General features: G+C 33.7%; 6 protein-coding genes, 1 long non-coding RNA gene and 1 pseudogene across 18 annotated transcripts; 7 read left to right on the top strand and 1 right to left on the bottom strand.

The window, feature by feature from the left end:
• Positions 1–18,197: 18,197 nt before the first annotated feature.
• On the top strand, positions 18,198–20,025 carry LOC107921118 (alpha-amylase). Its single transcript, XM_016850987.2, has 4 exons — positions 18,198–18,488; positions 18,573–18,705; positions 18,792–19,576; positions 19,658–20,025. Exons 1-4 carry the CDS (start codon positions 18,411–18,413, stop codon positions 19,907–19,909), a joined length of 1,248 nt encoding a protein of 415 aa, XP_016706476.2. The 5' UTR covers positions 18,198–18,410; the 3' UTR covers positions 19,910–20,025.
• Positions 20,026–20,963: 938 nt separating this feature from the next.
• On the top strand, positions 20,964–26,008 carry LOC107922427 (pentatricopeptide repeat-containing protein At2g04860). 4 transcript variants are annotated; one of them, XM_016852460.2, is made up of 3 exons: positions 20,964–24,678; positions 25,368–25,467; positions 25,550–26,008. In XM_016852460.2, exon 1 carries the CDS (start codon positions 21,117–21,119, stop codon positions 23,205–23,207), a length of 2,091 nt encoding a protein of 696 aa, XP_016707949.2. In that variant the 5' UTR covers positions 20,964–21,116; the 3' UTR covers positions 23,208–24,678; positions 25,368–25,467; positions 25,550–26,008. The 4 variants fall into 4 exon arrangements, with proteins under 4 accessions (XP_016707949.2, XP_016707947.2, XP_016707948.2 ...); XM_016852458.2 differs by having other exon boundaries at positions 25,321–25,467; XM_016852459.2 differs by having other exon boundaries at positions 25,312–25,467.
• Positions 23,358–25,853, top strand: LOC121213566 (protein CYPRO4-like). The gene is made up of 7 exons (XM_041086357.1): positions 23,358–23,472; positions 23,771–23,970; positions 24,053–24,254; positions 24,301–24,503; positions 24,589–24,678; positions 25,550–25,627; positions 25,734–25,853. Exons 1-7 carry the CDS (start codon positions 23,358–23,360, stop codon positions 25,851–25,853), a joined length of 1,008 nt encoding a protein of 335 aa, XP_040942291.1.
• A 136-nt stretch (positions 26,009–26,144) lies between the features above and the next one.
• Positions 26,145–27,722, top strand: LOC121203567 (photosystem I chlorophyll a/b-binding protein 5, chloroplastic). Its single transcript, XM_041087288.1, has 6 exons — positions 26,145–26,537; positions 26,634–26,766; positions 26,835–26,947; positions 27,047–27,151; positions 27,256–27,344; positions 27,428–27,722. The coding sequence occupies exons 1-6, from the start codon at positions 26,323–26,325 to the stop codon at positions 27,568–27,570; spliced, it is 798 nt and encodes a 265-aa protein (XP_040943222.1). The 5' UTR covers positions 26,145–26,322; the 3' UTR covers positions 27,571–27,722.
• Positions 27,723–27,874: 152 nt separating this feature from the next.
• On the bottom strand, positions 27,875–32,117 carry LOC107922426 (protein WEAK CHLOROPLAST MOVEMENT UNDER BLUE LIGHT 1). 2 transcript variants are annotated; one of them, XM_041087287.1, is made up of 5 exons: positions 31,977–32,117; positions 31,674–31,721; positions 31,395–31,474; positions 30,170–30,967; positions 27,875–30,051 (listed from the first exon to the last, which is right to left on the bottom strand). In XM_041087287.1, the coding sequence occupies exons 4-5, from the start codon at positions 30,860–30,862 to the stop codon at positions 28,270–28,272; spliced, it is 2,475 nt and encodes an 824-aa protein (XP_040943221.1). In that variant the 5' UTR covers positions 30,863–30,967; positions 31,395–31,474; positions 31,674–31,721; positions 31,977–32,117; the 3' UTR covers positions 27,875–28,269. The 2 variants fall into 2 exon arrangements, with proteins under 2 accessions (XP_040943221.1, XP_016707946.2); XM_016852457.2 differs by lacking the exon at positions 31,395–31,474.
• A 6,679-nt stretch (positions 32,118–38,796) lies between these two features.
• Positions 38,797–44,131, top strand: LOC107921143 (uncharacterized). 5 transcript variants are annotated; one of them, XM_041087281.1, is made up of 7 exons: positions 38,797–39,131; positions 39,266–39,314; positions 40,002–40,148; positions 40,739–40,877; positions 41,493–41,593; positions 42,062–42,150; positions 43,820–44,131. In XM_041087281.1, exons 1-7 carry the CDS (start codon positions 39,118–39,120, stop codon positions 44,100–44,102), a joined length of 822 nt encoding a protein of 273 aa, XP_040943215.1. In that variant the 5' UTR covers positions 38,797–39,117; the 3' UTR covers positions 44,103–44,131. The 5 variants fall into 5 exon arrangements, with proteins under 5 accessions (XP_040943215.1, XP_040943216.1, XP_040943217.1 ...); XM_041087282.1 differs by having other exon boundaries at positions 38,842–39,131; positions 41,493–41,569; XM_041087283.1 differs by lacking the exon at positions 43,820–44,131 and adding an exon at positions 42,228–42,761 and having other exon boundaries at positions 38,845–39,131.
• A 7,579-nt stretch (positions 44,132–51,710) lies between these two features.
• Positions 51,711–53,109, top strand: LOC121213921 (uncharacterized). Of its 4 annotated transcripts, none has more exons than XR_005909442.1 (3): positions 51,711–51,887; positions 52,194–52,338; positions 52,600–53,109. It is a non-coding gene; the product is annotated as an uncharacterized lncRNA (long non-coding RNA). The 4 variants fall into 4 exon arrangements; XR_005909441.1 differs by having other exon boundaries at positions 51,715–51,887; positions 52,194–52,750; positions 52,902–53,109; XR_005909440.1 differs by having other exon boundaries at positions 52,194–53,109.
• A 17,040-nt stretch (positions 53,110–70,149) lies between these two features.
• On the top strand, positions 70,150–70,899 carry LOC107921680 (mitochondrial outer membrane protein porin of 36 kDa-like; annotated as a pseudogene).
• Positions 70,900–71,607: the final 708 nt, after the last annotated feature.

Below are 71,607 nucleotides of genomic sequence, written 5' to 3'. Positions count from 1 at the left end.
CAAGTAATTATCCCATATTTAATCATATCTTATAAAAATGTTAAAACATAAGTAAAAACAAGGTATTAATCACATACAAACTTACCTCGGTCAAAATATAGTAATTTTGCAATTCAGTCCATAATCTTTTCTTTTCCCCGATCAGGGTAGATTCCACGTCTTTCTTGATCTATAATAGCAAATTTAGCTTATTTAATAATCACATTCATCAAAACAGTCTCTCAATTGAACTTTAAAAAATTACGATTTTGCCCCTAAACTTTTGCATATTTACTCTTTTTCCCCAAAGCTCAGAAATTAAAATTCATCTCTTATTATTATGTTTTATGACATGCTGAACATTTTTCCCTTCTATGGCAACATCAAATTCCCACTCTAACACTTATTTATGAACATTAGGTATTTTTACCGATTATGTCGTTTTACTCGTTTTCACTTAAAATCGCTTAGCAAAAGTTGTTTAACATAATTTCTAGCTTCATATTCTACCATAAAACATAAAAATAAACACATTTCACCTATTAGTATTTTTCCAAATATAAACCCTAGGTTAAATTATTGCTAGAATAAGCTTAATCAAGTTATTGAGACTCAAAAAACGTAAAGAACGTTAAAAACGAGGCTTGGAATCACTTACTATGGAGCTTGGAAGCTTGAAAACCCTAAATATGGCTTTCCCCCTTGTGAAATTTGGCCAAAGCTTGAAGATGGACAAAAATTGGCTTTTAATTTTGTTTTTAATTCATTTTAATAACTAAATGACCAAAATGCCCTTAATAAAAAACTTTGGAAACATGCCTAACCATGTCCATTTTTGTCCACTAACTTAACCAATGCTCTAATTACCATATAAGGGCATCCAATTTAAAATTTCATAACAATTGGACACCTCTAACATGTAGAACTCAACTTTTGCACTTTTTACAAGTTAGTCCTTTTTCCTAAATTGAGTGCCCAAACGTCAAAATTTTCGAATTTTTTTTACAAAATCATTTAATGAAATCGCAGACCACGAAAATATAATAAAAATAAATTTTATCACGTCGAATTTGTGGTCTCGAAACCACTGTTTCAACTAGGCCCAAAATTGAGATGTTACACTAAGGGCCGAATGAGGCCTAAGGGAGAGCTAACGTACTTTGTGAATGTGTAAGAGACCATCATAAGGTGTTTAGGATGGTATTGGATGATATTTCACAACACTAAAGGACTGATGTCACAACAGAAAGAACAGAATGAAAGTCGCGACACAGACTGAGGGTGTCGTGAAATAGCCTTGAAGATGGCTACAAAGGAGCATACTGGTTGCTATGTCACGACACAGATCTTGGTTTGTCACAACATCGACTCTAGGATGAAAATTAGACATGAAGAATGGGCATTTTGGTCTGCACAATTAAACTTAAAGCTCGGGGAAGTCAGCCAACCTAGGGTTAAGGACAACGACCACCTGAAGGCTATAAAAAGGCTCTTTTGGCACATGTTAAATAAACTTTTTTTATTAACCTAGTTTCTTCCTTTATATTTAGTTTCGTTTTATTTCTTAGGTTTCTAAAGTTTAGTTTATTTGTTTGTTATTTTCTTTCAAGAGATCTCAATTATAGAATCATTCAACTCTGTGGATTTACGCTTAATATCAATACAATCAGGCTCTTTCATTTACCTATCTTCTCGATTTAATTAGCATGCTTTCTCTTTACATCAATTGTATATTGTTTATGAACACCATGAGGAACTAATTCTTCTATGGGGATTGGTGAGTAGAGGTATGATTTGTTAACTATTTTGTAAGGTTACTCAATGGATCAACTGTTTAGGAAAGGGAGAACGTGAAACAAACCCTAGGCCTGACAACCCTAGGAAGTCATCAAGGTGAGAATTAACCCAAAATTGGTATTGACCATTCGTGAACACCTTAACCCTAAACCAATCTAGACTGTGAGGTTAGAAGATAAGTAGTTCTTGCTGGCTCGTTATGTTAGTGGAAGATCGGAAGATCCTGCTAGGGTAGCAACTAGTTGATTGACGAGGAACCTAAAGTGACAGTTGATGGAGATTACCAAAGCAATCTAATTACCCATAATCAGATTTGATTTATTATTTCTTTTTAATCTCTTGAATTTTATCTTTTTATGCTATTTTATTTTCATTATTATAAAAACCCAGATTTTTTTATTTTATATCCTTCGTACTATAACTAAATTTAAAAATACTATTTAGATACTTTAGTGTTTAGGTTAGAATTGATCTAGCACTCGCCTCCTTTGGGTATAATCCTCGGAGTACTCACCCACTATGTTGTAAAACTATATTACAACTAGACTCGTATACTTGCGGATACCGCCTCGTAATTTTATATTTTATTGCAGTATTCACACTCTGGTCTTTTGTACATGTGGAGGCGGTTAGCAGTCTAGAACGGGGGTGGTTGTGGGGTAGTCCATGGTCACAGCACCAAGCCATTCCTCTCACCATAATGAGTCATGACCAGCTGGAATAACTCCATGCCCTTCGTAATATACTCAAGATGGGCTCGCATGATTGGGTCGTGACCCATCGAAACTATTGAAGTCACATTCTTTTTGTGCACCCTCATGTAAATAATTGTGGCTCCTTCACCGATTCTGGAATCCCATAGTCTTGAGTGTATTTCTGGTTTCCTGCCACTCGTTCATTTTGGTCTTCCATTCGATTTGAGTGCTTGTTGCAGAAATGCTCAAAGATGACATCCTTCAAGATGTCTTTTGGTGGGTAGGTCAATTCTTCAACTTCAATCTCAATACTTGCTTGTCTACACATTTTCATAATTAAGTGTGGATACGGAAGTCCTCGAGTATGCCCCTCGGCATATTGCCTCATGTTGTGGATGATCTAGTCCCCCACATTGATCTTTCGATCCTACAAAATAGAATACAATAAAAGAGAACGATCACAAGTCACTTTCATGACGTGTTGTATAGGAAAAAATTTGCTAATACTAAATACATCCATATTTTAGCCTCCAAAATCATTATAAGTTGTTTAAATCTTATTGTTTCTTTAGTTACGGAGTTTCAAACCCAAGTTCCCCAACCCTTAGTTAAAAAATCGATGATCTCATCATAATACACCTCCATAGTTAAAAAATCGTTGATTTCGTCATGTATGGATTCAGGAAATACATCCACTTGACCGCCACTAGACGTGCGAATGTCTTGACTGGAAATACTACAGTAAAAGGTTATAAAATAAACAGCAATGTCCATAAGTATACGAGTCAAATTGTAATATAATTTGTTTACAATGAAACACTTGGTAAGTATTCCGAAGATCGTACCCAAGGGATTGCATATTGGAGAAAATCATTATTAAATTTATTATAGAAAATAAATACTAATTTGGTCGAGCAATGAATTAGTAGGGAAAATCCAAAACAATAGAAAAATTAATTAATTAAACCTAAACTAAAACTATCCCTAAGTTAACTATCAGTTTTTTCTATTCATTGTTTCAATTATGCGAGCCCCCTTTAGCCTAGAATCAATTGGAACCCTAATTATTAATTAAGTCAACAATTACACTTAATTAAGTATTTACCACCCTTAGCCAGGAATACCCTTTTGGTCTCATGTTCACTAAGAATTACCACCTAAGATACCCTCTCGGTCTCACTGCTTGGGACAAGTTCTACTCAACAGGACACCCTCTCAGTCTCACGTACCTAGATATTCTACTAGGGGTGTCACTTCCAAGTATACTAAGTCTACTTCCAAGTATAGTAAGTCTCTTTAATAAACACTGAATTTTAGGTTATTATTTACTCTATTTATTAATTAACGAAACAACCAAATCATGTGCAATAAATATTAAGCACAAAATATATTCAAATATTCATACAAGCATTCAATTGATCGAAATATAAATACAAGAATAAGGATAAGAGAATGCTCATGAATTAATCGATGAAATAGCGCGATTCCAAAACATCCTACTCTTCTGATAGTTTAACTTCGAAATAGGATCCTTTGATTAAGTGAACATAATAAAAACTAAACTAAGAACTAAAGAAAACTGTGTAAATTGGCCCATTAGCTCAATGAGTCCATTAGTCATACCCTAGGCCAAATTTGGCTTAATGGGTCATTGAAACACCTAAAAATGTGTAGAAATGCTTATTTTACCAAAAATTAAACATTAAAAACTAAAATTTTAAGCTAATAAAAATAACACTAAATTATGCCGAAAACAAAGCTCATTAAATGCTAGAAAGATCCTGATTTGCCACCATGAATTGTGGCAGATCAACATCTTTATCCCTTGCGATTTACATTAATTATCCTGGTAACTCTAGCTTTATTGGAGTGATTCGGGCTACCAAGGCTTCAAGTATATGGGCTTCTCCCTATGTTCCACGAGTCGAGCCAGTTCAAGCGGGTCAAATGACTCTCATTTAATTATTTGACCTCCACGGGACATTCTGTGCGCACTGGTCACAAGCTTTGATCCGCGACCCGTGACATTTTCCCCCACCCACTGTTGTTATACCCTCGTGGTATCCTCAAAATAACACTGGTTTGACTCGTCCTAAAAAGGTCTCAATGCCTCAATTCCCAACTAATCTCTCTATTGGGTAGTTTCTCTCCTCGAAACATTTGCCTCGGCTTATGTCTCGATCGTCGCCTAACTCGAACTGTATTTCTCTTGTACATATTAATTGTAAGAGGCCACTACTCTTGCCCCTATTGTGACTTGCCTCGACTCGGATCCTCTTGATCCTCATAAATAGGCGTCAACATTCTCACTTGAACACTGAATTTGTTGGATCTGATGCCCTAAGTGCAGTATTTTGTCTAAATAAACTTGTTATTTTTTCGAATAGATTGGTTAATAAAACAAATTGATGAATTACATTAATATACTTTGTATAATTTTCCTCATATGGTTTTTGCACGCGACGAAAATTAGAAGCAAACGTTGCTCATTGGTTGTCTAATGTTTAAATTAATACTAAGTGGTATTACATGGTCGGATCATAATATGAAAAGAGCAAACCAATTTAAAGTCTAATATGTCGTCTATTAAGTCCAATTAGGGAGATGTTTTACCTTGGGCATTAGAGCAGATGACTCCCAGAAGATAGAGACATAGATGTGACTGACTGGATTGACAATACATCGAACTGGACCCAATAGGATTAGATCCTAAATCTGTTTATGGATTTATTCACTTATGACATTCATAGTGTGACATACCTAAATCCTGAGTGGATGGCAGACTATGTATGTGTGACTTGTATACTTCGATGTAAGTAAAAGCCTGAGTTCAAATAGATAATGAACCAAAAATTGGTGCATTGAGTATATGACTTCTACAGTAGGTAATGTCATTCATAACAGTGAAATTCATAGCTCGAGACATGGGTAAATGATATTCTTTCATTGGTATTACATGGTTGATGAAAAGTAAACGTGGCCATGTGTCGTTCGTCTTTGTGATGAATGACTTGATTACTATTTGATAGTAATTGCTTTTCATGAAAGAAGATGAAATTATCATGAGATAAAATAGGATCATATTGAGAGAACGAATATTATCCCAAAGAGATTAAGGATATCTTATGAGGGTAACACACTTATGAAAAGGTCATTGGATGAGCTCTAATCGAGTTGCTTTCGTAATGGTATGTCATTTCGGAGAGCTCAGTCACGATACTATAGTGGAATGACTTCATGACTAAATGAGTTTATAACTAATAGGAAAAAGCTGGAAGTTAATTATAAATCATTTGAGCCTCAATTGCATATGTCAAATTAGTCCCTCGGCTAGCTCATTGAAACTAGAAATGAATTGCATGTTAAATCAAATGGACAGAAATGAATAGAAATGGTCAAAATGGAGAAATGGGAAACATTTCGAAATTATTATGGTTTTCCCCAAAATGAAAATAAAAATGGAGAAATGAAATCATTTGAAAATGAATGTGGTGGTGAATCAGTCGCTCAATGGTGCTTGGAAATTGTACCTAAGGTGTGTTTTCTTGAACACTTGTAATCGGGGGTGCATATAATATAAATTTTTGTGTTTTGTAGTAGATTTTAGTAGGGTTTTTTGACCACAAGCGCATGTGCCACGTACGAGTGGTCCACACGGCAATGTGCCACTTTAGAAATTAGATTAAGTTTCTTGTCACATGGGCTGGCCACACAGCCGTGTGACCTCTATTAGGGATTTTTGTCGACCGCACATGGCCTAGAGAGGTTTCACACAACCTGAGACACAATTGTGTCTCTCCTACGTCTTTTTGTGAAATTTTGCCACACGGGAACAAAGAGTTACACAAACCGCCCACACGGCCTTGTATCTCATAACATGGCTGTGTTCTTCGCCACACGGTCGTGTACCCTTGTTACACAGTCTGAGCCTTCCCACACGGCTGTGTAGTCCTATTTTTTTAGTTTTTCCACACGATCGTGTGGTCTTATTTTTGTAGTTTTTCTTTTATTTTTGCAAATTTTTTCATTTTAGTCCCTGGGAGATTTCTTGCTTATTTAAGCCTTTGTAGGAGTATTTAGGACACTATTTTTGTTCGAGGGAGGTCTATAAAGGGAGTAACACTGCTTGAATTTATTTATGTATATGTAATCATAAGATTTAATTTTGTTAGTCGTATAAGGGCTTATATGATGTGGTATGTTAAACTTTGAATATGAAATGTCTAGATGTGATAATTGGAAATTCCATATATTTTTATTTCGTTACTTTGTAACTGAATATGAATAGGCCTGATTCTGATTCTACTAAACTAAACTTGTTGCAAATGTACTTATTGATTGTGGAATATAAAGATGAGTATGTTCGGTTTTTTATATCCATATGCATGATACTACTTGCATTTGTATTTGGGGTAGGGATTTAATTTTGAAGAGAATGAAGTTTGATTTGGCAATTAAACTGAATTGATATTATATAGCGGTAAAACTGTAATTATGTTAGCAGCGTGACTGCATAACAATCATGTGGTACACGACCACTTCAAGGTGTGCTTCGGTTGGATGGGTCCACTATAACCCAACATTGGTGTGTAGAGGTGGGAAAGGGTCTAGTATACCTTATTGGTGTGTGATAGAGAATGGAGTTGGTGTGTAGTAGTTGGATAGATGTGTCTTTCTCCATATTGCATTTGAATATGATATTTTCCCATCTGATTAATGTTAAAGTACTATGATGCTTTACTCTGATATGATATCTGATTGTGATTTGAATTTTGCTTTTGTAAGTTTGAGTGGTTGTATGTTACTGCATTTGTTTGCTTCTGTTTGACTTTGCTTAATTACATTTGTTCTAAACTCACACTAGGCTTTGTAGCTCACACCTTTAATTTTTCCCTTTTCATTTAATTCGTGAGGTTAGCTCTCGAACTCAGCGAATTGAAGGTCTCGGAGTTTCTCAATTTTTGGTTTGGTTAAATAAGTTTGATTTAATTTATTTGTAATTAGATTGTAAATTAGTTTATATGAACAATGGCATGGGTTTTTATTTTGGACTCGTAAAGTTATGGGTTTTTGGTTTTTGAACTAAATTTTTGATTTCATGCATAAGTTTTAGCCAGCTGAACTGCTACTTTTCTTTAATAATCACTGGGTTTTCAAGTAGTAAATTTTGGATTTCTGAATAAAGTAAGATGTCAATTTTTTCACTGCAAAACTGGTTTTGAAATTTCAATTTACAAAACTCCTAAACGATTTGATTGCAAAATGATACAAGTGCTAATTGGGTTTTAAACTAATTTAAGCGATGATTAAACCAAAGTTTGGTTAACAAAAGATAAATTTAACACTGGATTTCATTAAACGTAGGGAAAAGTGGTTTTCAAAATGAAATTAAGAAATTTGATCGGTATTTTATTATGAGCCATTTCTGTGGCCAATGTGACCTCCAGAATCTAGTCGAAACTTTTGGGTCAAGTTTTGGGGAGTTAGACCTCATGTTAATGAGGGGGGATAGCAAACCCTAGTATTATTAACTAGGTTTGTCAACCCCTATACTCCTAGATAGACTAGGAGTTAGTTTTTCTAGTTGAAATAAACTTCTGGAATTCAACAAGGGTTCTACCTCCTCTCCCTACAAATAGATGGCACCAGTAGGGCTATTTACACAATTTTAAGATATTGTTACTCTACTCTAAAATAGAGAGAATTTATTCTCAACTATTAAATCTAATTTTCGGAATAATAATTCTACCAATTTCTATTTGAGAAGAGATTTTTTGTTTTCACACTTAAACAAAGAAAACTATTTCTAGTTTAGTGTTTTAATTCGAATTCTTCGAGCCCACACTCAAAGCAGTTCGTGGTACGAGAATAGAGGAGAATTTTGTTTGGTTGAAAACCAAGAACGAAAAGGATCCGTCTATTCGAAAAATACATATGCAAATTCAGTTTAGGGTTTACTGCTATAAATATCACAAATCGGCTCGATTGTCAAAATTTTAATTTTCTATTGTGCAAGAAAACCGTTTTTGAACCATATTTTTTTCCAACAGGGTTAACCTTGAGTATTGCTACTAACTCTGGTCTGTAAACCCCTCGGCTTACCCGTTTCAGAACTCTGAAAGGGCCCTTGTGTCTTTGCTAAGCCAATGGTAAGTCAAAATTCAAAACACTGGGAAAGTGTGTGAGATGTACCTCACCCGTTGCATTTACTTGCTCTAATTTCCTAGTTTGCATTACTACTTTTCTACCATATTTTGATGCACAACCCACCTCTCTCATAGGTGTAGCCCCACTGATAACTCAACAGGCAGTATATCAGTTTGTTGCCTCTCTAGCATTTTTAAAGGGGCTTCCTTAGCACTCCAATCCACCAAGTCAATGTTCTTACCACACAGAGCAGCCTTGACTAGTTGGATTGCTGACAATACCTTGGTTCCACCTCTTGTGTCTTAACTCACAAACATAATGCATTGCTAGTTTTGAGTATTTAAGATATATAAACAATCGACAAAAGGAACCAACAAAGCATTAATCTTTTCAAGGAAATTCAAGTTAAGAATAAAATCGTAATCATCCAAGTGAATTACCTCAAAGTATTTCTTGCCTTTCCACTAATCGGTCTATAACTCAACTCTTTTTGCTACTCCCACAATTGGTACTTCATCAGAATTTAAGGTCTTGATATTCTTGGTCATTTTGCTAACTTAGAGACCAAGTTTACCCATGGCTTTCTCTGATATGAATAAGTCTGATGCCCTTATATCAACAAGAGAACTCCTTTTTTGACCTGCGATGTTGATGTCCACATACATCAAACCTTTCTGCTTGTGATTCCTCTTTGCCTTAATAGAATTGAATATCATCGACCCAACCTCTAAAGCCTCACTCTCAACATGCTCTGCTTCATTCTCTTTACTAATTGCAGACATCTTAGATCGCTCTAGATAGTCTCACATCTTATGCGAACCACTATATAAGAAGCACTTCAATAGCTTCTTCTCGTTCTCTTTGACTCTATTGGCTTCGACAGAATACACAACTAAACCAAGTCTCATCGTTGCATTGTCTAGTACATCATCCTTTTTGATGGCATAAAATATATACTTTTTTGGGTAGTCCCTCACCATATGCGAACCATTACGAAGGAAGCATTTCACTGGCCCCTTCATTTTGTTGTTAGGCTTCCACTTCCCATTAGGTGGTTTCCCATTGCCACAATTCTTAACGTTGCCACCGTTCTCATTTCCATCTTCTTCATGGTTTCTCCCACCATTGTCTGTCTCTTTGGGCTTGGAAGACTTGAACTTGTCTTTCTTCAGACCAAGCTCGATAAAGGACTCTGCTTCAGTCATGGCTATAGTAATCTCAATGATACCTTGTTGACGCAACTCTTGCTTCACCCAAGGCTTTAACCGAACTTCGAACCATAAGAATGCTTGTTTCTCACTTAGGTCAGAGATTTGAAGTATCAACTCACTAAAATCTTGAACATACTCCTGAATAATGCCTTGTCGTGTAATCTGGTGCAACTTAGCTCGAGCCTCCTTCTCAGCATACTGTGGGTAAAATTACTTCTTGAACGCCTTTTGAAACTCCTCCCAAGTTTTGATTGCAGCCCACCTTGTTTCTCATTTGTGGACCTATGACCCTAACACAAGAGAGCGACATCAGTAAAATAGATATCAACAATGTTTACCTTAGTGGCATCATCCTCAATGGCCATCGCACGGAAGTATTATTCCATCCCTAGAGAAAATTGTCCACATCTCTTGTGGACCTCGTCCCCTTAAACTCTTTTTCTTGGGTTCATCCATTATAGGTTATTTAGGAGCCAAAACCAACTTGCCATTACCCAGAGCAACTTTACAAATAGTGAGCTGTCTCTTGAGATCCACAACTTGTTCCTTCAAAGTCGTTACCATGGGAGCATATTATTCTCTATTAGTTTCTCATTTTGATCATCTATAGAGGCATTGAGGGTTTTTCTCATCACATCCCAACTGGAAATGAGAGCATCTGCCACATAGTCTCTGAGCTACACTCTCATTAAGTCTAACTCATCGATGCGTCCCTCAACTACCTCGAGCGTTTCCCTCACACCACCCATGTATTCCTCGAGATAAATGACTCGACTTCCCAAAGGTGATAGCATATCCTTCAATCTACTATTTCTTTTGGACCACCTACAGTTCTCCACCAAGACATTTTACTTTTCTCCTCCTTTCGTCATCTTAATTGGCACCTTCGAACACGTCTGATACCAACTGTCACGGGGCTAGAAATTTAGTCTAGAAAATCGTGCGGCCTTAGGCAATTTCTTGGGTTCAAATCCACCTAATCTAACCTAACACTCGAAAAAGGAAAATTATTGATAGAAATTCTCTAAGGCACTGAAAGAAAGAAAAAACAAAATCAAAAGAGAAAAAAAGTCACTAATGAACAAAAAGTCACAGAAATAGCACACACGAAGTGTTTGAGTAAATTCTGTCTTAAATATTCTATTACTTTAAAGGTTCACAATCGAATGATTACAAATGAGAAGAAAAGCCTCTATTCATAGTTGAGCTCTCCCAAATTCAATGGTACAGATTGAGTTACATTGACTATCAAGATTTGTACTTATCTACAAGATGTGAGTCTTAAGGGGTTTAAACTTTATGCATCTTTATCCATCTTTATCCATTAGGATTTACATTAATTACCCTAGTAACTTTAGTTTTACTAAAGTGTTTCACTAGGCCACCAAGGCTTCAAGTAGATGGGCTTCTTCATATATTCCATGAGTCGAGCCAATTCAAGCGGGTCAAATGAACCTCATTTAATTTGTTACCTCTATGGGACGTCTTGTGCGCAATGGTCATAGGCTTTGATTCGTAGCCCGTGACACAAGCATGTATTGTTCCATTTATTCTACAACTCTTAGGACTTTTGCATATGTATCATATATTGATCCTTAGTTTGTATATAACATGAAACATAAAAACAAAGCTTCGATAAAATGGGAAAACGAAAAAAATACCTCTGCAAATATTCAACAAAAACACATGCGCGCAAAAAAAACTAATAAGCTTGTTACCTTTGCCTGGTCAACAGTTTTGATATCACTATAAAGGGACTTAGCATTCTGCAACCACTGTGGCAATGCTGGCCGAATTAACTCTAATTTAAAATCAAAGGAATGTTGCTCAAGTTCCTTGGCCGCTAAAATTTTAGCAAGATCTTGTTTATAATTCTACATGCAGTGCAAGCAACAACCTATTTCCTGAGCAAAATCAAAATTCTCAAAAGGTTGCCTAGGTTGAGCAGTTGTAGTTGTAAAACCCTTCAATGTAGATAGTGACTCAACAAAGCTGCCAAGTATCCTGTTACTCCCAAGCCTAAAATATAAAAAGCATAATACAAGTTAATCAATGACACTGAACAACTACAAAATTATAGCCCCAAGCCTATAGTTCAAATTGTAACATCTAAGTTCAAACTTACCAAAGAAACCAAATAAAGAACAAGTGACACAAAGTCTAATTGAAAAAACCATTTTTGCATTAAGAAAGTCTTAAAGTTGATTGGAAAAGAAATTTTAAAATTTTAAAATTAGAATCAAGTTTTTTTTTCTAGAATAAAATCTATTAGAGCAAATAAACCATAGATGGTTCTATTAGCAGAAATTTCTTGATACCCATTACTATTCCAGATTCAATCAAATCTACTGGCATTTTATCCATGTTAAAATGAATTTAACTTTTCCCAACATAATCTAACATATTTTTTAAAAAACTAAAAATATAGAAAAAAAATTAAAATCAAAATTTGTCATTTTGTAAATGTTGAGGGCTAAATTTATTGAATGTGTTAGAAACTGAACTAAAATGACAATTTTTATAAACATTAAGGACTAAATTTATTGAATTTTTTATATTTAGGATCAATTAGATAGAATGTGTAAATATTAAAGGCTAAATTTGTTATTAGACTAATAAAAAACCCACATCAACACTTCTGTCAAATTTCAAATGATTGTTAACATTTGGTGACAAAAAAATTGATTTCAAATAGTTTAATAACCAAAATAGAAAAAAAAAATTAAAAGTTCAGTGACCAAAATAGAACGTGGGCAATAGTTTGGTGATCATTTCTATACTTGACCCCTTTTTCACTCACATGATGGGTGTGTCATAATCTAGTATAGATAGATGCATTATCTTATTAGAAAATACATTTAATTATATATATTACTAGTTTTAAATATTTGTAAATTAATTATTTACATTACAATAAATTTATTTAAAATTCAAATTTTACATTGTAATCCAAACTCATTTGCTAAAATTCAATGTTAAGTCTAGAGATATGGAGTTCCTTATCTTGAGATATGCCTCATTTTAATTTAGAAAAAAATTTCTTCGATATTAACATGTCTCGAGACTATATAGATCACATCTTAAGACAAGGTTCCTCATGTCTCGAGACTAGGTCTCGAGACAAACCTCTCTATTTCTTTTTATTTTAGCTTCAATGTTTGGATGTTTAGAGAGAACGAGCTCTTGCCTCAAAATTTGAAACAACACAAAACTAATTTAGCTTCAATGAATCCTTGTCTCGAGATAAAGGCCACTTTACCTCAAGACCTAAATGGGGCTGTCTCTAGACTAGCATGACAAGTCTCGAGACATGAAGCATTTAAAAGAACAATAAGGTAAATTTTGTTCTAATGGTCTCAAGACATGTTATTACTATCTCAAGACTCAATGGTAAAATGGCCCTAAAAACACATTTTCAAGTATCCAAACCATACCGAATTTTTACCCTAAATATATTTAAACTTTACACAATTGCAAAACCATCAATTTGGCACATGCAAACACAATCAAACATTATCAAATCATAACAATCAAACATCATCAATGCCCAACCAACTAATTCACATAACCAAACTCATATAAACTAACATAACTATATATTAATCAAAGGATGAAACTCAACTTTATAAACCTTATAGGTCAAGTACAAAATATGCCAAAATATTAACTTAAGCAACGAGCCCAAAATAATATAGGTACATCATGTAACCAAAACATATATATGCATACAACATAGGAAACAAGTTGATTTCCAAGCTGAGTTGTAACGTTAGATGCTCAAAGACTTCTAATCTACAATAACTCTCGTCCAAGACCTATGCATGAAAATAAATATAATCATACGTTGAATATTGTACATTCAGTGGTGCTAATATAATTCAAATTCAATACAATAAGATTAAAGTAAATCAAATGTGCACAACAAACAACAAGTTTCACTATTTTACTCTTTTCTTTTTCATCACAAAATCAATAATCATACTTTTCCCCAAATCTACTCATTTCATATTTATTTCAACCTTTCATGATTTCATATCATAATGTATTTAATTTTCAACATGTCATTTATCATCATTCTCGTCACTTACTCATTTCGGCCCCTATTAATCGACGATAGACATTAAGATGGATACTTAGATCTGTACACAAGTAAATCCACAACTCTCTGGGAATTGGGACTACTCAACCTATATGTCAATATATGTCAAGGATCCTCTAGGAATTGGGAGCACCTATGACCCTTTGTGAATTGAGGCTACTCACGACCCTTTAGGAATTGGAGCTAATAAATCACTAATATCTATAACCTCATGGCATGCCAACTATACCTGGACTATATTTAACATTGTTTAAAGGGGAAGTATCAATTATAACTATTATCATAGCACATATCATCACATTTTAAATATCAAGATTTCGATATCTATAAATCAAGCATGTAATAGTATTAATCATCAAAATCAAACTCATATAACATAATTTCAACAACACAATACTGAATTCATCATTTCAAGCTTTTAAGAAAAGATATGGTTACCTCGACATTTAGTTCAAATTCAGTTATACCAACTAGCTAGACAACATAACAAATAATTGAAATTGAATTATAGTAGCACAAATTGCAATAGCTATTCGCTTTTCCTTTTCCTTTGCCTTTAGCATTTCAACGTTGTCCTTAGCTACATTTGATAATACAATTTTAAAAATAATATCAGTTTCTCAGTCAAATACACATATTAACAATAATCTATTATGAATGCATTCATTCGATTTGGTCCCTCAAACCTTAATATCCAAAAACTTTGTATCTTTCAAATTTCCCTTTTGAATCAAAATCGGACTTCGTATATAACTTCAAGGGACCTCAAGCTTTCAACTTATAACATAGATTTTTTAAAATAATTTCAAAACATCAAAATAAATTGTTCAAAATTTTCATCTATTGATAATTTCAATTGATTTTCTACTATAATTTTGAATTTTAAGATTTAAAAATTTATATTTCAAAATCCAAATTTATAATTTTCGGCAATGGGACAAACAAGTACAATTTGATAATTTTTGTGTATTATTTTAGTTTCTACTACTTTTCCACTTTAATTCTTAATTTTTTACCCCAATCAATACTTAAAAAGGATGTTTTTTGGGTGACGAAAATGAAAACAACCTAAAAGTTGAGTGACCAAAATAAAAATGCAAATATGATGTGGTGTGTACAGTTAATTGTCATTAGAGATGTAATACTTGGATGACCAAAATGAAAGCGCTCTAAAAATTGAGTGACCAACTAAGTAGTTTATATAATATTTTTAAATGTTTTTAAAAATTAAAAAAATAGAATCTTATACGATTAAAATATTTTATTAATATTCTGATGGAGCAATATTGCATATTACTTTATTAAGGTACGTGGCACTATGCTATTAGCTTATAGATTAACCGATTTAAAAGTACCAAATTATTTAAAAATTTAATTATTAGCTTAGTAGAAATTGCTAAATTCAAAAATCAAAATCTATATTATTATTTAACACTAATTTAATTAAGGAAAGTACTAAAAAACCAAAATTTAAATGATTAATAAATATTATTATTGGGTGTTTTGTATTTTGATACCTTAATATAAAATTTATATAAAAAATTGATACAATATTAGGGTAGGAGATGAGGGTAACACGATTTAAATACATGCAAAACGAGTATTTGACAAAAAATTTAACCATCACTCCATTTAAGTCCAGATTTAAAAAATAATAATTTAAACTTAGAAAAGATATGCAAATGATAGGATTTGAACTTAAGTCATCAAATATCTTAATTTTTTTAAATTTTATCACAAGTTAACTAGACACTAACTCGGTGAATAAAAGTATTAAAAGATAATCTTTAAAAAGTAATAAAAAATTATTATATTGATGTTTATGTCTTTTCTTATATGTTTTAATAAAACAACTAGAAAGCAAATGCTAAAGATTGAGCCCAAGATTAATGAGATTTTTTTTCATAGGTAAGTTGATTTTACTTATGATTCAATTGTTAAATTTTTTATAATTATATTTTTAATATTGAATTTTTCTTTTACCCATTGATTTCATTTTGATAGCATATTAAATAAAGGGAATAACTTATATTAGGATAATCCTAAAAAATTTAGTTTTTAGGTTCTAATAAAATTTTGCCACATCATTAAATTTTTAAGACATAAAATTATTATTATACACCTTCATATTCAACTTATTCTCCAACTTTAATTATATCATTTTAAAATATAAGTAATTACAATTAAAAAAATCATCCATAAGTAATTTATATAATTTTGAAAGTAAGGGTTTTTTTTATCCCATAGTTTGTTGCTTTATCATTTATAAAATTTTGATATTTTTAAAAAAATTCTCAATCGACAATTTCATTTATAATAAAAACTAGAAGACAATCATATTATTAAGAAAGTCAAATTTCATTTTCTCAATTGTAAATTCAATCATTGCTAATCTTAACTGATCTTTGTGAAAAAACTTCTGCTAAATCTACTATCTAAAGCGTGCTCTCTCTTTTACTTTTCTTTTTTTTTTTACTATTTAATTATTGATGTTTGTTTATTATCTTCAGGAGCTTTTATCTGTTTTAATGTTAAAATTTTAGGTTGCAAAAGTGAAGAATTGTTTTTTTATTATACATTTTAAAAAAGTAACTATTTTATTGTATTGAATTTTGAGTAGCAAGAATTGTGTAATTTTTAAAGTTTGTATATTATTTGATTTTTATTTTAAATACTTATGTTTTAAATAATTTAATCAGAGTTGGATAATGGATTGACTATATATGGGTGTGCATAATGAAAGTTGATGATGTCTCAAATATTTATTAGTGCCTAAAAACTTTAGTTTTTAAGATCATTCCAATATAAGTTATTCCCTAAATAAAACTTCCTAATATGATAACATTTTGATTTGCGGTAGAAAAATGACAATACAAGTTGGAAAGTAATTGGAGTGCATGTTAATATTTTTACTCAAATGTATTTGCCTATTTAAATTTCCTTTTTACTCATGTTTTTTAGCTAATAGAGTATAGTTACATCGTAATTTCGTATGTCGTGCTTGGTAGTACAAATTGAAATTACATAATTACATAATTAAAATCAAATCATTGTTTGCAATATGTTAGTCTAAAAAAGTAGTAAAAAATATAATTATAAATTAAAATAACAAAAAAATCATGTAGCAGTTTTATCTAATTGCTTTAATATTCTAGATTTGTTAGGTTATTCACTCTCTAACACTTAAAACATACTTATTAATTTGTTCGTCCTTGGCCAATTTCAAATTGAATCTATATCATTAAGATTACTAGGAGGTTCTTCTTCTATGTACTCTTCAAAGTATAAATCATCGCAATTCCACCTATGAATGAAGCTATAAAGTATGCAATATATTAGCACGATCCAACCTTATTTTGATGTGAGAAATATTTTTTGTAGAATAGCCAGTGTCCTCTCAACCACATTACAAAGCTTTGAATGTCTTAAATTAAAGACTTTGTGAGCTGTCTTTAGTGCTTGACTCTAGCTCATTCTCTAAAATGGCGCTGTATCTCACAATATGGTGCAAGAGAAATTTTTGTATTTTCATAACTAACTTTGTGGAATAGCAGACGTATTTTTTAACCTATTTTGATATATGTCTCAAGCAACATTTCTTGGCACTTTAGAATTTAAGGCGTAAACCAATTTTGTAATTCTTCAATTATAATAACTTTTGGCACTTTAGAATTTAAGGCGTAAACCAATTTTGTAATTCTTCAATTATAATAACTTTTGTAAACCTAATTTGCAGCTAATTTATGTTAGGAGTCAAATAGCAAACCAAATTTATAATATATTTTTTTCTAAAATAATATTTCGATTTCTATTATTCCACATAAATTAAGTCAGAATATAATATAGAAGTTATAAGATAACATTTATAAAAAAAATATTATAAAGTGTTCAATAACATTTATAACACTTATGCTAAAGCACTCAAATACGTGTCGATAGAAGAATAATATAGAATTTATAACATACCTTCGTAAACCTAATTTGTTATTAGGTAAAAAAAATGTGTGAAATATTTAGACTTGATGTGTCTAATAGCAAAACATTTTTTATCCAATAATAAATATAGAATTATATATTTTTTAAAAAGTAAACTATTTCTTAGAAAATATTTTATTATTATAGTATAAAATAATTTGTATAAATTTGTATAAAAAAGAATTTCCCAAATTTAAATGATGCGAATTGGTAATTGGTAATTGGTTGTTTAATTACTCAAATTCTAAGTTGCGTCTTAGAAATTGGAGAGTGTTATTTTTAAAAATTCATTGACGTTTTAGTTTTTTCCAAGTCCACTACCCGGTCATTACGCAAGAAAACAGAGTGAAAATTCAGAAATTGATCATCATCTTCTCCCCTTCACACGTAGTTCAATTCTTTTCCAACTCCATTAAGCTGACGAAGACCGTTGAAGAGACAGTTTAAATCCCTCAGCTCGCTGCTCTGCTCCCAAAGACGCAAAACAAAACAAAATTAGAGGCAAAAATGCTTACTTCACTTTGCTTCGTCTTTATCTTCATCTTTGTCTTCTCCCCTTTCGCAACCCCTACCTTATTGTTCCAGGTAATGTCTATCTTTATCTTCTGCACTTATGATTGAATGTTTTGGGTCTTTGAATTTGGATGCTTTTCTGTTTTTTTCTTTCAGGGTTTCAACTGGGAATCATCCAACAAGGCTGGTGGATGGTATAACTTTCTCCAGAGTTCTGTTTCCGATATTTCTAACGCCGGTGTTACTCATGTTTGGCTCCCACCACCCTCCCAGTCAGCCGCTCCCCAGGGTACCCTCCGATTGAATTTCTTCATTCATCACATATGTATAGGTTAACTAATGTGAATGATACCATGAATGAATTTATATGTTCAGGATACTTGCCAGGAAGGCTATATGATCTTGATGCATCAAAGTATGGATCTCAGGCTGAATTGAAGTCATTAATCGATGCTTTCCATCAAAAGGGAGTCAAATGTGTAGCTGACATCGTCATAAATCATAGAACAGCCGAGAGGCAAGATAACAGGGGTATATATTGCCTCTTCGAAGGTGGAACTTCGGATGATCGTCTAGATTGGGGACCATCCTTCATTTGCAAGGATGATACTGCCTATTCTGACGGCACTGGGAATCCCGACACCGGACTACCCTATGATCCTGCCCCAGACATTGATCATCTCAACCCAAGGGTACAAAACGAATTATCAGATTGGTTGAATTGGTTAAAGACTGAAATCGGATTCGATGGGTGGCGTTTCGATTTCGTAAGAGGGTATGCCCCAACCATAACCAAAATCTATATGGACCGAACTTCACCCGACTTTGCTGTGGGGGAGAAATGGGAAGACTTTATTGATGGACAAGAAGATTTACATCGTGCTGCGCTAAAAGATTGGGTCCAAGCCGCCGGAGGCGCAGTGACAGCCTTCGATTTCACTACCAAAGGGGTTCTAAATGATGCAGTGCAAGGGAAGTTATGGCGATTAAAGGATTCCAGTGGGAAACCTCCTGGAATGATTGGACTTTTACCCCAAAATGCTGTGACTTTTATAGATAATCATGACACTGGATCCACACAAAACAGATGGCCATTCCCATCTGATAAGATAATGCAAGGATATGCTTATATTCTAACCCATCCTGGCATCCCCTCCATAGTAAGTTTTACTCTGCATTTTCTTCTTAATCTTATCATCACTTTCTTAATGAAATGAAAACTTGAGTTTCTTGCTCTGCAGTTTTATGATCATTTCTTCGACTTGGGGTTGAAGGATGAGATCAGCAAACTGGTGGAAATAAGGAATAGGAATGGGATTCAAAGCACAAGCACAGTTACTATTCGGGCTTCAGAATCTGAACTTTATATGGCATCTATCGATGATAAAATCATAATGAAGATTGGGCCAATGATGGATCTGGGAAACCTTGTTCCTCCCAACTACCAGCTTGCTACCTCAGGGAATAACTATGCTGTATGGGAGAAGAAGTGACAAATTGAAATGATAATTTAAACATTTGGATTATGTTCCAATGACTGGTCATTGTTGTATCTTTAACCAAAATTCTGGTTTTCTATATAAAGGAAAATCTAATAATGTTTGAATCATCACCGCTTTTCCTCTATTGCTTCAAATCATTTCTTCAAACATTGAAAGCCCCAATGTTATATAAAACAACACTTCAAAATTTCAAAAAAAAAAAAAACAAATTCATCATTTGATTAAATATAAATTTAAAAACATCTCATCACATATGATTGTTTAGTTAGTTTTTTTAGTAGAGAAGAAAAAATGATCTCCTACTAGGGGTAAACGTTCGACCGAATCGAATCAAATGAAAAAAATTCCAGTTAATCGAGTTGACGAATCATATTTTATCATCTTAACTCGATTTGAAATTTTCTCGAATCGAGTCGAGTGAGATGGAATTCGGATCAAATCGAATCGAATATATTTGTTCAAGTTAAATTAAAAAAAATGACTTTTGGATCCTTATAACTACCGTCACCCACCATAATCAAATTTGCCTACAGTAATCAAATTTGTTATTGATTTTCATCTCCTCATACTTTATTTATTAATATTTTATATACGAGTTAACTTTTGATTTTTTAATAAAAATTATCTTAAAGATAAAATGTGACACTGATACCAACATAAAATTTTTAACACAAATATTTTATGACATTATCAATAATTCAATTTTAAAAGAGATTTTTAAAGATTTAATATGATTAAATAATACAAAATGTAAAATTTAATTTAATAATATAAATAGTAGAATAAATAAAATTATTACTATTTAAGTTTAGAATTTTTTTTATGGATGATTTTTTATTTAGAATTAAAGGGTGAAAAATAAAAATTTAAGAAAAAAATAAAAATTTTTGAATTTTAGAAAAATAAAAAAATTTGGGATAAAAATATAAAATATTATAATTTGATAATCTATTTACTCAAATTTAAAAATTAAACTCGAAATTAAAATTTAAAAAAAAAATTAAATTTACTCGAATAATTCAACTCCTTTAATTTATTTGAAAGTCCCCCTACCTCCTACCTCGTTACAGCATCTCGATTGATAAAGAAAAAGAATTTCTCCTGATATGGAGTGAAATGATCCTTACAAGTCTTGTTATCCACATTCCTTCATCAACAACAAAAGTAAACTTTAAGGATAAGGGCAAAAGTCCCAAGTATGAGCTTGGGTAATTCATTTGGTCTCTGTTTCTTCCATTCATTACTAAAGTCACAGCTTCAAACTAAAACATTGAAATCTTCTTTACTTATTTTTCGTCAGTTACTACAATCCAATTTAAAGCCATCTGATCTCACTTTCTCTCTTCTCATCAAGGCCTCAGCTTCATCTTCCTTTGCTTCAAATTCACTTAAATCTAAGATAGAAGCCAATCAAATACATACCCATTTATTTAAATCCAGCATTATTCAACTTGTGTACGTTAAAACTGGTCTTCTTAACTTGTATGTAAATTTGGGTTGCATTGAAAATGCTCGCTTTTTGTTTGAAGAAATGCCTGACAGAGATGTGGTTGCTTGGAATGCCTTGATTTCCGGGTATTCAAAAAATTGTTACGATATTTTTGCTTTTAATCTGTTCATTGAAATGGTCAGAGAGGGGTTCAGGCCTGAAGCTGCGACGTTGGTTGGTTTGGTTCCTTCTTGCGGGAGGCTTGAGTTAGCGTTTCAAGGGAAATCTATTCATGGATTTGGAGTTAAAGCTGGGTTAGATAAGGACTCTAAGGTGAAAAATGCGCTTACTTCGATGTATGCAAAATGTGGGGACTTGGAAGGGGCAGAAATTTTGTTTGAAGAAATGGTAGAAAAAACTGTAGTTTCCTGGAATACCATGATTGGTGCTTATGGACAAAATGGTTTGTTTGATGAAGCGATGGTTTTATTCAATAAAATGAGAGCGCAAGATTTGGAAGCTAATTCTGTAACACTTATGAGCCTTCTATCTGCTAATGCAGACCCTGAAACTCTTCATTGTTTTGCTATTAAAGTCGGTTTTGTAAACAATGCTTCTGTGATTGCTTCTTTAGTTTGTGTATATGCGAAATGTGGAGATAGTGAATCTGCTGAATTGCTTCATAAGTCATTGTCTCAAGAAAATTTGGTTTCCTTGACTGCTATTGTCTCAAGCTATGCTGAGAAAGGGAACATGGATAAGGTAGTACCATGCTTTACTCGGAGTCAGATGCTCGATATGGAATTGGATGAAGTTGCAATGGTTAGCATTCTCCATGGGGTTAAAAATCCTGCTAACATTGCTATTGGACTTGCTTTTCATGGTTACGGAATAAAGACTGGTCTTTTCATACATTGTTTGGTTGCAAATGGGCTAATAAGCATGTATTCAAGGTTCAATGATATAGACGCTGTCTTCTCTTTGTTCTCTGAGATGCAGGAAAAACCATTAATCAGTTGGAACTCGATAATATCCAGTTGTGTGCAGGCTGGAAGAACTGGCGATGCCATGGAGTTATTTTGTCAAATGAGGATGTATGGACATGTACCAGATGCCATCACCATTGCTACTATGCTATCTGGGTGTTCACAATTGGGTTATTTACAGTTTGGTAAAAAGCTTCATGGTTTTATCCTTAGGAATAACCTAGAAATGGAAGATTTTATTGGTACTGCTCTTATAGACATGTATGTCAAGTGTGGAACCATTGAGCTAGCTGAACGAATCTTCAAGAGCATCAAAGAACCATGTTTGGCAACATGGAATACAATGATTACAGGTTATGGTATAGGCGGATTCGAAAATAAAGCATTTAATCACTACACTGAATTGCAAAAAAGAGGGTTAAAGCCTGATAAAATCACATTCTTGGGTGTTTTAGCTGCTTGCATCCACGGTGGCAATGTTGATAAAGGAAGAAGATACTTCCAGATGATGGTAGAAGAATTTGCCATATCACCAGGCCTTCAACACTGTGCAAGCATGGTTGCACTGCTTAGCCGTTGTGGCTACTTTGGGGAAGCATTGTTATTCATCAGGAATATGGAATCTAAGCCAGATTCTGCAGTGTGGGGAGCTTTGCTCAATGGTTGTTGCATCCACCAAGAGGTCAAACTTGGGGAATATTTAGCCAAGAAATTGTATCTTTTGGACCACAGAAATGGTGGCCTTTATGTCTTGATGTCAAATCTTTATGCTTCAAAAGGGATGTGGGATGATGTTGCAAGAGTGAGGCAAATTATGAAGGACACTGGAGGGGATGGCTGTTCAGGAACTAGCCTGATTGAGCTGACTTCATAATGTTGCCGCCAATGTCTTGCAAGAAGAACCTTAGAACTAGCTTGGACCAGGAATGATCAAATAACCTGTAACCTGTTAAATTGCCCATTGAGTAACCCAAAAAAGCTTAAAGCTCTAACTTCACATTGGCAGTAACACCCCTAAAGCCAAATGGATCACTTTCGAGAAGCTCACATCTTACCCTTCTTGAAAATCATTGGTCTGGATGGAGAAGAAGAGAGTAACGAGTTGGAAAACGAGGAATCTTGGTGGGTTTTGAAGGTTGGTAACAAAATTAAAGTGGAAATGCAGTCAAAAACTTATAGAGATGAACCTTGGTTGATTTCGTAGCAAAGGGAGTTTGGGCAATGAAGTTTTTTAGTGATAAAGTTTATAGAATCTTTGTTAGAAAGTTTAATGATTGTTTGTTTGAGAATACACATGGGTTTGAGTTTGATGATGCTAACATGGTTAAGGTTTATGGGGAAAATTTTACTGGTTGGGAAAAGCCTGAAGCAGCTGATGATTCTATCTGGGAAGATACTGAGGATGCTTCCTTGAGAATTCCCCAATCTGTGACCCAGTGACGGCAAATCAGGATCTTCGAGAGGAGTCTGAGGAGGTGGCATATGAAGGGATACAAAGCTTGGCTTTGGGGGTATTGGATCATAGTTTCTTGGTTGGTGATTCTGGTGTCCAAGTTAAGAATTTTGCAAATGGGATTCATGGCAAAGGTGTTTATGTAAGTTTTGATCATGGGAATCCAAAGAGTTCTTTGTATTTGGTGCATTTGATGCCAAAAAAGGGGCTTCTTATGAAAACTGAGATGAATGTGCTTCTAATGAGTTCTAAGATCGGGGATTCAGAAGCCTCACACAACAGGGCTTCATCAGCTGGATATTGAGACCAGAAAGATTGTTACTGAGTGGAAGTTCGGGAAAGATGGGGCTGATATTTCGATGAGGTATATCAGAAATGATAACAAGGGATCACAATTGGAACCCATCAGAAACCGCATTTTTATGACAATAGGCTTTGCTGGTGGATACAATAGACCAAAATGGGATGGTTCAGAATCTTGCTACTAGTAACCCTGTTTTGAATTGGGTATAAGGGCATCATCAGTTTTCAAGAGGGACTAACTTCCGATGCTTTGCAAGCCCTCGGAATGGCTCTACTGCTGTTGGATCTCTCAATGGGAAGATTCAGTTTTATTCAACCAATTCTATGAGACAGGCAAGAACAACTTTTCCTGACCTTGGGTTTCCCAGGACTCATGTTTATGTTACCTTTGATGGGAAGTATTTGGATCAACTGGTACCTATTTGATCCTTATTTGCACCCTTTTTGCCAACAAGGATGGAAAGACAAAGACAGGTTTTAGTGGGCGTTTGGGGAACAGGATAGAGCTCCAAGTTTGTTGAAGCTAACTCCCCTGGATTCACATTTAGCAGGGGCCAATAACAAGTTCAAAAATGCTCAGCTTTCATGGGTAAGCATGCATATCCTCTTATTCAGGTTTTAACTTCCTATTGCTTGTGCTTTTAGCTGCTGAGCTGCATTTAATATACATGATGTAGGTATTACTAATTGGCCATCTAATCTTGAAGGAAGTGCTTAGTTGGCAGAATATTACCAGTGTCTTTTTTGTTTTTTTTTTAATTTTGAATAGCTAGCTGGAGTTGTTTGATATCCTTTTGAATTTTGGTTCCTTCGCATTGCATTATTTTTTGATATGTTACTTGCGGCATTGATCCAGTATGTTATTTTATATAAACTCTGAGGTTAAGGATCTAAAAACTGATCCAGTTTGCGTGTTCCAATTGCACATGTTGCATCAATTTCATTGTCCCCTGGTGGAAACATGATATTTGGATTTGTTGCCTACGTTGTCTAATATGCTGAATCATTAACATGATTTTGAAGATTCTTCTCACGCTAGATTTGTGAACTTGGTTTTGAGGTCTACACACTTCTCATTTTGTTGCATTCCTTTGTCCAACTTGGTTACATATCAATATTAAAGCGGCTAGGCCACTTTATTCCTTGGAATCTAATTGCCTCTGCAACATACAATCAACATGCCTTTTATGCCATCTCTATCCTTAAAAGTTCTTTAATCAAGTTTTTTCAGTTCAAGTTTCATAGAGTGCACTACTAAAGGATGATGAATGGCATCAGGATTGGGGAGGGTGGAAAGGACTATAGAGTACAGAAAGACTCCATTGTCACTTAATAGATAGCGTACAATATGCTTGCAACAGTTCCTCTCCCCTTTTAGGTATCAGATTGTTGTTCTTTCCGACATTTTCTTAGTTTCATAAATGAAAACTTCTAATCATTTGTGTTGCTGCATGACACAGGTCACCAAGAACAGGAAGCAAGAGCACCATCTAGTCGGAACAGTAGGCAAGTTTAGTGTAATACGGAACTTCCAACAGGTGAAAAACGGATCTCATGCATGCTACCATATTCACGAGGGTTTGAAGAGCTGTTAGAGTCCTTAGGGATGACTCCATTGTTGACAATTGTTTTGTGCATGATAAGTTTGCAGTCACTGACTCTCATGAAGCCCCACTAGTTGTTGCCACCCCTCTAAAAGTCCGTTCGTTCAGCATTTCAAGCAGGCAGTTATTTGTTCCACTACCACTCTTCCCTAATTTGTAACTTTCCAAATTTACCAAAGAAGTCGCTGCTGCATTTGTAGAGCTTCTCAACTGTATTTTTCTTTTCACGATTGTTATTTTCCTTGTTAGATTAAGCTCGCTTGCGTGTGTATCTGGCAACACTACTAATGTAATGATCTCCCTTTTGCTAGTTAATTGTTGTTACTATTGTTTTATTTAGTTGTAAATGTAGCAGTTATGGCTTCAAAAGTGAATGGCTATGCTGGTTGATAACTTTCAATAGGTCCAATAATCCATATATCCAAACCCAATGGCTAGGAAGTGGCGAGTGGGTCTGTGTTATCATGTTTTCCACGTATGGTGCCATTTTCTATATATTTAACTGTAATAATTTTTTAATGATGACGTGGACGCCATGAATGCCTCCAATAAGATTTACTGATAAGCAAACATAAAAAGAAAAGCAAAAGAAGAAAGAAGAGGAAAATAAGGAAACAATCAACACAACAATGGCGGTTGCGGTTGGAAGAGGCTTCCTTGTTCAACCTTGTTCTTATTCTTCTTCACCCACATTTCACAACAAACTATACAAACCCTCGTTGGGCTCAGCAACCACATTTTGGTCTACTTTTGCCCCTCAGCGTTATCCACAAGTTGCAGTTCAAGCTCAGCAGCGACCAACATGGCTCCCTGGACTTGACCCTCCGCCATATTTGGATGGAACGTGAGCCAGTGTTCCATACGAAGTTCCCTACACAATAATAGAATTTACACTGGTTTCTCAGTTTTTGACCTTCTTTTTGTTGTTTCGTAAATCCAGTTTGGCTGGTGATTATGGGTTTGACCCACTTGGCCTAGGAGAAGATCCCAAGAGCTTGAAATGGTATGTTCAGGCAGAGTTGGTCCATGCTCGCTTTGCCATGGCTGGAGTTGCTGGAATTCTATTCACTGATGTAAGTGATTCTTCCATGGATTACTGTTATTGGGGCTTGGTGGAACTTATTCACTTTATATTTTGCAGTTACTACGCGTTACAGGGATCAGCAATTTACCAGTTTGGTATGAAGCTGGTGCAGTGAAATTTGAATTTGCCAGCACAAGAACTTTGATTGTTGTTCAGTTTCTTTTAATGGGGTAGAATACTATATACGCCACAATTTTCTTATGTACTTAGTAAAAAACTATGCATTTTGTATATAGACTAATTGCTTGGTTTGATGTTGATGAGGACAGGTTTGCTGAAACTAAAAGATACATGGATTTCATTAATCCTGGTTCTCAAGCCAAAGAAGGATCTTTCTTTGGATTGGAAGCTGCACTGGAAGGTTTAGAACCTGGGTATGTTTTTGAGGATCCTTAGAGAATCATATCCCATTCGCTGCTTGAATCTCTAAAAATGGAAATCAAACTTAAAGAGACTTTTTTGTTTTCATGGTAAACAGCTACCCTGGGGGTCCACTGCTAAATCCACTTGGTCTGGCCAAAGATATTAAAAATGCTCATGAATGGAAGCTGAAAGAGATAAAAAATGGTCTGCTTTGCCTATTTCCTCCATCATTATTGTGTGTGTGTGTTGTGTTTTCATTTTGTTCTGAAACCAGGTGTCCAATGCAGGAAGACTGGCGATGATAGCCATGCTAGGCATCTTTGTGCAAGCTTACGTGACACATGCAGGTCCAATTGATAACCTTGTGGAGCACCTTTCAAATCCATGGCAAAAGACCATCATTCAAACCCTTGCTAACTCTACTTCTTGAACCTCAAAATCAAATGCGGGTCTGTCTTCTTCACTTTTGCCATTGGCTTATACTTTGATGCAAATGTAAATTACTCCTACTTCCCCATTTTTATTGCTATTTATTCTTTGTTCAACTGCTGTAAGCAATAGAAGATTTATGATTTCAAGGCCTACAGCTGGTAAACAATGGCATCCAAACAGGGCTTTCACAAAAATGGAATACTATCAACAATATCGATGCTAATCGAGTTAAAACTTATAAACCAATTACTTTTAAACCTGACATATGTAATAAACACGAAAATAGATGAATGAATATAATATAACAATTTTAACACGATGGATCATTTATTTCAGGTTTATGTTTACATAGTTAACAGAAAAAATAAACGAGCAATACATATACACAAATTACCCTATGTATGGGTTATTAACTTCTTAAAATTAACATGCCTATGAATAAGGCAAAGAAGACCAAGTTGTTTTTCATTCATAATAAACTTCAGCTTATATCAAAGCCAATAGAGAATAGAACCACCTTTATTCTTAAGATTCTCCAGCCATACAACCCTTCTCAGTATATCCTCAACTTTATCATACATCAACGAATCAATAGAATTTACACTCAGAGTAAACCCTTTGATGAACATTAATGGCCACCTTAACAACCAAGAAAAGAAAAAGAAACGAGGTGAAATCACAATACCCAAGAAGCTTACTAGGTTTTGGACTTGGTCTTGGACTTGGTTTTTGAAAAGCTTGCCTTTTTTCTAGAGAAGAACATGAAAATCTTGGGGAAGAGTGACTTTTTCTTTTTCTTTACAACCACTGTCTCTGGGGATGATTCAGATTCTTTGTTATGCCCATAGATTGCCTTGGAGGTATCCAGAGTGCTGGAAGGAGACATGGTTACAGGTTCAACCTTATTGCTTTGTCTCTTTCCCTCAAAACTTGACCTTGGAGGGTTTCCTCCATGACTCGATCCAGAAGCCTTTCGGCGCTTCTCATGTTTAGCCCTCCATTGTCTCAATTCCTGCTCTACACCTAACTTCCCTTCCTTGGCCTTCTCAGCCTTCTCCAAAGCAATTTCTAGTGCTTCCTTTCTTTCAGCCATCTCTCGATTTACTTCTTCCAGCTTTACCAAGCTTCTTGACTGGGATTGCTTAGCTTCCTCGATTTGAGAAACGGCAGCTGCCGCGATCATGCTGGCCTGCTCCTCTACCTCATATGCACGTTTTCTAAGGTCATAGTACTCTTCTAAGGAAAGAATTACACTATCTGATGAATCCACATTATTGGTGTCTTGCAATGTTTCGATAGCAACTAAAGCTGACTCCTTTGAAGCCTTAGCTGCCTCTATCTCCTTTTCAACTGCAAGTAATCTACTCTCCAAGGTACCTGCTCCGGCCTTTGCTTGCTCAGCCTCTTCCTTTAATTTTCTTAGCTCTTGATTAGCCATTTCAACAACTGACTTGGCCTCATCAGCCTCTTGTGCTGCCTGCTGCAGTAGTTTGGTTACCTCCATTTTATCTCTGGCCTCTTTTTCTTTCATGCTTTCTCTTTGCTTCATGGAGGCAAGAGCAGACTTTTCCTTTTCAAGCTCTGATTCCAATGAAACAGCAACCACCTTCAAAGAATCCACTTCTGTAGTTGCTTTTTCTATTTTGAGCTTCACCTCTTCAAGTTCCTTCTTTGCTGAAGCAACCGCAGCTGGTATATCAGTGTGAGTTCTTCTCTCTTGTGTCTGTGACGCATCGCTGAGGTATCCATTATTTTCCAACTTGGACTTAGATTCCATATAAGCAGCTAATTCAGCTTTCAAATCAAGTAGCAGTGCTGAAGCAGTGTCTAGCTTTGGTTTCATGTCTTTTGCTGATTGTATTTGCTGATTGAGTCTCTGGAGCTCCTCTTCAGCCTGTTTTAGTTCCTTCTCCCAATAGTGAGTATCTTGGTCTCGGGCCATGGCTGCTACAATTCTTTTCTCTTCAGCCCCCACATGGGTAGCCTGTGCAGACTCTAAAGACTCCTTTGTGGCCATCATATCTATAGTCATTCCTTCCACTGTCCTCTCAACCTCTTTTGAAGAAGATTTGGCCTCTTCAGCTTCCTTAATAGCTATATCTCGCTCAGTCACCATAGAAGCATATCCCTTTCTTAATGTTTCCAACTCCTCGTTAACAGATTCCAGCTCCGCAACAGCAGCTGCATGCCTAGCTTTAGCAACCTCAAGCTGTTGCTTTGCTGCAACACTAGCCTCATCACCAATCCCTTGTTCCATCTCCTCCGCTCTGAGCATAGCGAGTTCAGAGTCTTGTCTTGCCTGATTCTCTTCATTTTGTGCTTTCTCCAGGCTTAGCTTTAGCTCATTTATTTGTCTATTTGTGCTGTCCAGCTCTTGTAATGCTTGCATTTTTGCCTCTTCAGCATCCACTAACCGATTCTTATACACAACCATATCCTCCTGTAGTTTCTCAAGGTCTTGGACTGCAAGCTTGCGTCTCTATTGCCCAGCCAAAAAAAATTACATTTAGCAGACATGAACAAGACAAAAACATATTGCAACAGCATAGAATTTCTTTTAACATAAATACCACTACAAATATGTCTAATTAATATACCTCAACAGTTTGTGTTCTATTGGATTTCCATCTAACAATTCCTCCAAACTTGGAACCTGCTTCTTTAACAGATTCAAAAGTTGCAGCTGTATCAATATGAACTTTATTTAAATCACCTTCTTTTGTCGGTGTTGAAGTACCAGATTTTGGGGATTCAAAACTAGAAGTGATAATCCGTTTAAGAGGCAAAACAAGATTACGGACTTGGACTAGATGATCTCCCTTTTTAGCATCTTCTACCTCAGAGTCATTGACCTTGGGAGAACTGCCAAGAGAACCATTACCTTGACTCTGTTGTCCATCCAAAGTGTCTTTTATGGATCCATCAGCAGAATTATTGGAGGAAGCAGAAGGCAAAATCATGTCATTGTCACCATCGACAACAGCTAGTTGAGGTTTCTGACCATCAGAAACACCATGTGTACCTTCAATAGCAACCGTGGTGACATCTATAGGGGGTGAAGAAAGCTCACTGGCTGGTGCAATATGGTCATTTTCAGAATCTTCAACACCATTATTTTTAGATAGATTTTCATCTGAACTCTCATATATTCTTCCAGACCTAGAACCTTCCATCATTCTACTCTGTGGATCTATCTCAGTTTGATCAATAACAACTGATGAAGCTAAAGCTGCATTATCTATTATAGGCTCTACTTGTGCTGCATTTGGATCAGGCTTAGAACTTTCCATTACTGACAAATGACTTTATAGAGGATAAGGAAGAATCTAAACAATATATCTCTTCTGCTTGTACATTCCGCTTATGAGAAAATGGGAAGGGATCTGGCAAGGTGTCTGTAACCAAGAAAATGGAAACCATGTAAGGGGCAGGTAAAAAAAGAAAACAAAATCACAACAAATCACTTCCTAATCCATCCAATTCTTGAGAGAAAAAAAAACAAAAAACAAAGAGAAGAAGCTAATATGAAACCTAGAAACATATGTTTAGCAAACACATCATCAATGATTAATCATATCAGAATGAATCGACAATTTCAAATAAAAATAATGGGGGTAGATCTTTAACACCCCCACGAAATTTAATTTCATGCAAGAGCTCCTTTTTAGGGCTAATTTCATCCAGACTTCAATTAAATGCAAAGTAGAATTCTATCCCCTACCGCCATATCTCAGCCCTGCAAATTACATGGTCCATAAAAAATAAATCAATTTTAATCAGAAAACATTCATCTGCTAAGAACACATAGGCAGACTTTTTTACCTTGAATGAAATTCAAGCTGCATAAATCCAATCCAAGTTCATAAATAGAAGCATCTCTATTTCTCAATCCCATTATTTTCCTACTAGTAGATAAACAATTTTAGCATAACATTACCATAATTTAATCAAAATTTAAGTTTTTCTTTCCCCCTAATATTTTGGAAGTTCACTTCTTTTTCAGAAGAATCAATAATCATAACTATGTTTTGAGATAATGACACAAATTATCATCTAGAAAATAAATTAAATTCTAAAAAGAAAATGTAAATGAAAGCTTACGGGAAAGGAAGCTAAGGTAAGCCAAATCGATTTCAATGTCGCTTGTTTCTGCAATAAAACAAAGCAAAAATAAAAAAGATGAGATTAAATGAAGAAACTAAGCTTGTGATCTCAGTAAACGTTATAATAAATTCATTCAACTCGAATCCCATGCAATTTCAAAATTCTGAGAACTTCATTTCCAGATATAAAAATATAAACAAACGGTTTGCCGCTTAATTATTTGATTGAATCATAGATTAACAGAAAGCTAATTGACAAATTTCATTTAATAGGAGGAGAAGAAGAAGGAAATGAAGTTACCCGGATTAACCAGAAACAAACAGACAGAAAATGGAAGGGATCCATTGTTAATGATTTCTTAAAAGATTCAGACGCGAAAATTAAGCAAAATACAACGATTGTGAATGGTTTATTTTGTGACACCTAAAATCCATGCAGTTTATTTATTTTGAGAAAATTATTCGTTTTCTTTTTACATTGATTATCCCTTTTTGGTTTATATAAATAAGTTTCAATACAACTCCATTTACCTTAAATAGGACCGCTCTAACATCTGATTCTAACACTGTTGTTTGATAAATTAAGTTGAAAAAATAAATATTGAAATTTAGTATTACTTCAAATTTAATTAGATTGTTTTTAGATTTTAAAATATAAATATATATCTATATATGCTACCTTTTATCTTTAATTCTTAAATATTTCACTTTATTCTAAATAAAAAATCAAATTTTAAAAGTAAATTTTATAGGATAATATAGTATTAAAATAAATAAAATAAAATTAATTGGAAATATTTTCCATTAATTGAAAATAACTTACCTTTTTAGAGAAAAATATCTTTTTTTATATATATAAATTATCCTAATAGTCACTCGAGTTTTAGGCATTTATGTTTTAATCATCCATTTTTTTAGTCACTCTTATTAAATCAATTATAATTTATAGTTAAAATATATTTGTTTACCAAATGGAATGTTGGTATAATAATAACTTTAGCTCTCAATATTTATATATTTTGTTAATTTAGTTCTAATATTAAACATTCAACAAATATAACCTCAATATTTATACATTTTGACTAATTCTAAATTTTTTTTAAAAAAATTATAAATAAAAAAATTCAAAAATATAAAAAATAATTATAGAATTAAAAAATTATTAAAATTATTAAAAATCTTATAAAATATTCAAAAATTATAAAAATTACTTAGAAGTGCTATCATTTATTATATTATTTAAATATATATTGTCATTAAAGTTTAAGAGATGGTTAAAGAAAAATAGTTTATTTCTGATGGGATGCATGTGTTGATTGTATTTAATATTAAATATATATTTATATAAACGAATAATTTTCAAACCAATTACAAAGCACCATGTGTCAAGCTGAAATTATCATAGGTAAAGAAGATATTTGTGTCATAATTATTTTTCTCTATTTTATTAAGATATAAATAATAAAAATTTTATATTATCACTAATTAAATTAAAATAATTAAGGGATAGCATTAAATGATTATCTTATCTCTTAATTAATTAATTGATAAGATATAAATACTAAACAAAAGAGTTTAGTATTTAGATTCGGCTAGTGCACAGGTGGAGGTGATTTGAGGGAACGGTTTAGATATGAGGCATGTTGGGCTGGTGAATCGGCTTGTAGGGAGTTGATGGAGGAGGAGTGAGATAGTAATCAATGTTTTAATTTAATACGAGAGTTTTTCCATGTGAGAGAATCAAAGTGAAGGCGGAAGAATTTGATTACTTACCTTGTGGCTGATGATAGGATTCAGATTGAAGGGACAGAGGGGGTTAAACAAGTAGCACTAGACTAATTTGTCAATCTTTTTCGGTCATCTTGGCTAGGGGAGAGCTCAAAGGTGCTTATGGCAATTAAGCCTTCTATTACGTAGTCCATAAATGATGTGCTATGTCCTCCCTTTACAACTAAGGAGATTATTAGAGCTTTTAAGTATATGGATTCTTCTAAGGCTCTAGGAATTAAAGGTCTTCCAAGTTTATTCTTTCAAAATTTTTGGGATCCTATTAGTAATTATGTGGTTGATCTTTTTCTGGGCTTGTTCAATGGTTTGGTTGGGATGGGTTTATTGATTAATACAGTTATTGTTTTGATCCTGAAAAGGAAAGATCCTGTAAATATGTTACACTTTCGATCGATTAGTCTTTGTAGGGTTATCTACAAGATTGTTTCTAATGTGCCTTCTAGCCAATTAAAAGTGGTCCTTCCTCATTGCATTAGCCAAAATTAGAGTGTATTTGTGCCGAGTCGTATGATACATGATAATGTTTTAGTGGCCCAAGAGTTGATGCATTATCTTTAGTGTACTACAAAAGGCCCTAATAAGGGTTTTGCACTTAAATTGGATATGAGCTAGGATTATGATCGTGTGGAATGGAGCTTCTTAGCATAGGTTATAAATCAAATAGGCTTTTATCAAAGGTGGGTTAAACTTATTATGCGGTGTGTGACTTTTGTCTCTTATGTGGTTAAATATAACGATTTGATTTTAGAGACCTTTTATCCTAAGTGAGGTTTGCAATAAGGGTTTCCTTGTCTACCTATTTATTTTTTCTTTGCATGGAGGCTTTTTCTACAATTTTGATTAAGGCCCAAAGTGAAGGATGAATTAAGGGTATTTGAGTTAGTTAGAATAGCCCTTAGGTTAATCATCTATTTTTCATGGACAATTGTTTACTCTTTGTTTAAACTAGAATGGAAGAGGTGGATGCTTTGAAGGAGATCTCGTTACTATTTGAGAATGCCAGAGGCTAAAAGGTTAATGTAGAAAAGTCTATGGTCTATTTTAGCCCGAACACTAGACTAGAGCATAGGGGAATAATAGCCAATTCATTGGTGATGCATGTGCTTGATTTCTCGGAGGTGAATTTGGGGCTTCCCTTATTGGTGGGTAGGAATAAAACATCAGCTTTCCAGCATATCCTTGATAAGATCTCTACTTGTATTCAGAGTTGGTTTAAGCAAGTTCTATTGTATGGGGGTAAAGAGGTATTTAGCAAGGCGATTCTTCAGTCGATTCCCACTTATGCTATCTCTATTTTCTTGATGCCACATACTATTCTTGATGGTGTACTAGGGGCTATTAGACGATTTTGGTTGGTGAGAGGGAAGGAATGATGCGGATGGTCGATGTTAGCTTATGACCACTTGTGTCAGTTGAAGGGTATAGGCAGATTGGGTTTTCTTGACTTGACGGGTTTTAACTTAGCACTCTTGGGTCGATAGGTGGAGTAGTTGGTTAATCATAAAAATACTTTGTGTTATCAAGTTTTTAGTGCTAAATATTTTCTCGAGGGACATGTCTTGAACCCGAAAAGAGTAGAAAAATGTCATATGCTTAGTCGAGTATTCTTGTTGTAACACCCCACACCCGACCTGGTCTTCGCATTCGAATGTGCAATGCCACATTACATTACCAAAGCAACTCAGTCTATCTCATTACAATATCACAAAATTTAGTTCAGAAATACAAATAAATTCAATTTAAACACCAATCATAATCAGACATCCATTCATAATGTTTAGGATTCAATTTCATCATTTTACGAAGTTATGTAGGGTTAAATATAGAGCTAGGACTCAAATTAAAATCCAAATATAAAATTTCAATGTTGTGTCTCTAGACATAGAGAACTATGTCTCGAAACAAGCTTCCGCTATTTTCAAACCCTTAACTTTGATGTGTTCATGTCTCGAGACTTAACTCCCTTGTTTTGGACTTTTAGGTTTGATGTTTAGGTGTCTCGAGACAAAGGGGTTCTTGTATCGAGACTTAGTAGCTATTGTTCAACATATCTCAAGACCATTCTGTAAAAATGTTTGGAAAGGATTTTTGTTTTTGTTGTATTGACACAATAGCGTCATTGTCTCGAGACCAACTGGTAAATATTGCCAAAATGCAATTTTACTCCAATCTATAAGGATGTCAATTCATTCTTATATGAAACCATATAACATTTAATTATCATTTAACAATTCATATAATTTAAATGACCTTATAAGTCCCCAAATACCTAGGTACATGCCATTATAACTTACAAACATTATGAAACTTTATAGAGATTTAGCTTAGTCGAGATGTGAGACCTGGATGCTATTGACTCTTTCAATCAGTCCAAACCTAGTCGTCACCTGTGCATTGAAACAAACAATCCGCACGCTGCGCAAAAAATCTCAGTTGTGCTTATATAATATGACAACAATTCTTATATGTGATAAACAAATATCAAGCTACTAAAACAATTATAAACAATATATGGTATAATTACTATTTCACAATTTTGTTATTTAATTATTTTTTAAGATCGTCATGATTCGATGTATGTTTCGTATAGTATTTATTGTTATGCTCTCAGGACTCTTTTCCCACAATCTCACATGGTCTTTCACATGCTATTCAAGTTTTCATAATTGATATCAATTATCAAATAGTATTTTACCATTTTCATAGTCATAACACATATCATTTTTATATTATATAACATGTCATACTTGTATTATCATCCCTATTAACCGATCACGGATTCAAGACCAGATACGCAGATTAATCCACCATTACACCAATATAAAATGGACACAGTGCTCATTGGTACATTCTCACGGGCACCTAGTGCTCTAGAGAACTATCGAAGTAATATACAACCGACGTTAAATATACTTGAACCCAGTGCTCATCGGTACATCCGAAGTAATATGTGTCCAACACTTATCGGTATAAACCAAAGTAATGTGTGCCCAGCACTCACGGAACATAACCGAAGTAAGATGTGACCGAACTAAGTAACTTTGTATAACAAATCCTATGGCATGCCAACTATACATGTAACTCTATCTGATACTATTAATAGTATTGGATCTGATGCCTTAATTGCAGTATTTTCATTTATTTTCATTTTTATTTTTTTATATAAATTGGTTTAATAATAATATTCATTAATTACATTGATACCCTTTGTATATTGTCCTCAATGTTTTGCACGCAAAGCAAAATGGAAGCAAACATTGACTCACTGGTTATCTATCGCTTAACTAATACCAAGTGGTATTATGTGGTCAGATAGTAATATGGAAAGACTACTTGTATTAGTAGATGAACCTACACATGTATTTAGTCTAATCGATTTTTCGAGCAAACTGATTGAAAAACTAATATGTCATCTATCAAGTCCAATTAGGGAGATGCTTTTTTCTTGAGCATAAGAGCAAATGACTCCTAGAAGATAGAGACAAAGATGTGACTAACTGGACTGACAGTACTTCAGGCAGGATCCAACACTACACCAAAACAGGCTTTTCGCGGCATTTTTAGTGGCGTTTGGATAAAAAATGCTGCTAAAAATCGAGCATTAGCGGCGCTTTAAGGAAAGCGCCGCTAAAAAATGTAAGTCCAACGACGTCGTTTTCTAACCTTTCGGGGCTTTAGCGGCGTTTTTGAAAAAGAGCCGCTAATGCTCGGATCTTTAGCGGCATTTTTGAAAAAGTGCCGCTAATGCTCGGGGCTTTAGCGGCGTTTTTGAAAAAGTGCTGCTAATGCTCGGGACTTTAGCGGCGTTTTTTAAAAAGCGCCACTAATGCTCGGGACTTTAGCGGCATTTTTTAAAAAGCGTCGTTAATGCTCTGGTCTTTAGCGGCGTTTTTTAAAAAGCGCCGCTAATGCTCTGGTCTTTAGCAGCATTTTTGTAAAAGCGCCGCTAATGCTCGAGACTTTAGTGGTGTTTTTAAAAAAGCACCGCTAATGCTCTGGTCTTTAGCGCCGTTTTCAGAAAAGCGCCGCTAATGCTCTAGTCTTTAGTGGCGTTTTCAAAAAGCGTCGCTAATGCTCTGTGCTTTAGCGGCGTTTTTGAAAAAGCGCTGCAAAAATATTTTATCTGTCTATTTACTATTTAATTTTTTTATTTATATTAATTAAAATTCAATTTATTTTTAATTGAATATTTGTTAAAAATGGATAAATTTGAAATAATTTGAAATAAAAACACAGAAAAATATTTGTTAAAAATGGACAAATTAAAATACTATTATTTAAAATAATTTTAAATTTTTTGGGGTACATGACTGATTGATTTTTAATTTATATATTAAATAATTTCATATATAATTGTAAAAGATACGATAGTATTAATTTTAAAATATTTAATTAATTATCATTATAGTTTAGGGTTTAATATATATGGTTTAGGGTATATGGTTAATTTAGGATTTAAAGCCGGTTTAGGAGTTACAATTTTAAGGTTTATAGATTATGGAATTAGGGATTATGGATTAGGGATTCTAGTTTAAGGGTTGTGATTTAAGGGTTAGGGGTTAAAGATTAAGAGTTGGGGATTTAGGGTTAATGGATTTGATGTTAGGTTAGGGTTTAGGGTTTAGATTAATTAGTATGTTTTAATTTATATTAAATAAGGTTTAGGGGTTAGGTATTCGGGTTAGGGTTTAGGGTTTAGATTAATTAGTATTTTTTAATTTATATATTAAATAAGCTTATTTAATTGGTTTAGGGATTCGGGTTAGAGTTTAGGGGTTAGGGATTCGAGTTAGTGTTTTAGGGTTGGGATTTAAGGTTTAAGGGTTAGGGGTTTAGGAGTTAGACTTTATGGGTTAAGAGTCAGGGATTTAGGGTTTAGAGATTCAGGGGTTAGGTTAGAGTTTTGGGTTTAGATTAATTATTTTTTAATTTATATTTTAAATATGTTCTTATATAATTGTAAATGAGATAATAATAAATTAAATATATTGAAATTATGAGTATAGTTTAAATTATTTAAGAGATATATAATAGATAGAATTTATATGTATTGAATGGTTAATTTAGGGTTTAAAATTAAGGTTTACTTGAGATTTGTTAAATAATAAAATTTTATATAATTAATTAATGCTTTTATATTTAAAAAAAATTAATCTAAACCATTTGATATATTTAAATATTAATTTAAATAGAATTAATAAATAAGTTTAAATAAAATATATTTAAATATTAGTTTAAATAAAATAATTTTTATTCAAAATGAAATGATTTTTTGCGGCGTTTATATGAAAAACGCTACAAAGACAAACAATAACGGCGTAACTTGGAAAAATGGCGCCATTTTACCCCAAAATTTCCCCCCTAAAATCCCTAATTTCCCATGGCCGACAATATTTTCTCAGTTACCACTCTCCAACAAACACTTTGCTCTCCCTTTCTCCTATTACCCTTTCCGCTCTCCCTTTCTCTCTTTCCTCTTCACCTGACCCTATCAAAGGAACCCAGCTTTCCATCTCGCTACCAGACGATGACGTTTTGAACTCCTTCTTCATCGTTTTCTCTACTTCCCTTTCTTCTTCTGCTCTCCAATGGCTATCCCCGCTGCAAACGTTTAACAAAAAAACACCCTTTTGTTTATACCCAATGCTAGTGTAATGATTTTCAAAAGGTTCTAAACTTCTAAAAGTTTTAGTGCTTCATTGCTCTCACCTTTACCATGTTGCACTCTTATTTGCTTGTTTACTTTTGGAAGAAAAAAGTTATATCAGATTCGGATTAATTTTTTCTTCTTCTTATTCGTAGCTCAACTCGTTTGTATATTTTCCAAGGGCCTTCAGAGTTGGTGCCACCGGTAAGACTTTTATGCAACCTATTTTGGTTATTGATTCTTTGATTTGATCTTAGTTCAATTTAGGGGTGAAGTGTTTAACAGATAGAATTACTTTTTTTTTACACTTAAATTATTTTCTTTGCTTGCAGATATTTTCTTTATTAAATTATCCATCTAATTTTTGAGTGCTGGGAAATTAAAACATCATGAGGCACCATCCAACAGCTTAATATTTTTTATCTCATATTCTCTGAATACCATAGCACAGTGGCTAGGATGGCTTGCTAAATTTTCTTAAACCTCTGAACTTCCTGTACATTGATGAATTTCTTGCCACATTTTTGTGTGGAACAATTCTTCTTTTTAAATTTGAAAATAAAATAAAATAAAATAAAATACAAACCAAGTGTTGAAATAAGTAGTCCAGCAAATTAACAATTTAGAATATTGTTGTATCTTTTTCAGTTAGTATACTTGTATTACTTGACATCTTTCGAAGGATTGTTATGAGAGAATACTTTATTGGGTTGTGTTCTGGATCAGGATCTGCACTTCTGCTTTAACATTTAGTTCTATTGTATTCTTTTATTGGAAGAACTAGAAAGAAATGCAGCATTGTTTTATTGTTTCAGTTATTAAAATTGTTATATATACAATTGTCTTTTTGTGTTTGATTGCTGTAATTTGTTTCATGCTTTTGTGTTCTAGGAAAAAGACTTGAAAGTCAAAAGAGAAGCTAAGATCCGAGAAGAGATGTTAGACCGGGAAGCTTCACTTAGACGAGCAAGAGCAGAAACATCTCTTTCTGATGGTATCTCATGGGGCATGGGAGAGGATGCTATTGAAGAAGCAGAGGTTTGTATTACTTAGAAACTAATATAATACTATTGAAATTTTTTAAAATATTTTATTTGATCAAAATTTTTTTTTAAGAAAAAGACCCGAATTCTTTCTCCCACAATTTGGATGAGTGCAATGGCTCATTGTTGTTTTCTTTTGGATCCACTTCATTCCGTCAACTAGCAATCAGATAAATGTAATTAAATTTTCAAAAGGTCTTAAGATTCACCTCTGTGCTGGCACAGAGGGCCTTTATCACATATTGAGTAATTATTTTCTTTTGAAGGATGATGGACCAGATGTTGAAGGAAATACTAGCCATAAATTTGTCTCCAAGGGGTGGAGGTATAATAGGATTTATAGCAATTTGCTTGTGAATTTTGAATTCTACTGTCTAATATATCGTAAAATATGAAGGTATAATGTGTCTCTGCCCTTTTCAGACCTTATTTTGTTGCAAGAGGATTATTATGACCATAGCATATTACATATATACAATAATTCGTATTATTTTTAATGCACCTCTGATACCTATGAACTTAGACCAACTTGTGAAGTTGTGATGCAGCAGTGTATGTGAATAAATTTTCATCACTTGCTTTCAGGTGGTTGAAAATTATAAAGATTTTGCATTCTTAGACTATGCAAGAGTTGGTAGGGCATTGGCCTTATACGAGGTTGGAGACAAAGAAGAAGCTTTTGCAGAGATGGAAGATGTTTCAATATCTTTAAAGGGATATCCAGGTGCTATATTAGAGTTCAATATCTTTAACATAATTTTTTTTTGGTATATGCCTTTTTCAAGCAGGTATGATACACTTTAGGCTTTTTCCTATTCATTTATTTTTGTGATAAGTGATAATGGAAGTAATATTTGCTGGAAGATTGTTAAGTTCAGATAATTGTTTTAGTTTCTTTCAGTTTCTATGTCTGGTTTTTGCTTAAAAGATGTTGCTTTAGAGAAATCTAGGTAACCCTGAACTTTATTACCATTTTCAGCGATGTAGAATTGTTTCTGGTTATGGAGTAGCTATCGAATGTTATTTGTTGTCTTGCATTGGCTAATGCTTTTTTTTTTAAAATTTAATCCATATTATTGGACCAACCATTATATTTACAATTTCGTTGGTTTTATTTTATTGAATGGAGTTTGTTTGTCAATATTCTTAAGGAGCATCATCGACCATTTACCAGGTTTTCTCTTATAGCATTAGGTACCTTAAAAAGTAGTAACTAAAGATGAACTAGATTCTGTCTCAAAATTTTTCTCATCCAAGTTAGCTAGAAGTTTTTGTTTCCATTTGGTGCATGGTTTAAAGTTTTGATCTAATGTTTGTTATTTCCAACTTTGATGTCCAGGTGAAACTTTCTGTCTCTGGCAGGGATTTTTGTTTAACTCTCATTTCAAGACGTTCTCGACATTATGCTGGGACAAGGTTAGATGTTGGGACAAAAAAGAGGTTCCTTCACTCTTTCTTGATATCTCTTCCTCTTATGTTATGCTGAAATGCATCAGAAAATGATAAAGTTTAAACTAGAGACTTGCTTTTTCGTTTCCCTTATTTTATTTAAACTGTAAATTCGTATTCTTAGCAAGCAATCTGAGTTTCAGATTGTTTCAATAATTCACCTTTTTCTTCTTGTTGCAATATTTGACATCTATTGAGTTTGTTTCTTTTAACTTTTATTTTCTCATTAAATTATTTTATTTATCCATTAAATTAGTCAAGAAATTATGATCAAATGAGGCAAATTAGTCTCAAAATAAGAATAAAATAAATCTGTTGAGATCTTATTACTTTAGAAAGTAGAAAAGGTGTTTACATAAACCAAAACTAACCAAATCAATAGTAGTTTTTATTGGGGATTTGTTTTAAATCAATTTGGAGTCAAAATTTGAATTGTTGAATGTTGTGCTTCCATTTCAGGTTAGCTTGAGTGCCTTTGCATTTTTGTTCTCTGTGCTTGTTCAGTACAATCAAACTCAGATTGACAACATTGTTGAATTAGAAAGAAGGTACTTTTTCTTAATGTTTTATAGTTGAATCTCATCATTGCTGACTGATATTGAGATCTGATTATTTCACATTAAAGCTAATATTGGGATTGTTGGATCGCCGGCACCCCTACGGCGCAGCGAAAAATTTAAAAATCGACGACCCTAACCACGGATCCATGTGTGAGGAACGAATCGGGGTGAAAAAGGTCACAAAATTACCTAATGTTTTCTGAGTAGATAGCAACTTTTCAACAACGTGTAGTCTGATCTACAGTCGAACCAAGCCACAATCTATCGAGACTCTGACCTCTACGTAATCCACCCAGTTGACTACGAACGGAAGAAATCCCAAAAATAGTTTTGAAAGTGATTTTTCTTTGACGGCTGCTAGACCCTCAAACAAAGAAAAACGAGATTCTTATATATTCTTTTTATTTTTAGGGTTTTTAGGAATTAAATAAATATAATATTTTAAACCAAAAATTATAATTACATTAATTATAATATAATTTCGGTAAACCATATATTTATTTGAATTCATATGCTAACCAAATTCATGTCCTCATTATGCGTACAACAACCTTGTACATAATGTGTTGGAAATTTGATTACCAAATTAAATTAATTCTATAATTAATTTAATTCAAGCGACACCCAAAAACAATACCAACTATGGTTTATTCCGTTCATTTCAACTATAGGGTGTGACCCTGTAGGTTCCTGTAACGTTAGCAGTAATACTAGAACGATTCTAATGTTACAAACAATGAGTGGCATCTAGCAATGCATCATTGCTACCTAAGTCACAAGAGATCATGATTCGATATAACCTTTTTATGATTAACCTTTTATGCAATAATCCTTAAGTCCTTTATCTTTGGATTGGACACAAGTCATGGAATAGTCACACTTGTATAGTCCATTCCATGTTCCTTGATATCTTTAGCAGACTACGATATACAAATAAGTATGACATCTCATATCAACTTATTTGAGCATGGCCATGCATTTCTAGTCTCACTTAATCAAGTGGCCTAAGATATTACTCCCATTATGTAGGAAGGACTTATTCTATATCGACCAACCATATCCCTCTACATCAATTGTGGTATATCCAACATCAGCCTTTATAGAACAACCAGTTACGGTGTACGTTTGACTGTATCAAAATATACTAATCACGATGTTGGGATTATAATGATCTCAAGTTTGAGGATCATATACATATTAATCACTATGAGTAATGTCGTGACAATTACATAATAATCCAAGAAACATACTCATAATGGGTCAGTCCAATATGTTGTTCTCTAACACACATATTCATGCATCGATTCTGACATTCCATATCAATGACAACTCTTTATCATCAATCAACTACATGTTAGTCTTAATGCATTATCGTTGTCTTATCCAACAATAATACTTGACTAAGGATCTTTTAAGAATAATCACATTATTCTTAGGACATTATTATAAAACAATTTATTTATACACATAGAAAAGAAACTGAAATAATAATGGTAACGCCTTATATTAATAAACATGATAAATCAAGTATGTTTTTACAACCATTTCATGATTGATTTTTGGGCATACTCTAACAGGGATTTGGGATGATGCTTAGTTCAGTAAATAGCTCTTCTATTGTCAATGAATCTAATATCTTTCATGGAAAATGGATTAGGCTGGAGGATGCAGGGTATGCTGTTGGGGCTCGAGTTCTTGAACTTTTATGCTGTTGGGGTTTATCTGATCATTTGGTTTTGCATCCTTTAGATATTGAAGGTGTAGTAGAGGATTCAATCTCTTTAAGCTGGAAAAGCCAAGGCTTAGCACTTCTTCAAGTGGAGTGTTATTTAATGTTGCATTCCATGGTCGTTTATCTTAGTCGAAACTTGAATTTGGTGTTATTGAAACAGGGTTTTGTAGTTACCTTGTGTACTAGATTCTTTAACCATGATTGTTAATTATTACGTGTTTTTTAGCTTCTTTTATATTTGGCCGAGTTAGTATAGATCAGATGAGCTGTGAGGTAGATTGCTCATTTATTTAAACATAATATTTTAAATTTAAATTTAAATTCATTAATTTTTATATTTAGCTTTCAAGTTAAAATTTTAATAGAAAAATTAATTTAATTAATATTTTGTATCCTTAAAAGTATATAATTTAAATTTTAAGTTTCAAAAATAAAACATAATATAATATTTACCATAGAAATAAATATTATTTAATTAATTTTTTTAAAAGTTATGTTTTTAGCGGCGTTTGTGAAAAAGTGCCGCTAAAAGTTATTTTTATAGCGGCGTTTGTAATAGAAGCGCCGCTAAAGGTCATGATTTTTAGCGGCGTTTGTGTGAAAAGCGCCGCTAAAGATCATGATCTTTAGCGGCGTTTGTGAAAAAAGCGCCGCTAAAGACCATGATCTTTAGCGGCGTTTGGGGAAAAGTGATTAAGGATATCTTATAAGGGTAACATGCTGATCACAAGGTCGTTGAACGAGCACTGATTAAGTAGCTTTCATAAAGGTATGTGATTAGGAAGAGCTTAGTTATGATATTATAGTGGAATGATTTCGCGACTAAATAAGTTTATAGTTAATAAGCAAAAAGCTAAAACTTAATTATAAATTAGTTGAGCCCTAATTACATATATCCAATTGGTCCCTCTGCTAGCTTGTTGAAATCAGAAATGAATTGCAAGTAGAACTAAATTAATAGAAATGATGAAATTAGAGAAATGGTAAAATTAGATAAATGAGTCACATTCCCAAATGAATGTTGTTTTTTCATTGAGTATAGAATTGACTTGAGAATTACTTTAAGGCTTTCAAATTATTAATTAATTAATTAATTGAAGTTTGAAAATAAAATTAAATTGATTAGTCATTATGAATCCATTGAATATGAAAATTACATATCTTTCCTCAAAGATTCTTTTACGGTAAAGTCGTCATAACTTTAATTGATTTAAAACTGGATTGAGAAAATGATTTAATTGACAAATTAATTTGGTTTGTTTTAAAATTAATTAATATTTATTTTGGAAATAAAAAACAAATATTGCTTTGGTAGAGCTATTAAACAAGTTTTTATACAAAATTTGCATATATTGTTATTCTACGAGAAAGTAGTGAGAATTTATTTTCTAAGAATAAATTTTATTTTCTAGGAATAATAATTTGTATTGGTTTCTATTTGAGAGAATTATTTTTCTACCGGAAGTAATAAATTGTTTTTGGTTCTGTATTTGGTTCTTGTTGTTCGAGCCCACACTCGATGTAATTTGAGGTATGAGATAGTGGAGAAGGTCGTTCGGTTGAAAGATAGGAATGTTTCGGATCCATCTCGCACAAAGCACGTGTACTTTTCGGGAAAAAGTTTATTATTATAAATATCATAAACCAACTCGATTTTCAGAATTTTAATTTACCCTTGTGACTGAAAATCATTTTCTAAACTGAATCTTTCCAACAAATAAGGCATTATTTTTTATTGTTTATTACTAAAACTCATTGTATCATATATAGTATCACATTATCAAACCCAATTCATGATCGCAATTATATATGTATATATAATTCGACATAGCTCAATCGAATCAAGTAGCCAAATGTATTCATACCTCGACTATGTTCGTCACCAATATGATTCGATTATAAATAAGTACTCAATTAAAGAATAAATTAGAAACAAATTATGAAAACATAAACCGGATTCGTTGTTCGTTGTCCATTCTCATCTTTCTGTTGTCCCTTGACGTTTCAATCTTGTTTTTAACCTCATTCACTAAACCAAGTACAAAAAATATATTAAACTCTCATTTATTAACCTATAATTATTCAATTAAAACACATTTTACATACTTTTCAATTTAGTCCTTTATATCGCCAATATCTGAAATCCTCACATTTTACAATTTACTTAATCGAATCTAAATCCGACTTTGTATTTATTTATTAGAAACTCCATTCTATACTTTCCCTTACACTTGGGTCCTTGTTAAGTTAAATATAATTTCTAAGCTTTGAGCTTAATCTAACTACATTCCAAGCTAACCTATTTCATCCCTTCCATAATTTTCATATAATCAAGTTTAATCTATTATGATTTTCATGTTTCTAGTCTCAATTACATTAAGACTTCTCTAATGACAATTTAAAAATTTATTAACAATTATAAAAACTAATCTATGGGTTGACTTAATACAAGCTTTCTATAAAAAATCCATAAAATTTTACGAGGAAATCTTTCTCACTAATCTACTATAATATATCCATGAAAACCCAACTACTCTATATCAAGAATTAACAAAGTTTCAAAAGAAAAGTCATCTATTTCTTAACGTATAGAACACGACAATGGTGAAATAAGAAAACAAGTTTTTCTTTTCTTTCTCTTGATGTTCGGTGGAGGAAGATGAGATGAGAATCATGTTTTTTTTTCTTCTCTCCCTTATCCTATATCTATATAATTAATATTTAATTAACTAATTAAAACCAAATCAAAGGCCATCATTTAATCTACAACAATTAATGGACATGAACGGCCAAGATTCACCAAGGCCACTAGTCCTAATTAATTAGTGGTTAAATCATTATTTAACCCTTGATTTAATTCACATTTAAACCTCTACTCAAATTCAATTAAATTTCAACTAGTTTTAACCACTACACAATTTAATCTCCGTACTATTTTCTTTAATAAATTAAATAAGTCACTCATTACAAATATTCATAATTAATTCATAATTTTTTGGTTTAATACTCGAGTTATCTTGATTTAAAAAAATTTGATCTTAAGTCGAATTTTTCAACATCGATGAAAATCAAATCGCTACACTTGTAGCTTCGAGGAAGCTAGCTTTGGGGTTCTTTTGGCAGGTTGGTACGAGGTCATCTATCCATATTTGGCATGACTGTTAGGGGTAGAGAGTTTGGTGGGAAATGAGTTGAGCTATAATGGGTTGATTTCGAGATGTTTAGTTCAATGTAATGGCATAACCGTTAAACGATTCTACGGGCCCACCATAAACATATGTTTGTGTGACACCCCTAATTTGACCCTAGTCGAAAAGTGGTTTCGGGACCACAAAATCGAGTCATAAAAATAATTAGCCGTCATATTTTATGACTATTATATGTGAATACGAATGTGTGAAAGTTTTAAGCTTTGATTTAATAAATTGCATGTGAATTTAGTCAATAGGACTTATGTGTGACACTTTTGAAATGTGATAGGTCAAAACATAAGGATCTATTAGTGCATGAAATAAAAAGGGTGGACTTGCATGTCAATTTCCCCCTAATTAGTAGTGGCCGGCCATGAGCATGAGAGTGGACAAAATGTTATGGGGTGAAACATGTTGGAAACATGTTGTGTTAGTGTGTTATGGGAGAAAGAATATAATAAAGGGTTAGTAATAAAGAAATGAAAAGGGAGGGGTGATGAGAACAAAGTTGTCTCATCCATGTTCCCCCCCCCATTACCGTGACTTGAGAAGGAAAGAAAAGAAGAAATCGGTTCTTCTTGGCCAAAATGAAAAGAGGAAGAAAGGAATGAAGCTAGAAAGGAGAGGGCAGCTGCATGTAGTGGAAAACCATGAAATTTGTTGCTTAGAAGTTAAAATTTTCAAGTAGAAGGGTAACTCTTCTAAACTCTCCCTTGCCCATAGCTTTTCGTTGACAAATTCTGGTTGCATTGTTGATTTGAGCTTGACGAATATGTGGGAGTAGAGAAGATTTTCTTTTCTAGTTGCAAATGTTGCATGTCTAGTAGATGAAGAGTTTCTCACTTGTGTTAAAAGAATTTAGTGAATGCTTGTGTTGTTATAATCCATTTTTGTAACTTTGGGGTTGATTGTATTTAGCTAACAAGGTAGGAGAAGGTTGTAGTAGAAAAGGGAAAGAGCAAATTGAATAGGTAGAATCGGTGTTGGGAACCTTAGTGAGCTTTCCTTGAACTTTTATTCTCTTGTGTTTGACAATTGTTGAAAATGTTAAATCATTGTCCGAATTTTACCTTGTTGGTATTATTCATTGCTGCCCTGCTTATGCTATCTGATTGTGGTATTGATGCTGTTTGAGTATTGTGTTGTTAATGAACAAATGATATATAAATGAGCTATTTAGATGTTAAAGAATGTTGTCTAAATGGGTGAAGACTATGATGTCTAAAACTGCTATTAATTGTTTTACAAGCTGAAATTTAAGGGGATTGAATGCCGAAATTAATTGTACATGAAGGTTAAAGTTTTTGTATCCGATGCTTCAATCCAAGCTGAGTGATGGTGTTCGAAAGTGCTCTGCGGCTTTAGCTTAAGAGCAAAGAGGATCAAAGTCGGATAGGGGAAAAAGAGAATGTAAACGAATAGCCGTGGATACCTAATCGTCAACCACTTCCGAGGTAAGTTTTAAGTGATCAAATGTTGAGTAAATCCAATCAAAATAGGACATAATGAGTTGAGTTAATAAGATATGATGTGGCCATGATATGTCTTAAACTCAAAAGGTAAGTTCATAAGTGTTTGGACTTGGAAATTTAAGAGCAAATTGTAATAATTTGCTTTGGACAGCAGCAGTAACGTGATTTTAGAAAATCACTATAAATTGTTGGCATAGAATTATAGGCTGAATAAAATATGTAATCAAAGCTTAGCTAGTCTAGTTTCTTATAAAAGAGACCTTGTGAGCAAAGAAATTTCCTATAAAGAGATATTTAAAGTTGTGTGAGATGGTGTCAGAATGACTCCGAAATCCCCTGTTCTGTATTTAGAAAATCATTATAAATTGTACAAAAATGTTTATAAGATAAAATTTATATGCTTAGACTCCTTAATGAGTCTAGTTTCAAATGAAATCAAATGTAACACATTTTGAATTCTGTAAAATGAGAAATTTGATTCGTAGTGAAGAGTGGTCAGATTAGTCAAACAGTGAAACAGGGGAAACTTTAAGAAAAATCTGGTATTGGTTGGCCAAACCTAAAATTCTGGAAATTTTATGGATGGAAGATATACGAGTCTATATTTAGGAAAAATTAACGGCAAGTGATTTAGAGTTTTGTAGCTCCGGTTATAAATAATTTAGTGACCATTGCTCAGGAAAACAGCTCGTAGTGAATATGTGATTTTGTTGTAAACATGGACAAAACTTGTTTTAGTTGCTCATAAGCTATTGATTAAACCCATACTTGAATTCTAAATCGTGATATTGTAAGCTTATGAGTATTCGAATATGAAATGATAGTATGGCGTAAAATTGAATTATTCATTGGAAAGTGATGGATGTAGATTCGGCCAAGACCAAGTCTGTACATGATAGTATATGTGGTATGTGAAGTATATTTGAATAAATGTGAAAGTGTATATATGTGATAAGGCCTAATGGCCGACGTGATGAATGTGAAAGTGTATATATATGTGATAAGGCCTAATGGCCGACGTGATGAATGTGAAAGTGTATATATGTGATAAGGCCTAATGGCCGATGTGATGAATGTGAAAGTGTATATATGTGATAAGGCCTAATGACCGATGTGATGAATGTGAAAGTGTATATATGTGATAAGGCCTAATGGTCGATGTGATGAATGTGAAAGTGTATATATGTGACAGGGCCGAGTGGCCAACGTGATGGATGTGAAAGTGTATAAATGTGATGAGTCCCGAAGGGCATTTGTGTCAGTACTATATCCGGGTTAAAACCCCGTAGGCTTTATGCGAGAATATTATCCTGATTAATGTCCGTAGGCTTCGTGCTCGTACTATATCCGAGCTTTAAAGACCCGACGGCTAAATGCTAGGATTCAAGTAAGACTTTGATATTGAGTATCTGCATTAAGTTACCATCAAATAAGTATTATGTATTCAAGATGTTCAGGTACGTATTACTTACTCATCAGTGGAGTGATTTCGAGGTGAATTATCAGTATCAAAGAGGTAGGTAAATGTGATTAATATTATAACTCCAAATGTGAGAATGATCTAATTGGTAATGGTATGTTTGTATAATAAAGTATGCGATGAAATATTCTTATGTATTAGTGCATATTCTGCCCAAAAGCCTTATGATCTGAGTATGGGTTGGGTTGAGCTAGATGTGCCAGTACAAGGTAAGGATTATGATTTGTAAGCTTACATATATGTGATAAGGAATACGTTGGTTCTTTATGTGCCTATGGTAATTTAGTACTTGTCATGTTGAAATACTTAAAAGTATGGATGTGATTATGAACAAGTGGAAAGGATTATTGAAAGTTGAAAATCGATGAAGAATGTGCTTTGGAAATATTTGACCATCTAGGTCATTATTATTCGAAAGTATATATGTGGCAGCCAAGTGTTGCGTTTAATGATATTATAGATCGAGATGAAGCTCTAGATTAACTTCATCGAACAGTTGAAATGAATGACCAATAATAGTGATTGAGAACACTTTGTCTTGCTTAAAACTTACTAAGCATTAAATGCTTACTCCGTTCTTTGAATCTCTGTTTTATAGATTTTGGTTCGTCAGCTATCGGACTCGGGATTATTGAAGTCGAAGTCGCCCACACTATCAAAGCCCTTTTGGTACACTTTTGGTTGAACTCTGAAAATGGCATGTATAGGACTACCCTTTTGTTGTTGGTCATGTACCCTTCGGTTTTGTGTAAATTTGGATAGCCATGCGAAAATGGCTTAAATATACTTTGATCATAGCATTATAATCGTTTTGTATGTTGTCCGTCGAGAGGTATGGAAATGTTGGTAACGGTTAGCCATGGGAAGGGTTATTCTTGATCACTTTTGGAATATGTATGACAAACTCTAGTTGATCCATGGAGGATCATGAAATAGGTAAAGTTTACCTTAAAAAAACAGATGCTGGCAGCAGCAGTGATGTGGATGTGAAAAATCACTAAAAATAGTAGGAATGGAATTAAATAGTGAATAAATTATGTAAACTAACCTTGATGAATCTATTTTCATAGACAAGTAACTAAACGATCATATGGACAGTATGTTAAGAGATATTCAGGTTCTCGTGAGACAGGGCCAGAACGGTTTTTGGATTCCCTGTTCCGACTTTGGAAATTCATTATAAATTAACCAGAGATAATTAGGAGTCATGCCATATATTTATAGATTCCTCTTTGAGTCTATTTTCTATAGAAACAAACGGCATCAGCATTGAAGCCCTGTACAGGGAGATATCCAAGTCGTAATGCGCAAAGGTCAGTGTAGTCGATCCCTGTAACATGGGAGACTTTGACTAATAAACTGTACTAATTGGACCGACAAAAAATTCTAGAAAAAAATTTGTAGATGCATATATGAGTCTAGTTTCAGGGAAAAATCACGAAGCTGATTTTCAAGTTGTGAAACTCAAGATATGATTTTTAAGGTGACAGTGACGTAGTTAGCCAACTTGCCTGGAAAATTTAAAATGGATTGTGCAAAGAAGTGATTTAAGTCTGCAAACCCCTCGTGTCTGACTCCGGCGACGGACTCGGATACGGGGTGTTACAGTTTGGTTAAATGGAATGCCCTATGGGCTTATTCCATTATGAGCTTATGCAGTGAAATGGTTTGATTTTTATTCATTACCAATAGCTGATTCGGTGCTTAAGGAGGCTATCACCACAAAAATGCTCCCCACTTTACCCTCTCATTTCTCACCTCAAAAAGCTCTCACGTAGCTAGACAGTCACTCCCTTACTTCCTTCGACTCCGTCCATAGCACTCCTCACCTTTATCGCAGTGTCCTTCAAGTAAACATTTTCTCCCTCCATTCCTTTCATTTTCCTTTCTTCCAATTTTTTTGCCCTTTTTCTTTTTTTTTTCTGATCTCCTTTTCTTTCTTTCAATAGAGTTGTCATAGCCTCTATTTGAATTGAAATAAACATCTCTATTGATTTGTCCATTTTTAGGTTTGTTTTCACCATTTTTAAGTTTGTTTTTTTCCTTTTATTTGTTTTGTTTTTCTAGAAAGTTAAAGGTTTTGGATCTGAAATTTTGGGTTATTTTGACTTTGTTTGATTTGAGATAAGAATTATGTTTTTTTTCTTTTGATTTAGATTTTTCAGTACTTTCAGAAGAAGAAGAAAAAATGAGTTGGAAAAGCAAAGGATTTGATCCAAATCCAAAATCTATGGTAACAAAAAAGTTGACTCTTTTGCTTTGCATTGGTTGTTTTTATGCTGGAATGCTCTTTTTTGATAGGTAAATTTCTTTTAATTTTCGTTTCTTGATTTGGTTCTAGCTTGTATTTGCAATTTGATGAATTAGGTGATTGTAAAAATTAATTATATAACTTAGTGCAACAAAAAGTGACGACCAAGTGCTTCTTTGTTGTTGAAATCGGTGATAAGGTTGTTGGCAGAATCGTTATGGGCCTTACATACTTTATAAATTTTTTTGTTTTTTTTATTTTTTACAAATGGACGCTTCACAGAAAACTATTCTTATTACTGGTGGTGCTAGGTTCATTGGCACTCACACTATGGAATAACTACTCAATGAAGGTTTTAAAGTGTCAATTATTGACAATCTTGATAACTCTATTATTGAAGCTGTTGATAGGGTTAGGGAATTAGTGGGTCCTGAGCTCTCTAAGAAACTCCAGTTCAACTTGGTAAGCAAAAATTTTTCCATCTTTTACTCCAAAGATGAAACCTTTGTTGTATGTATCGTTGTATTATGATCATCATACATTTGTGTTTTTATTTGTTTTAAGATCTATTATGGGATTAAAGCTTTTTCATACAAATTTTGGTTTTGTTTAGTTACAGAGTGAATTGAAGAGCAGGGATGACTTGGACAAGCTTTTCTTTAAAACAAAGTACTTCCAACTGAATATATACTGTAATCTTTTTTGGTTTTGATTGTTTGCATCACAATGGTCCATTAATTTATTGTCATTTTACAGTTTCATTTGGGATTATGCCTGCAAATGACTTAAAATGAATGTAATGTGACTAGTGTTGAATTGGATTTCACTTGTAACAATTGGCTCAGGTTTGATGTCGTCATACATTTTGCTGCCTTTAAGGTTGTTGGGGAGAGTGTCGGTAACCCTCGTCAGTGCTGGATCACTGGGAAGCCCCATGGTGCAGTGGAAAAATTATTCCGGTGATCCAAACCAGGAATCTATGCACAATGAACAAATTAGGAAGAAAAGGTTTGAAAAATATACCTTTCGTACTCTAAAAACTAGGGAGGAACCACTTCTATTTTAATCCCCTTTGTACGCTACCGATCCAAAGCCGCAACAGAATCATCCTAGCCTCTACGTAGTCCACCCTGTTACAAACGAATGAACAAAAAACTCTTACTGAACGTTTCAAAGAGTTTTTCCGAAAAGAAAATGCGGCTGCTAGCCCTAGGTTCCTTTTCTTTTGTGGTTAATGTTGGTTAACACTTTTCTGCACCCTAGGATTTTATTTTATGATTTATTTCCTTTTATTTAATATTGCCTAAAAAAACGGAATCCCCTTTTTGGTGCTAGAATATATATGAAAATATCACATTGTAATATTCTTTCCAAAAGGATATTAATTTCCATATATATATTATGTTTGACCAAAATTAATTGTTATTTTACTTTATTTTAATAATTTCGGTAAATAAATCATAATTAATATTTTATATGAATCAAATTCATACATTTATTTTAATTATGTTCTCTATTCTTGTACAATGAATTTGTACATATATTGTGTTTATTATTTGTAGAAATAAAACTTCGGTAATGACAATATATCGCAAAGAAAATAGAAATAGAAATAGAAATAGAAATAAAGAACACACAGATTTTACGCGGAAACCCTTTTGGGAAAAAACCACGGGTAGAGGAGAAGAAAATTCACTATGTCAAATTCGAATGATTACAAGAGGAGTAGACTATGTCTATTTATAGGCTTGTAAAACCATATTCTAATATGAGTAAAAACACTTTATTCTAATCAATATCAAATATATGGAGTTTAATAAGGTTTAAAAAACCTTATTCTAAAATAAAATAAAAGAAGTATAATTCTATAGGGATTTTACTTTTATTTTATTTTACCACAATATTTCATTTAAATAAGGATTCAGGTCACTTAATTCTAACTGTAACACCCCTTACCCAAGACCGTCGCCGGAATCGAGTACGAGATGTCATCCAATTTAACTTACCAATTCGGAGCATAAAAATTTGCTTTTAAAATTAAATTCACTATTCACAACAAAACTGTCCACCTGCATGACTGTCACTAATTTAATTATAGCTTGAGTTAAAGAACTAAAAATTTAAATCCGTAAATTTTCCCTGAAACTAGACTCATATTCCCACTTACCATATAATTTTCAGAATTTTTTACTCAGCCAATTAGTACAGTTTATTCATTAAAGTATCCCCTGTTTCACAGCTCGACAGATCTGACCTCTTGCCACTAAAAATCAATTATCTCATTTTAAAGAATTCATATAAGGTTATAGTCTATTTATTTTGAAAATAGACTCACTAAGGAATCTACACATATAAATTATGACCTATAATTCTTTCTGTACAATTTATAATGATTTTCTAAAGTCAGAACAGGGGACTTCAAAAACCATTCTGACCCTGTCTCACTAAAATTTAAATATCTCAAAATATAAATTCCTTTGCCTACACCGTTTCTTTCATGTAAAAATAGACTTGATAAGATTTAATTCTATATATCATTCACCCTCTAATTCCATTTCTACTATATATGGTGATTTTTCACATTCACGTCACTGCTGCTGTCAAAGAAACTGCTTCTTTGAATTAGTTACCATTTAAACATACATAACACCAAAACATATTCTTTAATAACTACTTCAATAGCTAACATTAGCCATATCATTTGAACATGCTCAAAATGATTAAGACTCTATACATGCCATAGTTTAAACATTTTGAAAATCACATAATACCGAGATGGCTATGATAGTGTGATACGAGCTCCGACGGTCCACTATTCGATCAAGTTCAAATCACTATAAAACAAAGGAAAGAAAGAGATGTGTAAGCTATAAATAGCTTAGTAAGTTACATGTAAACAATAATTACTCATTTAATAATTAACACTTTTAACATATAACTAATCAAAACATTTCTTAGCAATTTCAATCACTTACACATGCACAATCTTACCAATTCACTTGCATATACATTTTCACACTTAACATTTCATATTCACTTTAATTCATTATTAATCCCGTTGAACACTTGGAATATACACGGATACGTAGAGATTTAGCACATAAGTGCCACATTGATATGTAGCCGAAGCTACCACTGATATGTAGCCGTAGCTACCACTGAAATGTAGCCGAAGCTACCACTGATCAATAACACTGGAAATGTCCACGGGCCTACTCACACAAGCTGTCAGGTGTCTGCAACACATGCTAGATCACCCAGCACCCGGGACTCACTGTAACACTGTAACACTGTAACACTGGTCTCTAGTGACATGTCACTTGTATCCAATTCTATTCCTAAGTTCAACCGGGAATTTACACTTAACACTTTATTTTCAACACTTTATCACTTGAATAATTCATGAACAATTTTCCTTCCACATTCAATATTAATTCACATATCAAATATAATTCACAATTTATACAACTATAACTATTATTTACATATAACTTACCTCGGATGCAAAACGACTATTTTTGTAATTTAGTCGATAACTTTCTCTTTTCCCCGATCACTTGCACTATTTCTTCTTTCTTGATCTATATTAACACAATTTAATACATTTTATCAATATTCCATTCAAATACAATTCATACACAACATTTTGACACATTTACATTTTTCCCCATAACTTTTCTAAAATTCCACTTTTGTCCCTAAGCTCGTAAAAATCAAATTCACTAAATTTCTTAAATTTCAAACTTCACTAAATCATATTTCATGCTCATAACAGCCCTCAATTTCACAAAATCACAACTTTATGCACACTTTACCATCTTTCACAATTTAGCTATTTTTCAACATTTTCATTGAAATTCATCTAGTAAAACTTGTAATTAACACTTCAAACATTCATTATCTAACATCACTAATCAATTTACAATTATATCATGAATGGGTCAATTTTTTAAACTTTAATTTCATTTAAATTAAATGGTAGAAACATGAAATTCAAGCTTCAATAAGCATAAAAATACGAAAATAATTAAAAACGGGGCAAGAAATCACTTACAATTGAGCTTAGGAAGTTCAAGAACCTTAGCTATGGTGACATGAATTTTTTTGGCAGCAAACGTCTGATTTTAAGAAGATGAACACTTGTTTTCATCTTTATTTTGTCTTTTATTCAATTTGGACAAAAATGCCCTTGACCCATTACTTAGATATTTTTCTAGAAATACCCTTTTGTGTCCATAACACTAATTTATGGTCTAATTGCCACATAAACACTTCCAATTTCATGCAATAATTCAATTAAGTCATTTAATCACTAATTAGACACACTTTGCATTTTTCTCAATTTAGTCCTAAAAATTCAATTAAGCACTAAAGCATTAAAATTTCCTATCCATATTTTCACACAATATTTCAATCAATCAGTAACTAATAAAAATTTATAAAATTAAACTATTTCACTTCGGATTTGTGGTTACGAAACCACTATTCCGATTAGGCCCTATTTCGGGCTATCACAATTCTCCCCCCTTAGGGATTTTCGTCCCCGAAAATCTTACCAGTGAATAAGTTGGGATACTGTTTCCTCATAGCCTCCTCGGTTTCCCATGTTGCCTCTTCCACCCCATGTCGTTGCCATAACACTTTCACTAAAGCAATTTCTTTGTTTCTCAACTGTTTCACTTCTCGTGCCAAGATTCGAATCGGTTCTTCTTCGTATGTCATATCCGATCGAATTTCCACTTCAGTCGGTGAAATCACATGTGATGGGTCCGATCGATATCGCCTCAACATAGAAACATGAAACACATTATGAATTCTTTCCAATTCCGGTGGTAAAGACAATCGATAAGCCATTGGACCAATTCTTTCTATCACTTCATACGGACCAATAAATCTTGGACTTAATTTACCTTTATGGCCAAATCTCAGAATTTTCTTCCATGGAGACACTTTCAGAAATACTTTATCACCCACTTGAAACTCAATCTATTTTCTTTTCAAATCCGTATACGAATTTTGTCGATCTGATGCAGCTTTCAAACAATCACGGATTATCTTCACTTTTTCTTCGGTTTCTTTTACCAAATCAACTCCATGTAACTGATTTTCATTAAGTTCAGTCCAATATAATGGAGTCTGACACTTTCGTCCATACAACGCTTCATAAGGTGCCATTTTTATGCTTGACTGATAACTATTATTATAAGCAAATTCCACCAAAGGTAAATATCTTTCCCAATTACCTTCAAATTCCAATACACAACATCTCAACATGTCTTCGAGTATTTGAATTACTCTTTCAGACTGTCCATCGATTTGGGGATGGAATGTTGTACTAAAATTCAATTTAGTACCCAATACCTCTTGTAATTTCTTCCAAAACCTTGAAGTAAATCGTGGATCTCTATCAGATATAATAGACATAGGTACACCATGTAATCGAACTATCTCAGCAATATACAATTCAGCTAACTTGTCAAGTGAAAAACTCATTCGCACAGGAATGAAATGAGCCGACTTAGTCAATCGATCAACTATAACCCAAATTGAGTCTTTCTTTTTCGGTGACAATGGCAATCCAGAAACAAAATCCATAGTAATTCTATCCCACTTCCACTCGGGCACCATAATAGGTTGAAGTAATCCTGAAGGTACTTGGTGTTCAGCTTTTACTTGTTGGCACACTAAACACTTTGTCACATACTCGGAGATATCCCGTTTCATACCCGACCACCAATATAATTTCTTCAAATCATTGTACATTTTTACACTACCGGGGTGAACTGCCAAATGACTATCATGTGCTTCTTGCAAAATTTTCTGAATTAAATCAACATTTTTCGGAACACATATTCTATCACGAAACATTAAACATCCATCTGAATCAATCTGAAAATCAGAATTATTGTCCACTGCACACTGAGTATTTCTTCTTTGCAATTCATTATCCACTTTCTGAGCCTCACAAATTTCTTGAAGAAACAATGGTCTAGCTTTTAACTCTGCAAACAATGATCCATCTTCAGTCAATGTTAATCTCGTATTCAAAGCTCTCAAAGCAAAGAGAGACTTTCTGCTCAAAGCATCAGCAACTATATTAGCTTTTCCCGGATGATAATCTATCACAAGTTCATAATCTTTCAACAATTCCAACCATCTTCTTTGCCGCAAATTCAGATCTTTTTGTGTCATAACATATTTCAAACTTTTATGATCTGTAAAAACACGACATTTCTCACCATATAAATAATGACACCAAATCTTCAAAGCAAAGACAATAGTAGCCAACTCTAAATCATGGGTAGGATAATTTTGTTCATGTGGTTTCAATTGTCGAGAAGCATACGCTATCACTTTTCCTTCTTGCATCAATACACATCCAAGCCCATTTAATGACGCGTCACTATAAACAACAAATTCCTTTCCTGACTCAGGTTGCACTAACACTGGTGCCTCAATTAAACACTTCTTTAATTTCTCAAAACTTTGTTGACACTCCTCGGTCCATTCGAACTTAACATCTTTTTGTAACAATTTTGTCATCGGTGAAGCTATCATCGAAAAACCTTCTACAAATCGACGATAATATCCGGCTAAGCCCAGAAAACTCCTAACTTCAGATACATTTCTTGGAGGCTTCCACTCAACTATTGCCGATATCTTATTCGGATCCACTCGAATGCCATCTCCCGAGACAATATGCCCCAAAAATCCAACTTCACTAAGCCAAAATTCACTTTTGCTAAATTTAGCAAACAATTTCTTTTTCTCGTAGCGTTTGTAGCACAATTCTTAAATGTTCAGCATGCTCGGCTTCACTTCGGGAATAAATAAGAATATCATCTATAAACACCACAACAAATTTATCCAAATAGGGCCGGAAAATTCGATTCATCAAATCCATAAAAATAGCTGGAGCATTAGTCAGACCAAAAGGCATTACAAGAAATTCATAGTGGCCATACCGGGTTCTGAAAGCAGTCTTTGGCACACCTGACTCTTTAACCCTCAATTGGTAATATCCGGATCTGAAATTAATTTTGGAAAACACTGTGGCATCCTTTAACTGATCAAACAAGTCATCTATTCGGGGCAATGGATACTTATTCTTCACTGTCACTTTGTTAAGTTGACGATAATCGATACACAATCTCAATGTCCCATCCTTTTTCTTCACAAATAGCACAGGAGCACCCCACGGAGAGTAACTTGGTCTTACAAATCCTTTATCTGTCAGCTCTTGTAATTGCACTTTTAATTCTTTTAATTCAGTTGGTGCCATTCTGTAGGGAGCAATCGATATTAGAGCAGTACATGGCATTACTTCAATACCAAACTCTACTTCTCTAATCGGAGGCAAACCTGGCAACTCTTCTGGGAACACATCTACATATTCACATACCACTGGCACTGATTCAATCTTTATTTCAGACACTTTTGTGTTCAACACATAAGCAAGATATGCTTCACAACCATTTTTCAAACATTTCTGAGCAGACATGGCAGAAATCACAATTGGCATCACATTTGACTTATCTGTTTCAACCCGAAGAACTGTACCACTACCACACTTCAACTCAAGAATTTTCTGACTGCAATCTATCTTGGCCTTATGTAATGTCAACCAATCCATTCCCAAAATAACATCAAATTCATCAAATGGCAACAACATTAAGTTGGCAGGGAAACACTGACCTTGTATAATCAAAGGACAATTTTTGCATATTTTATCAACTATCACATGCTTGCCTAAAGGATTCGACACTTTAACCACATACTCAATCAATTCAACACACAAATTCTTATCAGACACTAAATTCATGCATACATACGAGTGAGTAGAACCAGGATCAATCAATGCAAGAACATTAGTGTCGTAAAGAGAAAATATACCAGTGATCACATCAGGAGAAGATGCTTCTTCTCTAGCTCGGATGGCATAAGCTCTTGCTGGAGCTCCCACTTCAGATCTTACAGTCGTGTCTTTTGTTACGCCTCTACCACTAGTTCCAATCCCCACATTTCTCTGTGGTCTTCCTCTAGTAGTCACACTGCTCGATCTCACATTCTGAAACTTTTCTATCTCTTCTCTTTCCGGACAATCTTTCACAAAATGATCTTGAGATCCACATTTAAAACAAGCTCGGCTGATTAAATAACATTCCCCCAAATGTCGTTTTCCACAATGTTGACATTCCGGTCTAGTAGGTTTAACACTACCTGTACTTGCCATAGAAGTTGCCTGAGCTTTAGAACCTGAATATTGTCTTCCTCGATCTCTTTGAAAATTCACACTAGAAACATTCGATCGAGTATTCATTTCTTTAAACTTCTTCGCTTGAGACTGAAATGGCTTGCCCATTGATCTTTTTCTTGCATCTCTTGCTTCACTTTCCACCTTTCTTTTCTCTTTGCTCAATTCTTCAGCCTTGATAGCTCTTTCAACTAGTACCGCCAACTCTTTAATTTCAAGAATTCCCACTAGCAATCGGATATCCTCGTTTAATCCATCTTCAAACCTTTTACACAATGTAGCTTCATTAGATACACACTCTTGGGCATACTTGCTTAATTTGACAAATTCTCGCTCATATTCGGCTACCGTCATGCGCCCTTGTTTCAATTCAAGAAACTCTTTTCTCTTTTGATCAATGAAACGCTGACTCACTTACTTCTTCCGAAATTCTTCTTGAAAGAAGTCCCATGTAACTTTCTCTTTAGGCACCACTAACACTAAAGTTTTCCACCAATTATAAGCCGAATCCCTCAGCAATGAGATAGCACATTTGAGACTTTCTTCTGGAGTACAAGATAATTTATCCAACACTCTGATAGTATTATCAAGCCAGAACTCTGCTCTTTCAGGATCATCATTTACATTAGCTCGGAACTCTTCGGCTCCATACTTTCGAATTTTGTCCACTGGAGGCTTTGACAATTTTAACACTTCAGTTTGTTGAGGAGCTATGGGAACAGCTTGAGGAATAGGAGGGGGCGGAGGAGGTTGAGCATTAGGATTAGTTCTAACAAACTCAGTGTACCAATTGTTCATCATTTGGAGAAAAGCTTCTCGAGCCTCATCTCATTGACCCTGAGTCTCGAATCGACTTTCAACAGGCACATTACTTTGAGCATCATCAGCTGTATCTTGGTTAGAATCCATTACTATAAAAAAAACATTTTAAGATGTCAGGAGTCGTCACACTATCATTATTCAATTATGGCATGTATAGATAGTCTATTACACTCGCTACGTTAGTCCGAGAATCGATTAAACAGTAGCTCTGATACTACTAAATGTAACACCCCTTACCCGAGACCGTCTCCGGAATCGAGTACGAGATGTCATCCAATTAACTTACCAATTCGGAGCATAAAAATTTGCTTTTAAAATTAAATTCACTATTCACAACAAAACTGTCCACCTGCGTGACTGTCACTAATTTAATTATAGCTCGAGTTACAGAACTCAAAATTTAAATCCGTAAATTTTCCCTGAAACTAGACTCATATTCCCACTTACCATATAATTTTCAGAATTTTTGACTTAGCCAATTAGTACAGTTTATTCATTAAAGTATCCCCTGTTTCACAGCTCGACAGATCTGACCTCTTGCCACTAAAAATCAATTATCTCATTGTACAGAATTCATATAAGGTTATAGTCTATTTATTTTGAAAATAGACTCACTAAGGAATCTACAAATATAAATTATGACCTATAATTCTTTCTGTACAATTTATAATGATTTTCTAAAGTCAGAACAGGGGACTTCAAAAACCATTCTGACCCTGTCTCACTGAAATTTAAATATCTCAAAATATAAAATTCCTTTTCCTACACCGTTTCTTTCATGTAAAAATAGACTTGATAAGCTTTAATTATATATATCATTCACCCTCTAATTCCATTTCTACTATATGGTGATTTTTCACATTCACGTCACTGCTGCTGTCAAAGAAACTGCTTCTTTGAATTAGTTACCATTTAAACATACATAACACCAAAACATATTCTTTAATAACTACTTCAATAGCTAACATTAGCCATATCATTTGAACATGCTCAAAATGATTAAGACTCTATACATGCCATAGTTTAAACATTTTGAAAATCACATAATACCGAGATGGCTATGATAGTGTGATACGAGCTCCGACGGTCCACTATTCGATCAAGTTCAAATCACTATAAAACAAAGGAAAGAAAGAGATGTGTAAGCTATAAATAGCTTAGTAAGTTACATGTAAACAATAATTACTCATTTAATAATTAACACTTTTAACATATAACTAATCAAAACATTTCTTAGCAATTTCAATCACTTACACATGCACAATCTTACCAATTCACTTGCATATACATTTTCACACTTAACATTTCATATTCACTTTAATTCATTATTAATCCCGTTGAACACTTGGAATATACACGGATACGTAGAGATTTAGCACATAAGTGCCACATTGATATGTAGCCGAAGCTACCACTGATATGTAGCCGTAGCTACCACTGAAATGTAGCCGAAGCTACCACTGATCAATAACACTGGAAATGTCCACGGGCCTGCTCACACAAGCTGTCAGGTGTCTGCAACACATGCTAGATCACCCAGCACCCGGGACTCACTGTAACACTGTAACACTGTAACACTGGTCTCTAGTGACATGTCACTTGTATCCAATTCTATTCCTAAGTTCAACCGGGAATTTACACTTAACACTTTATTTTCAACACTTTATCACTTGAATAATTCATGAACAATTTTCCTTCCACATTCAATATTAATTCACATATCAAATATAATTCACAATTTATACAAATATAACTATTATTTACATATAACCTACCTCGGATGCAAAACGACTATTTTTGTAATTTAGTCGATAACTTTCTCTTTTCCCCGATCACTTGCACTATTTCTTCTTTCTTGATCTATATTAACACAATTTAATACATTTTATCAATATTCCATTCAAATACAATTCACACACAACATTTTGACACATTTACATTTTTCCCCATAACTTTTCAAAAATTCCACTTTTGTCCCTAAGCTCGTAAAAATCAAATTCACTAAATTTCTTAAATTTCAAACTTCACTAAATCATATTTCATGCTCATAACAGCCTTCAATTTCACAAAATCACAACTTTATGCACACTTTACCATCTTTCACAATTTAGCCCTTTTTCAACATTTTCATTGAAATTCATCTAGTAAAACTTGTAATTAACACTTCAAACATTCATTATCTAACATCACTAATCAATTTACAATTATATCATGAATGGGTCAATTTTTTAAACTTTAATTTCATTTAAATTAAATGGTAGAAACATGAAATTCAAGCTTCAATAAGCATAAAAATACGAAAATAATTAAAAACGGGGCAAGAAATCACTTACAATTGAGCTTAGGAAGTTCAAGAACCTTAGCTATGGTGACATGAATTTTTTTGGCAGCAAACGTCTGATTTTAAGAAGATGAACACTTGTTTTCATCTTTATTTTGTCTTTTATTCAATTTGGACAAAAATGCCCTTGACCCATTACTTAGATATTTTTTTAGAAATACCCTTTTGTGTCCATAACACTAATTTATGGTCTAATTGCCACATAAACACTTCCAATTTCATTCAATAATTCAATTAAGTCATTTAATCACTAATTAGACACACTTTGCATTTTTCTCAATTTAGTCCTAAAAATTCAATTAAGCACTAAAGCATTAAAATTTCCTATCCATATTTTCACACAATATTTCAATCAATCAGTAACTAATAAAAATTTATAAAATTAAACTATTTCACTTCGGATTTGTGGTTACGAAACCACTATTCCGATTAGGCCCTATTTCGGGCTATCACACTAACAATCTCCACCTTGACACGAATTCTTAATGAACAAGTTGTTCATCGCGAACTCTCAACGAACAAGTTCTCCACCTCTTCCATAAAACCCCTTAAGGGTTTATCTTCAACAATGAACACCAACCAAGTCTAAGCAATACTCAAACTTGGTTATAAGAAGTGACTTAGTCATCATATCAGCAGGATTTTCATGAGTACTAATTTTGCTCACAACAATATCACCACGAGCAATAATATCACGAACAAAATGATATCGAACATCAATGTGTTTTATTCTCTCATTAAACATTTGATCTTTTGTAAGGAAGATGGCACTCTGACTGTCACAAAATACTGTATTAATTTGAAGGTCTTCATTGAGTTGACTAAAGAGTCTCTTCAACCAAATAGCTTCTTTACAAGCTTCAGTAATCACCATGTACTCAGCTTCAGTGGTAGAGAAAGCGACTATAATTTTTACAAAGTAGCTTTCCAAATGATTGCACAACCTCCGATTGTAAAGACATAACCTGTAAGAGATCTTCTTCTATCAAGGTCTCCAGTAAAATCAGCATCAACATACCCAATGACTCTATCTCTAGTTCTTCCAAACTGTAAGCAAACATCGGTAGTACCTCGTAAGTATCTTAAAACCCACTGAACTACTTTCCAATGTTCTTTATCGAGATTCACCATATATTTGCTAATTGCATTAACTGCATATGATAAATCTGGACGTGAACAAACCATGGCATACATGAGAGATCCCATTGCACTATAGTATAAGATATGTGACATGTACTCAATCTCATCATCTAATTGTGGAGACAAAGCTGATGAAAGTCTGAGATGGGCTGCTAAAGGAGTACTAACAGGCTTAGCATTCTGCATATTGAATCTACAAAGAACTTTCTCAATATACCCCTTCTGACTTAGGTACAATTTACTTGTTTTTCTATCTCTGAGAATCTCCATATCAAGTATCTTCTTTGCCGGTCCCAAATCTTTCATCTCAAATTCTTCACTTAGTTGGGTTTTGACCTTTCTTATCTCTCCTTTATCTTTCGTTGTTATCAACATGTCATCAACATAAAGGAGTAGATACACAAAAGAACCATCACTGTTTTTCTTAAAGTAAACACAATTGTCAAAGCTACTTTTTTTAAAACCATGAGAAGTCATAAAGGAATCAAACCTCTTATACCACTGTCTTGGTGACTGTTTCAAATCGTAAAGGGACTTTTTCAGCAAGCAAACATAGTCCTCTTTTTCTAAGACTGTAAAACCCTCTGGTTGTTGCATGTAAATATCCTCCTCAAGTTCTCCATGTAAAAATACAGTTTTTACATCTAACTGCTCAAGCTCCAAATCATGCATGGCCACAATACCAAGCAAAACTCGAATTGAACTATGCTTCACAACTGGAAAGAACACATCTGTGAAGTCCTCTCCTGAAATTTGATTGTAACCCTTTGCAACAAGCCTTGCTTTATATCTGGGTTCTTCAACTCTTGGAGTCCCCTCTTTCTTCTTAAACACCCATTTACAACGAATAACCTTTTTACCTTTAGGAAGTTTCACAAGATCCCATGTTTTATTTTTGTGTAGTGATTTCATCTTCTTTTGCATAGCAAACATCCACCTTTCTGAGTCTTCACAACTAACCTCCTCAGAATAATTAGATGGCTCTTGGTTTGCATCTATATCTTCAGCCACATTTAAAGCATAAGTAACTAGATCAGCCTCGGCATACTTCTTTGGAGGTTTAATTTCTCTTCTAGTTCTATTTTTGGCGATAGAGTATTGTGGTGAAGAAGCAACTCTATTTTGAATTTTTGTACTGGCTTCAGTAGTTGACTCTATTGTAGATTTTGTATTAATATGATGCTCCACCTGCTTTTGATTTTCTTTATTGGAAGAGTCTTTAAGAGATAAGTTAGGTATCATAGTAGTTTAATCAAAAACAACATCTCTACTAATCACAATTTTTCTATTTTTAAGACACCATAACTTATACCCTTTTACACCAGCTTTATAACTAAGAAAAACACATTTAATGGATCTCGGTTCTAATTTTTCCGTTATAAACATGAGCATACGCAGAACAACCAAACATCATTAAATCAGAATAGTCAGCAGGATTACCAGACCATACCTCTTGTGGAGTCTTTTTCTCAATGGCAACGGATGGAGATTGGTTGTTCAAAAAACATGCAGTAGAGGTTGCTTCAGCCCAAAATGCCTTTAGTAAGTTTGCATTTGACAACATACATCGAACATTCTCCATGATCGTTCTGTTCATTCGTTCCGCAACACCGTTTTGCTGTGGAGTATGACAAACTATCAAGTGTCTCACGATCCCTTCTGACTTGCACAGTTTATTAAATTCATCAGAACAGAACTCTAAGCCATTGTCTGTGCAAATGTATTTTATTTGCTTTCCTGTCTGTTTTTCAATCATGGTTTTCCAAGACTTAAATGCAAAAAACACATCGTTCTTTTGCTTTAGGAAGAACTCCCACACTTTTCTGGAAAAATCATCAATAAAAGTTAGCATATAATTAACTCCACCTCTCGAAGGTACTCTGGATAGCCCCCACAGGTCAGAATGAATATACTCCAACGTTCCCTTCGTGTTATGGATTCTTTTGGTAAATCAAACTCTTTTTTGCTTCCCAAAAATGCAGTGTTCACAGAACTTCAATTTGTAAAATCCTTGCCCATCAAGAAGTCTTCTTTTTCTCAATTCTGTCATGCCATTCTCACTCATATGCGCTAGGCGCATATTCCAAAATTTAGTAATATCATCATCTGACAAGGAAGAGGATGAGACAGCTGCATCACCAGTAACAGTAGAACCCTGCAAAACATATAACTTAGTAGTCGTTCTCTGCCCTTTCATCACAATGAGGGAACCTTTGAAAATCTTCAAAACCCCACTTTCAGCTGTGTATTTGTACCCTTTTGAATCAAGAGTACTCAACGAAATTAATTTTCTCTTTAATTCTGGAACATGTCGTATGTCACTAAGTGTTTTGACAACTCCATCAAACATTTTAACTTTAATTGTTCCAACACCTGCACTTTTACATGAAGCATTATTTCTCATTAAAACAATACCTTCAAACACTGTTTTGTAAGTTATAAACCAATCCCGATTGGGACTTATGTGGAAGGTGCAACCTGAATCAGGGATCCACTCCTCGCTCGCTTTAGAATTGTTGACAGAAACGAATAGAAGTTCACCATCACTGTAGTCTTCTACAACATTAGCTTTACCAAAATTTTTTAGCTGTTTTCCATTTTGATTCGCAGCCACTCTTTTGATCTTGTTCTGTAGCTTATAGCACTTAGATTTAATGTGTCCTTTCTTCTTGTAGAAGTTACAAGTTTTACCTCTGTTTGAAGACTTTGATCTACCTTAGATTTACTGCGAGGATTTCGTTCCTATGTTCTTCCACTATCATCATCGGCATTCCGATCTTGTCTCCTACGAACAATAAGACCCTCTCCTTGAGAGTTAGTTTTAACCACAAGATGCTTCATCTTATCATACGAGGTTAAAGAATCATAAACCTCATCAACTATGAGAGACTCACGACTATATAAAATCGTATCTCTAAAGGTTGAATAAGATGGGGGCAACGAACAAAGTAGAATCAACCCTAGATCTTCCTTATCATATGAACCTCCATGGCCTCTAAGTTTGAGAGAATTTCTTTAAACACTGTTAAGTGTTCGTGCACAGATGCACCTTCCTCTAAACAATAAGCATAAAGACGCTGCTTCATATGCAACTTGTTAGTTAGAGTTTTCGACATACATATTTGTTTCAATCTCTTCCACAATCTAGCGGCGGTCTTCTTCTTCATCACATCCTGTAAAATTTCGTTAGACAAATACAAATGTAACTATGTTAACGCCTTTCGATCCTTGCGCTTCTTCTCTTCCTCTGGCAACGTTGAAGGCATCTTATCTACCCCTAACAGGGCTTCCTTTAAGTCCATCTGTGCAAGAACTATTTGCATCTTTAACTGCCATAACGTGAATATGGTGTTGCGATCCAATAGTAGAATTTCATATTTCAAAGACGCCATTATCGAGATTGAGATGAACAACCCGGAAGCTCTGATACCAATTTGTAGAAATAGAACTTTGATAATGACAATATATCGCAAAGAAAATAGAAATAAAAATAAAGAACACACAGATTTTATGTGAAAACCCTTGTAGAAAAAAACCACAGGCAGAGGAGATGAAAATTTACTATGTCAAGTTCAAATGATTACAAGAGGAGTAGACTATGTCTATTTATAGGCTTGTGAAACCATATTCTAATAGGAGTAAAACACCTTATTCTAATCAATATCAAATAGATAGAGTTTAATAAGGTTTAAAAAACCTTATTCTAAAATAAAATAAAATAAAAGAAGTATAATTCTATAGGGATTTTACTTTTATTTTATTTTACCACAGTATTTTATTTAAATAAGGATTCGAGTCACTTAATTCTAACATTATTTAACTCTCAAATTAAAATAATTCAATAATTAATATAATTCTCGTGACAGTTAAATTTAATATCAACTGTGTTTAGATTCTATTTGTTTCAACCATAAGGTGTAACCTTGTAGGCTCTTGTAACATTGATAGTAATATTAGAACACTTCTAACATTACAAGTAATTAGTGGCATCTAGCAATGCATCATCGCTACCCAAGTTACAAGAAGTCATGGTTCAACATAACCTTTTTGTGATAAATTTTCATGTATTATATCCTTTTGTCCTTTATATCTCGGTTGGACATAAGTCATGGAATAGTCACACTTGCAAAGTCCAATCTCATGTTTCTTGATACCCAGAGTAGACTACAATAAACAAATAAGTGTAATATCTCATATTAACTTATTTGAGCATGACCATGCATTTCTAGTATCACTTCATCAAGTGGCCTAAGATATTGCTCCCATTATGTAGGAGGGACAAATCCTATCTTGATCAATCATATCCCACTACATAGATTGTGGCATACCCAACTCCAGTATTTATAGTACAACCTATTACAGTAGACGTTTGACTGTATCAAAATATATAACTCACTATGTTGGGACAATGATGATCTCAAGTCTAAGGATCGTATACATAGTTATCACTATGAGTAATGTTGTGACTATTGCATAATAATGCAAGAAACATACTCATAGCGGGTCAGTCCAATATGTCGTTCTCTAACATATACTCATGTATTGATTTTGACATCCCCATGTCAATGACAACACTTTATCATCAATCAACTACATGTTAGTCTTAATGCATTATTGTTGTCCAAGCCCACAATAATACTTGACTAAGGACCTTTTAATAATAATCATATTATTCTCAGGACATTATTATAAAATAATTTATTTATATACACAAAAAATAAACTGAAATAATAATGGCAATGACTTAGATTAATAAATGAGGTAAAAAAGTATATTATTACAATCATCTCATGATTGGTCTTTGGGCATACTCTAACAGTCAGTATTTTGACAATAATTTGATTGGCACTATCAATCTGTATGAGATCGTGACCAAATATAATTGCAAAAATTTATGAGAATATCTTCAAAACTATTTGTTTTCCTCTGTATGATATCTTTTTGGTTTCATAGTTGCATTTCAACTTATCTAAGGAAGATGTTAAATTAGTATAATTACTAGAATTCCTTGTTGAGTTGTTCCTATTTGTTCGAGTCTTTGAAGAAGGCCGTTTTTATCTCTATGATTTTATCTAAGAAGATGTTAAACTAGTATAATTATTGTTCCAATTTGCTAGAATTAAGGAGTTTATTACATGTCAATGCTTTTATGCCAAAAAAACAATAGTTTTTGCTTATACTGCTTCAATTTCACTAAAGTTTTTAGGTGTTAGTAAACATGAACAACACTAGAAAATACGATTGCATCCTTATTCTTCTTTTACTTTGGTGTTATAGGTATTCACACGTTTTTTTACTAAGCAAATGGTATTCTTATCCTCTGTAACTGTGTATGGCCAACCAGAGAAAATACCATGTGTTGAGGATTTTGAGTTGAAGGTCATGAATCGTTATGTCTGTTTTGAGATGTTGTTAGACATGTCTATTTTTTTTTGCTTTTGTGTATATTAGATTGAACTCTAATATTTGCATGAGTATGCTAAGACAAGCTCAAGCATTGGATTGGCTGCCAACCCGATAGTTAACTTCTCGGGTGTGCTTGGAACAAATGTTCTTGCACTAGGTATCGATATCTTATTCGACATGAGGACTGGGAATTTCACCAAATGCAACGCGGGATTGAGCTTCACCAATGCAAACCTTATTGCTTCTTTGGCTTTGCATGTGATTATGTTCTATATACCTATCTACAGTTGAACATTCCAAATGATATAATCTCAAGTTTAATACCTTGTTTGTCAATGTAGGAATGAAAAGGGTGATTCAGTTAACGCATCTTACTACCATATTTTGAATCCATCGACCAATACTGCTGTTGGTGCTGAGGTGACCCATAGCTTCTCTACTAATGTGAACACCATCACCGTGGGTACACAACATGTATTGGATCCATTAACCACAATCAAGGCATTGGTGAACAGTGACGGCAAGGCAAGCGCACTCATCCAGCATGAGTGGTGCCCGAAATCCCTCTTTACCAATTTTGGAAAGGTGGATACAAAGCCCAACGATAAGAGCCCCAAGGTCAGGCTTGCTTTGGCACTCAAGCCTTGAGAATTTAAAAAAAAAAACTCATTTTGGTAAGAGTATGGTAGACTTGAAAAGAATTTTGAAGTTCTAGTCTGTTGTTGACTTTCATGGTGTTGTTATCTTCCCTTTTATGTCAATGGTTTTTCATTTTAAAAAAGAATAAACTGAAAAAAAATGAGATAATTGTTTTTAGTCATTCCTTGTTTAATTGAGGTGAAGTACCTTTGATTTGCCCCATAAATTTTTTTAGAGGCTCTCTTTGTTTTTTCATGGAATTTGCTAATAAAGGAAAATAAGAGTTGTACCTTTTCTTTGTTGAGGATAATTTTTACTTGGTATAGAACTTGGTAACAGGTATAGGCATAAAGTCTAACATTGGATCTGCTTGTAAACTCGGCCATGGAAAGCTTTCATCACTAGTGGTGAGATTGCCTAAAGGTAGAACTATCATGGAGGCTCTTATATTACGAGTCTGATTGTATTTTGATCTCTATTTAAGAAATAGACAAATTAGTACATTTATGTTAAAGTAAAGAGCAAATTGTTTTTTTTTATGACACAATTTGGAACGACGGTATTACAAAAGAGAATGAATACTTTAAAGAATTTAGTTTAAAAGTATTTAGTTTGCTATCAAAAAGTACTTTTGATAGATAAAACGTTTACTTTAGATGTGATGTTATGATATAAAATATGTATTTATATAATGTTTAAATTCAGTAATATTATATT

This window comes from Gossypium hirsutum, chromosome D01 (genome assembly GCF_007990345.1).
Source record: "Gossypium hirsutum isolate 1008001.06 chromosome D01, Gossypium_hirsutum_v2.1, whole genome shotgun sequence".
In the NCBI taxonomy this organism is placed as follows: domain Eukaryota; kingdom Viridiplantae; phylum Streptophyta; class Magnoliopsida; order Malvales; family Malvaceae; genus Gossypium; species Gossypium hirsutum.
This window is presented reverse-complemented; position numbering and strand designations above follow the sequence as displayed.

Coding starts and splice junctions, on each gene's coding strand:
- LOC107922426 (XM_041087287.1), bottom strand. CDS start 30,862: ATGGAAAGTTCTAAGCCTGATCCAAATGCAGCACAAGTAGAGCCTATA. Junction 30,052..30,169: donor ATAGAACACAAACTGTTGAG/GTATATTAATTA, acceptor GCTGGGCAATAG/AGACGCAAGCTTGCAGTCCA.
- LOC107921118 (XM_016850987.2), top strand. CDS start 18,411: ATGCTTACTTCACTTTGCTTCGTCTTTATCTTCATCTTTGTCTTCTCC. Junction 18,489..18,572: donor CCCCTACCTTATTGTTCCAG/GTAATGTCTATC, acceptor TTTTTCTTTCAG/GGTTTCAACTGGGAATCATC. Junction 18,706..18,791: donor CCAGTCAGCCGCTCCCCAGG/GTACCCTCCGAT, acceptor TTATATGTTCAG/GATACTTGCCAGGAAGGCTA.
- LOC107921143 (XM_041087281.1), top strand. Junction 40,878..41,492: donor ATCTTTAAAGGGATATCCAG/GTGCTATATTAG, acceptor TTTGATGTCCAG/GTGAAACTTTCTGTCTCTGG. Junction 41,594..42,061: donor GATGTTGGGACAAAAAAGAG/GTTCCTTCACTC, acceptor CTTCCATTTCAG/GTTAGCTTGAGTGCCTTTGC.
- LOC121213566 (XM_041086357.1), top strand. CDS start 23,358: ATGGATCACTTTCGAGAAGCTCACATCTTACCCTTCTTGAAAATCATT. Junction 23,473..23,770: donor TTGGTGGGTTTTGAAGGTTG/GTAACAAAATTA, acceptor TCTGTGACCCAG/TGACGGCAAATCAGGATCTT. Junction 23,971..24,052: donor CAAAGAGTTCTTTGTATTTG/GTGCATTTGATG, acceptor TCGGGGATTCAG/AAGCCTCACACAACAGGGCT.
- LOC121203567 (XM_041087288.1), top strand. CDS start 26,323: ATGGCGGTTGCGGTTGGAAGAGGCTTCCTTGTTCAACCTTGTTCTTAT. Junction 26,948..27,046: donor GTTCAGTTTCTTTTAATGGG/GTAGAATACTAT, acceptor TGATGAGGACAG/GTTTGCTGAAACTAAAAGAT. Junction 27,345..27,427: donor GCTGAAAGAGATAAAAAATG/GTCTGCTTTGCC, acceptor TGTCCAATGCAG/GAAGACTGGCGATGATAGCC.
- LOC107922427 (XM_016852461.2), top strand. CDS start 21,117: ATGAGCTTGGGTAATTCATTTGGTCTCTGTTTCTTCCATTCATTACTA.